Source organism: Rutidosis leptorrhynchoides, chromosome 11 (assembly GCF_046630445.1).
Source record: "Rutidosis leptorrhynchoides isolate AG116_Rl617_1_P2 chromosome 11, CSIRO_AGI_Rlap_v1, whole genome shotgun sequence".
NCBI classification, from domain to species: Eukaryota; Viridiplantae; Streptophyta; class Magnoliopsida; order Asterales; family Asteraceae; genus Rutidosis; species Rutidosis leptorrhynchoides.
The window spans coordinates 81,397,078-81,469,166 of record NC_092343.1 but is presented as its reverse complement, the minus strand read 5'-3'; the positions used below and the strand labels follow the sequence as shown (position 1 = coordinate 81,469,166).

Sequence of the window (72,089 nt, the reverse complement as noted above, 5' to 3'; positions counted from 1 at the left end):
GCTTTTCATAGTTTCAGAATGGAAGATTATAATTCTAAGAGATAAAGGTTATATGTATACATATAACTGTTAATGTAGTAATGCTGCGAGATTTCAAAATACTGATTGCTAGTTCTCGGTAATTGGTATGGCAATTCTCGTTATAAGATGCGGATAGGGTTTCGATAAATATAATGATTTTTCGGAAAGTAAAAGACCAATAAAGTTGTTGGTAAGTTTACTGCTAATGTGGTGGAATATAAACGGTTCTCCGGTAACGATGACAAAGGACAAACTTATATATCAAAGTTATAATAGAGTTTATTTGAATGAAAAGTCGAAATTGATTTGCTGAAGCTGTGACAAAATTGGCTACTTTGGAAAGGGATTACAAAGTTATTTTCGGTAATAACAATGCCAAAGGAGCTAGCACAGATACGTGTTAAACGTTTACTCAGTTTCCGAGAGTTTTTCAGGTTCATAACTATATGCATCAACCTTTTCTTCCGTAGATGAAGTGTGGTTGGTTCATCCTCTCGGTTGAGGTGTTTTCAAGAGTTATGAAAGGTTTGAACGCAGATTGTAATCGTCAAGATACAAATGAGGTTTAAGATGAAATCAAGTGGCAAACTTGAAGAAATGTTTAGTTTCATATGTTATAATCAATATTTTAATTCTTTTTTATTGTCCAATATCAGTAGTCCACAGTTAGCAGTCCACAGTTGCTAATTCAATAATTCATATATAGTTTATAATATTCGAATTAATTAATACGTATCGTGACCCGTATACATGTCTCAGACTCGACCACAACTCAAATTATATATATTATTTGAGAATCAACCTCAACCCTGTATAGCTAACTCTATCATTACTGCATATAGAGTGTCTATGGTTATTCCAAATAATATATATAGATGCGTCGATATGATATGTTAAAACCTTGTATACGTGTCCCAATATTTAAAATGCGTAAATAACAGTATTTAAATGACGATAAATAAAGTGCGTAAAATAAATAGCAAAAATTAAATGAAAATAAATAAAATTGCGAGAATTAAATTGCGATAAATAAAATGTAATCAGTTAGCTAGGAACTGTTAGCTGGAAACAGTTAGCGTGGATTCTTAACAGAATTTCTCATAGTTAATTTGTTTGTTTCTAACAAGTTTTATTTTTGTCCAATGTTTTCTTCATTATGCCACTTGTTGAATTCTGATAAGTCAAAATCTAAATATGAAGTTGAATGAAAATGGTTATTCTGCGATGAACAGATACGTATATTTGTGGATGTAAGTAGGATAGTAAATGACTGTTGATTCAGGTTCGAAGAATGTACAGTGTAACTTATTAATGTGAAATCTAAATATTCCTCTGGTATTACCTACCCGTTAAAATATTTTCACCATTAACGGTTTATACAAAAGAATTTTAATTACAATCTTTATGAAAACATATATACATACATATTTTCTTCAGACGTAATCATGGATTTAATGAGTCAATGTGATATTAAACTCATCAGATTTACGGCTAGAACTAGAGTACATAATCTCTAAAACATTAGAGATTACATAATCGCCATGAAGGATGAAGATAGTTTATGTAGAACGATTCGTAGAACAATGATTATGCTTGAGGTATAGATTGCGAGGTTGAGACGTGTGATGATGTCGTTATTGTTGGTACTGGTTATGCTGCTGGTGCTGCTGATGGTGGTACTGTTGTTGTCGGTGCTACAAGTGTTGTTGGTGCTGAGGTTGGTGATGATGTTGGTGTAGTAAGTATAACTTGTAAATCACGCACCATTCTTGTCAGGGTTTCTATCTTACCCTCTATCATTTCTATCCATCCACTCATCTGATTCGATAGATCTTGATTATCAATTTGAAGTTCCCTAACTTCTTCTAATATTCCCCTTCGATTGGTGTTCAGAAGTAGAGGTTGAATATTTTCTGAGATTGCAGTAATGCGACCTTCGAGGTGGAAAACTTTAGCAATAAGGGTGAATACAGTGTTGCGCATAGGTTCACCGGTGAGTACATCATTTTCTTCGATGTTAGGAGGTAAGTTTAGTTCGCAGTAGGGCTAGCCTTCTTCATTTCTCCATCGAGTGAGTAAGTCTCAGACCCACCCCCATCTCCTCCAGAAAGGAAAATAGCTAAACCGTGGAGACACTTCGGGTTCATTGACTTCGGAGTCTACTTCAATGCGCATCTCGTAATTGCTTCCGGAACTAATGGAATCCAAGCTAGGTGTAGGATCCATCTCTTATGATCAGTTAGAGGATTTTCGATATGAAATAATTTTCGGTTATCGGATAATATTCTAATTATATAGAATATCTAATATAGTACAGAAGATCCCGTAAATTACTGAGAGAATTAAGGAAACGTGTCAGATAAAGTCTACAGTAACAGATACGCTAAGATATAGATTAGTAGATACGCTAAGATATGAATTTTGTCTATACACTATTCATGCAATCAATGCAGTAAAACGTGTCTAAACTAAGAATGATAAGCAGGTAATTTTCGACAAGAAATTATAAGCAGAACTTTTGACATGCAGACACGGTCGAAGTCCAGACTCACTAATGCATCTAAACAACTATCAGTTAGACACACCAATGCAAGACCTGGTTTGCTAAGACCACCGATCTGATACCAACTTTCATGACTCGTCCTAATCCATTTGGACGAATACATTACATTTGGTTACATCGCAAGGTACTTGACCTCTATATGATACATTTTACAAACATTGCATTCGTTTTTAAAAAGATAAACTTTCATTACATCGAAAGTTGACAGGCATGTACACCCTTTCATAATATATCCAAACTATAAATGACTAAAAACTAATCTTGTTGAACTCAACGACTCGAATGCAACGTCTTTTGAAATATGTCATGAATGACTCCAAGTAATATCTTTAAAATGAGCAAATGCACAGCGAAAGATTTCTTTCATACCTGAGAATAAACATGCTTTAAAGTGTCAACCAAAAGGTTGGTGAGTTCATTAGTTTATCAATATCAATCATTTCCATCATTTTAATAGACCACAAGATTTCATTTTCATAAATAACATTACACTCGCAAGTGTATAAAATCCATTCGTATGATGAACACCTGGTAACCGACATTAACATAATGCATATAGAATATCCCCCGCATACTCGCAAGTATGCCATAAATAATGGCAATCGCAATCACCATTTAAATCGAAGTACTAAAGCATTCCAAATTCCAGAATGGGGTTTGTTAGGCCCATAGATCTATCTTTAGGATTCGCGTCAATTAGGGGCCATTTCCCTAATTCTTAGGTTACCAGACTTGAAGGGGCAATATTCGGTATAGTAATCCAACCATAGAATGTAGTTTCAATTACTTGTGTCTATTTCGTAAAACAATTATAAAAGCGCATGTATTCTCAGTTCCAAAAATATATATCGTAAAAGCATTTAAAAAGGGAGTAATGAAACTCACCATACTTCATTTTGTAGTAAAAATACATATGAAGACATTGAACAACTGAACAATGCAGGGTTGGTCTCGAATTCATGAACCTATATCATTTGTGTATTCATTAATATATATATATATATATATATATATATATATATATATATATATATAATCGTAATCGAATAAATATACATATTATTATTAGTGATATAATTTTTATATTAATAACTTTTATATTTCATTATTTAATTAAATGTATTCATTTTGTATATAAAAATATTAGTATAGTTAAGTTATGTATATTAAATATACTTTTATGTAATTACTCTTTTGTTTACAAAATACTAGTTATAATAATACTAGAATAATTATACTGACAATAATAATAATTTTCATAGTACTAATAATATTAATGATAGTATTAATAATAGTTTTTAGAAAAATATAGATTTAAAGTAACGATACTTTTAGTAATAATTATATAAATTTTCAATAATAATAGTACTTGTTAATGATATTCATATTACGAAAAATACTAATATTAATAATAATACTTACGTCAATATTAATAATACTAAAATTTTTAGAATGATACTAATACTAATATTAACGAAAATACTAATAAGTTTTATTATTTTCATAATAGTAATAATAATAATATTCATAATCATAATAATAAATAATAGTAATATTTAAAGGGTACAGTTTATAATAATCTTAATAATAATTACAAAATACTAATGTTAATGACATTTCTAATACTTGTAATATAAATATGATATTATTATTAATAATAATTATAATACTAGCAATAACAACAATCTTTATAATCATATTAATAACGATACTTTAAATGATAAAATTAATAATAATTATAATTATAAAAATATAAATAATACTTATACTAAATACTAATACTAATATTAATGATAGTAATAATTATAATGCTTATAATTATGGTAATAATAATAATAATTGTAAGTGTGTTACTAATAACAATAATAATCATAATAATAACAATAATATCTTATCATAATAATAATAACATTAATAATAATCATAATAATAATAATAGAAATAAAAATAAAAGCTTTATACCCTTTTTAAAACTTCTGTAAAAAGAATTGCCCCATACCGGGCTCGAACCCGTGACCTTTCGCTTAATACACAATACACCTATCCACTCCTCTATTTGTTTCGTTTCTGTTTTATATTGTATCATTAAGCCTATTAACTATAACAAATCTGTTTCTTCTCCTTCTTAATCTAATCATCATCGTATTACATTCGCAGCCTATCATCATCGTTCATCGGGAATCATTATAAATATTCACCATCAACATCACGATCACGTCCATAACCCCAACTATTCATCATCTTCATCTTTCATATCATAATCGTCATACCCTCTTCATCGATCTAGCATAAAATCACGTTCATGATTTCATGTATATCACCAAAATCATCATCTTTACATCGTGTATCACTCTATCACAATTTTGTCATAACAGTGATGTATAGCAATAGCAGGAGCTGCTAGTTGATGGGTTCTTATTGGGTTTCGGTTTAGAAAAAAAAATGCATCTCAACAACATAATCTACAAGCCCACTTCCTATAGTCCAACTACAACTTCATATAGCCCAATATAGCAAATTAGAAGCCCACAAAACTTAGTCCATTAAAACGTTTTAAATTGGTTGGTTTGTGAATTTAGGTTGATAAAAAAATAACGAAAGAAAAGAAGTGGCTCCTTCTAAATATTCAAGTGGTGTAATCAAGGGGTGCTTGTCGGCCACCAGAAAAAGTAGTGGCTTTTTATAATGGCAAGTCTAATTATTTAAATAAGTAGTGGTATAAACAAACCAATTGACCACATGTCTGGTTCTTTATTCACAGAACGGCAGCAAGAAAAAAATGGTTATTGGGTGGTGATTGAAGGGTGGTAACGATGGTGGTAATATCCGGTTCTTAACAGAAATTCGAAATAAAAAGATCAACAAAAGAAAGCTCAACTGTTATGAAGGTTCTCGGATTAGAATAGTAGAGAGAGAGAGAGAGTAAGGTTGTTCTTGGTGATCTTATGGTTGTGTTTTACGGTTGCTACAACAGCTACTTCCGATGATGGTGACGGGTTTCCATAGTGACTGTGGCTTGGGTTAAACAGAAAATAGTTGTAGAAGCAAGAAGCTTTTATGGTGATTCATGGTGGTCGTGGAAGAAACAGGTGATGGAGAAGAAGGAGTAAAAAGATGGTGTTTAAATGGCGATAAGGGTGTTTTTTGGTATTCGATGGTGTGGTGGTAGGGTGTTTGATAATTCGATGGTTATTGATGGTTACTTTGTTCTTCGGTTTTTGCAATAGAAAAAGGATCGCAAGTTTAGTAGTTTCGAGCAGTGACAAGGTTTCAATTAGTGGCCATTTGGGGTTTGTTTCCCACTGTAATTAGTAGCAGACAAATGGGTTCGATGGTACATGGTTTGTGGTTTCAACGAAGAGAGAGAGAGAGAGAGAGAGAGAGAAAAAAAAGAGAGAAAGAGAGATGAGGGATGGAGCTTGGTGGGAAATTGAATGATTCGCCAATAATATGAAGTAATCGTTGTTTTATGGACAGATTCTAGTCGACAGCGTATATTAATTATGAAGAAATTAATAACAGTAGACAACGATGTACAACAGTCTTTGTAACTTGAATCCAATAATCAGATACAGGAAATTACAATTTACTCACAGTTGAAAATGATTTGGAACAGATTCAAATTCTAAACTCGTTGTTTGATAGTAAAGACATAAACAAAATCAGAAGGAGAAAATAGAAAAAGTAGATAGTGAAATGAAACAGAATTTGTAATTTCCTATATTTGTAATTTTAATACATATTAATATTTAGTAACTATATTAATAATACTAATTAATAATAATTACAATAATAATACTGATTAATAATAATAATAAGAGTAATAATAATAATATGATGATATTAATAATAACAATAATAATGATCTTAATAAGTTTAATACTAATTAATAATGATAATAATAATAATAATATTATTAGTGATACTAATAATATTAGTTATAATGTTATTAATATTTATTAATGATAATTATAATATTAGCAATAATAATATAACAACTTCTATTTATATTTATATGTATACACATTTATTTACAATTAATGGTTCGTGAATCATCGGTGATGGTCGAAGTTAAATGAATGCAAGAAAACAGTTCAAAAATTTTGAGACTCAACATTACAGACTTTGCTTATTGTGTCGAATTCATTTAAAGATTTAAATTTAAATTTGGTCGGAATTTCTCGGGTCGTCACAGTTGTTTTGAAATTTTGACTAAATAATATGCAGGAAAAGATTTTTTAAATTTAGAAACAAAATAATTATTTAAGTTATATATCTTTTGCATTTTTTTCATTATTATCATTTTTCCTTTAATTGTTATTAATTAAGTGTATATAATTAAGATTAATTGTTATTTATGACATCATCATGGAGTTCTAAGAATTTTTTTTATTTCTTCTTGAATTTTTTTAAAGCTTAAAAAATGTGTATTTATGACATCATCATTTTAGAATTTTAATAGAAATTATAGATTATAGATTATTATTTTAAAGTGTCGAAGAATACATGTTTAGCAATAGAATGGTCAACATCAATAATCTAACATTTATTTTCAGCCTATTTATAGAAGAAAAAAAATCATAAGTTTGGAATTTGATGAATGAAGAAAAGTAAAATCGACTCTCTGGATAGCCTAGTAATTTGGTTTGTCATAACATCTATAGTTTCTATTAAAATCCTATAATGATGATGTTATTATTAAGTTAATTCTTTTGTTAAAAAAAATTAAAAAATAAAAGAAAAAAATCTAGACATGGTGGGTGATGTCATTAATCTAAATAATTTTAAATTAAATTAAATCTTATTAATTAATTATTATTATTAAATCTTATTAATAATTATTTTAATTATTAAAATTAAATAATTTTAAATTATTTTAATTAATTATTTTGAATTGAGTACGAGAAGCTATAGAAGCTAGGCAGAAGGAAACTAAATCTAAATTTATATTTTAATTTACACTTTTAAAATAAAATGATAACCAATATTATCTCTTATGATTGGATGTTGATTGTTTAATATGCATTTTAGGTGTTTGATGAAATGTTCAGCTGACGAGTTTATTAGTCAGACTCTGTAATTTCACGGGTCATTAAACTAAATGAGTTTAACATTTACGTTCACTTAATACCTATAACATATCATTAAACTGTTTCATTTAAACAAACCCGTGATTCCACGGGTCATTTCACTAGTATCATTACTATAATACAGTAAGATATATTAGATGAAACATATAACATGAGTTTTAGACAATTGAGACAAGCTTGATGTAAAACCATCATATCATCGCTTGATAAATATCTAAACTTGATTGATTATTATTGATAATTTTAGTTTTTATGAATATAGTGAATTTTCAGGTGTTCTTTGTTTGTTGATCAAAGTATTGCTGAACAAATATCCCATGTAGCTGTCCTGATCTTCCCGGAACGAACAAGACAAGAGTTGATCCGAAACTCACTCTGGAGTGAGCTGGAAGTGAACCCGAACTAACTATAGGTTTAAATAAGGGAAGTATGGGTCAAGTTGGGTCACTTGACCCCATGGTTCATCCATTTTAGTGTTAAAATTTTTAGTATTTTGGTTTGCCTCATGCTAAACAAACACAATCTGATAATCCCCTTTAGATCTTGAGCCTTAAAGATATAATAATTTTTTTCTCCTCTCCTTCGATTGTTTCTTTATATACCGATTTATCATAAAATATCACGTAATAATCAAATAGTTTAGAGTTATGCAAAATCTATGTTAATTAATTCAATGATGATACATATATCAGTTTTAATATTTTGTGCTAATCACTTTATTAGCTTATGTGTTATGTTAATCCACTAATTTTTTTACATGATAGTTGTTATAAAACTAGTAAGTCACTTGGTCAGTATATACAGTAGATTTGTTTGTCATGTGTTATTATTGATAAGCAGTTGGATACTAGAATAATTGAATTAATTAGTCAATTCAAAAATTAGTTCATAAAAGGAACCTTTTTACATGGTATGCTTTTTAATATTAATTGTTAATAAATGTTGTTAATAAAGTACTCCGTATATGATTGGAGGAAGTTGTGACGTGGTCCAGCGGTTGGTGGCCTACCTCCTTTAGGGGAGGTCAGGAGTTCGACCCCCGTTGGCTACATATTAACCCACAATTTCATCTCTGCCACGAAGTCCACCCATGACACATTTCCCACATCACGTTGGGGGTAAAAGGGAGAGGGTATTACCGTCCATGCCCCGTATGGGATTGGTGTGGTTTCCTCCTTGGCACGCAGTTGGGGGGGCAGGTATAACTGTGTAGGAGATGAACGCGTGGGTGGTTAAGTCCCCCTGGGTGATCCTAACAGCTGTCCAAAAAAAGTATATGATTGGAGAACCATGCTGTTAGTTTGTACTCCATATTTAGTGGTAATTGAATAATTATGGTTCAATGCAGTCACCAACTATGATAGTGAAAGTTAGGTTAGGACTTAAGATGTCGACAAAATTAGATTACATACGTTAAAAAAAAACAAACGTAATCATTTTAGTAAAAACGACAGTATCTACAACCTTAACTGACCACAAAAGTCTCTTCCTTTAGTATATATGAACAATTGATAGATATGATAAACTGATATTGCTCAAAATATACATATTTATCTTCGCAACATCTCCCTACTTTCGTGGCATTTCGATACGGGTTGTGATGATTAGTGAGCAGTTTGTGGTATTTAGTTGTTTCGAGACAAAAGTGGTCTAAAAGTTCATATCTATGCTAAGGAATCAACCCTTGGGTCAAACGAATGAACCAAGTGAAGTTTTGGAGTGAAAATGAAGTTCCAGGGTCAAAAGCAGCGCTCCTAAGGTCAAAAGCGGCGCTCCTATGTGCTAAAACGTGTGTTAAAAAGATCAGTGGCCAAAAGCGCCGCTTCAGCGTAAAAGCGCTGCTCCTATGTGCCAAAAGCGTCACTCCTACACAAAAGCGCCGCTCCTGTTCCAAAAGCGCCGCTCTTGGCGCTGATTCAGTCAAAAAATTCAGCCGACTTATAAAAGAAAATTTGAGGTTTTTGAGTTAGAGAGCTGCGATTGGGGTCCGAATTGGAACCCTAAAAGGGTCCATTTCATCATTCTATCAAGATCAAAGCTCAATTGATGACCCAAGTCAAATATTAGTGAAGCTAGATGCTATATCTACATCATCCATTCTCCATTTTGTAATTTCTTTTCCATTTTAGCACTTGTTCTTATTTTCTCTACTTGTAATGATGAATGCTTTAGTTTTAATTGATTTTGTTCTTGTTTATCTTATGATTATAGCTTAGATCTTCTTCTCTTTGTCATTTTGGGTTGTAATCTCCACTTCACTCTACTCATTTTGCACTAATTAGTTGTAATCTTTGTTTTTCTTCATCTAGCTATGAACTAATTACTTGTAATCACTCAAGATGATGTTTATTGATGTTTTTATGCTTATTGCTAGTGTAATCTTTGCCATGCTTGGCTAAATCATTTGTGTTTGTTTATCTATGAATCTCTAATGCATAAGATTAGCCCTTAATCTATTGAATGATGTTGTTTGAATGAATTACATGATCATGTGTTATTGTGTTAGCTAAAGATCCATTGTTATGAGTTTGTTTTAGGCTTTACTTTGACTACATATGTTGAGTAGCTCTCTTGGTGATTTGAGAAGTGAATCAATGTGTGCTTCAACACCTTGGGTGATCTAGACAACTAGTTTAGGAATTACAAGTGATTGTGTTCTTGAGCTAGGTTGGTTTTCAATTGGTCTTTAGTCAACATAGTAGTGCCGATTATCTTAAGTGATTTCAATAGTTGGGGGTTTTAAGTGATTTCAACCCAAGCTCAATATCAATGACCAAATCATGCTTAACTCGATCTTAGGATACAATGCTTATGTGAATTCGCGGAGTGTTATTTGATTTGAGGTTTAGTAGTAATGCTAAACATTTAATAATTCAACAACTAGTGTGATAGCAATTTGGGCAAAACGGGTCAATCCAAGCATAGAGAGGTGATGTTAAAGCAGAGGGGTACGAAATAGTTATATTTTTATTACAAAATACTAGTTGTTGAACCTGCTCCCTACACACCATCAGTGGACCCCCTTGTTCCCTATCTACGCCTAAATACTCTCCAATGAGAGTAACAAAAATACCTCTTCCTATTATTCCCCCGTCCTGTATTCCTTCCACCATTTTGGACAGATAAAAACCAACACAGTAGGGGATATTAACAAAGTTTCTAGTGTTTCGAATACACTTAAGGTAAAATAAATCGTGTAAAGTCATTTTCTCCTTATTTTTACCTCTTTGTGTAATCTAATTAGCTAAAAATCTATGTATAATATAAAGCTCTGCTTTGTTAATATCAAAATAAGAGTGTCTACCTCCCCGCGTAAAAACATTATAATTTGACATACGCCTCCAGACGGCGTCCGCATCAAAATTCCTATCTACCCTTTCACCATGATAAATCAAATTTGTACAATCAGGTAGTAGTAATTTAGAAGGAGTGTAAATCTGTAAAGCCCTGGCCATGTCCAGCATGGACATTCTGTACATCCTACGACCAAGTAAAAATCTAAGAAAATTCCTATCGTCTAACCTAACTACATCTGTATCAAGTGATATAGTACTCATAAGCTCAACACACCATTCCTTATATACATGCCTATGAATGGTGAATAAACGTTCCCAATCAGGAAAAGAAGAGTTCCCATACCTTTGGATCAGATGCTGCCTAACTGAGTTAGCTAGTTGGACCCTTTCCAAAGGCTCCCAATCGATTACCCTTGGTACTTCTACATTTTTCGGTACCAGTTTAAATTTGTTACTTTGGTACGTCGGGTAATCTCTCCAACTTCGATCAAATCTCAAATTGGGATGCAAAAGCTCTTCATCAATCGTTGGGTGTTCTATTATTAGATGAATCGAAAATTGTACGTAGGCATTAACATATTCTTGTTGCGGATCATAATATGGTATGTGTTGATCATTATGATATTGTTGTTCTTGTTGTTGTTCCTGTTCAGGTTCTGGTTCATACTGTGGTTCATATTGCATTTCTGGCTGTGGTTCGTTTTCAGGTTGTCTGGATGATGATGTACCGCCAGATTCGGTATATTTCTGCAAAACACATTAAACACAAAATTTGTGCATCCAAATATACATTAGTGTTAGCAAAATAACAAATTAAAACAATTACAATAACATGTTTAATCTATATTAAACTTATACTCATTTTCATATTTTTATCAATTCTACACTTTTTCAAATAAGCATATATGAAAATGTTTACAAAGTTTATAAGTATTCAACTCAACTAACATGTTAAAATAACCATTACTAGCAATTGAACAAGTTTCAAATGACATTTATATCAAATTAATCAAGTTCATGAATTTTAGACTTAAAAAGTCCACTTTAATTCTCAAAAATCATGTTTAGGATCAAAGTTTGGATCATTTAGCTACCTAAATATGTTACACTACTTAATTTAGCAATAATTCATGACAAAAATTGGCCATAACCTGTTTATATCAAAAAGCCCCAAATTGCTCAAGAACACAAACCCTAGATTTCTAAAAAATTTTAAGTTTTTGGCTTCAAATCATGTTAAATAGCATCAATATAGGTTATACATGCATAATATACTAACAATTTAACTCTAATTACACTAAAAATTATCAAACTAGTATTATTGCAAATAATTGAAATTATCACAAAAATTAGGAAATTTATGAGTTTAGGGGTGAAATCTTTACCTTTCTGCTTCCCCATCTGAGAAAAGACATGATTGTAGCGGATTATTGCAAGTAATTTCGTTGATTTTGATGAAAAATTGGTGATTTTAGGGGTGTTTTTGTAGGTATGTTCGTGTTTGTGTGTGTGAGTGAGGAGCAGCAGCAGCTAGCTGCTCTTTTTGTATCTGACCAGATTTTCAGTGCAAACCCCATGTGATCGCATGGGGTTATTCTTTTTTTTTTATTATTTATAAAAACCTTTAACTAATAAAACATAAATTAATAAATTTTAAAAATTTGTTTCTTTTAAGAATGAGGGCGTTTCAGATCGTTGTCCTAGTCCGTCTCTCGATAAAATTATAAAATTTGTTACTTTTTAAGCGTTGTTTTAAAAGCAAAGATTTTTTAGTTTTTTAATGTTTTTGGCATACTTCAATTCAATAAGATTAAAAATAATGATAACAAAATTTCTCGTCCCGCTCTCGGGTAAAGCAATTTCGGTTCAACGACCTAGTCTTCAACTCATGACAAATTTTTAGAAATCAATTTTTAATTTAGTGAAATAAAGTACATTTTTGTTTTTAAATTCACACCAAACTCAAATTTAAAATGCATAATATTAAAAATTTATATTAATATTACTAATATTTTTATACATTAATTTTACAAACTTATATTAAAAATATTAATTTTTAAAATATTTAAAAACTTAAATATATTGATTTTAAAAATTTACAATAATAATTTAATATTAATTTAAAAACTAGGTAAAAAAAAATTAAAAATCTTTTTGGTCTTTTATCCCACTTTAATCAATCAAATATTATCAAAAATATACGCCCCTCTTTTGGGTAAAGTAATTTCGGCTATTTTACCTAGTTTTACTCCTGACGAATTTCTGAAATATTTTGGATTGATTGATTAAAGATATTTATACCTTAAGAATAAACGGTAAATTTCGCAGTGATGTAATAAATTTTTGTATGATATCAATAATTTCGATTTCGCATACCTAATTTTATTGAATACCGATTTAATACTTTATAGCGAACGATTCAGCGTTTATTATCAAAAGGTTAAAAGCAATAAATAAAAGCAAATAAAAACTGTACATGCTTACCTGTGAGAAAGAATTCTCAGAGACATGCTTTAGCCGACTCATAGGAGAGTCGTGTGATTTGATTTTTCATAGCTACATAAGCGTAACCTCGATTCTTCAATAACTTTTCTTCTAAACATATGAACGGTCCTTCTCTGCATAGAGTAACAAATTCGGTATTTGAATATGTTTGATTGTTCGAACATTTACCTTCGTGGGACCATTTTCCGCATTTATGACATCTTTCAAGGTGTTGTGCTCTTTTTGTTGTTGCGGATTTTGATTTTTCTTTACCAAAATGTGTCTTATGATGATCTTTCCTGAGTTCTTTCCTCACTTCGTCCATTTTGCCTCTTATGAATGATACCAGTTCACTCGGAAAGATGTTATTATTACGTTTAGTAATCATAGTGTGTAGTAGTAGACCATGGTTCAGATCAAAGGAATTCTTCATCTCGTAAAACCTAAAAGAAATAAAAATTCAGAATGGAGGGAGAAGACTAGTTCTTTAGGGTCTGCTAGAGAAAGACCATTCGGAGTCCATTCTCGAAAACTACACGAAAACAGAATATCTAACTCTAACAGAAATACATATTACCCTAAAAAGATTCGAATCTTCCCACACTTAGTTAGCTGTGGTATTGAAATTGTGATTAACTTCATCTTCAACTTCCATTGGATTATCTGTGTAATGTTTAACTCTGTGACCATTAACTTTAAATTCAACCCTATTTGAATTTATTAATTCTACTGTTCTGTACGGGAAAACTATTTTGACTATGAATGGTCCAGACCATCTTGATTTTAATTTACCAGGAAATAGCTTGAATCTTGAATTGAAAAGAAGAACTCTGTCTCCTTCTTTAAATTCTTTTGAACTTCTGATTCTTTTATCATGCCATTTCTTCTTTCTTTCTTTATAGATTAACGAATTTTCGTATGCTTCATGCCTTAATTCTTCTAATTCATTTAGTTGACTTAATCGTAAACGTCCGGCTTCATGTAAATCAAGATTACATGTCTTCAAATCCCAAAATGCTTTGTGCTCAATTTCTACTGGAAGGTGACATGCTTTTCCGTAAACGAGTCTAAAAGGTGTGGTTCCAATTGGAGTTTTGTAGGCTGTTCTAAAAGCCCAGAGTGCATCCTCCAATTTCATGGACCATTCCTTCGAATTTGATCCTACGGTTTTCTCTAGAATACATTTTAATGCTCGGTTGGTATTTTCAACTTGTCCACTTGTTTGTGGATGATAAGCGGTTGAAATTTTATGAGTTACTCCATATTTTTTGAGAACTTTCTCAAGTTGATTATTACAAAAATGAGTACCCCGATCACTTATTAAAGCTTTCGGTGTTCCGAACCTAGCAAAAAGGCGTTTTAAGAAGTTGACTACAACTCGTGCATCGTTAGTTGGGAGAGCTTGTGCTTCCGCCCATTTAGATACATAATCAATGGCAACGAGAATGTAGAGATTATTATGAGATATTGGAAACGGACCCATAAAGTCAATACCCCAAACGTCAAATATTTCACATACTTGAATGACATTTTGTGGCATTTCATCACGTTGACTTATTTTTTCGGCCCTTTGACAAGCATCATAGGATTTACAAAGAAGGTGTGCGTCTTTGAAAATTGTAGGCCAGTAGAATCCAGCGTCGTAGACTTTTCTTGCTGTGAGTTGAGGCCCATAATGCCCTCCTGTTGGTCCTATGTGACAATGGTTTAAGATTTGACTAGTTTCATTCCTGAATACACATCGGCGTATTATTCCATCGGGACAACTTTTAAATAAATGTGGATCCTCCCAAAAATAGTGTTTTATATCACTAAATAATTTCTTTCGTTTTTGGTATGACAACCCTTTTTCAAGGAATTCACATACTAAGTAGTTTGCATAGTTTGCAAACCATGAAATTTTATTATAATATATCTTCAATAGATATTCATCAGGAAAGTTATCTTGTATGGCTGATTCATTTAGAACTTCTAATTCGGGATTTTCAAGATGAGAAAGATGATCAGCGACGAGATTTTTTGCTCCCTTTTTGTCTCGAATTTCAATATCGAACTCTTGTAAGAGTAAGATCCAACGGATTAATCGTGGTTTGGCATCTTGTTTCGAAAATAGGTATCTAAGAGCAGAATGGTCGGTATAGACCACCGTTTTAGCTAGAACGAGATATGAACGAAATTTGTCAAAAGCAAAGACAATAGCAAGGAGTTCTTTTTCAATAGTTGTGTAATTCGTTTGTGCTCCTTGTAACGTCTTACTAGCGTAATAAATAGGTTGAAATCGTTTTTCAATCTTTTGTCCTAAAACGGCTCCCATTGAAAAATCACTTGCATCGCACATGAGTTCAAATGGTAGATTCCAATTTGGAGTTATCATGATCGGCGCATTAGTGAGTTTTTCTTTAAGAATATTAAAAGATTTGATGCATTCATCTGAAAAGATGAATGGAGCATCCTTTTCTAGGAGTTTATTCATAGGAGTGGCAATTTTAGAAAAATCTTTTAAGAAACGTCGGTAAAAACCGGCATGCCCTAGAAAACTCCTAACTCCTCTAACATTTGTGGGATGTGAAAGTTTAGTAATTACATCTACTTTAGCTCTATCCACTTCAATTCCTTCCTTTGAAATTTTATGACCAAGAACGATGTCTTCTCTAACCATAAAATGGCATTTCTCCCAACTAAGAACTAGATTTGATTCTTCGCATCTAATAAGCATTCGTTCAAGATTAACTAGACATGTTTCAAAAGTATCACCGAAGACTGAAAAGTCATCAATGAATACTTCCATGCATTCTTCTATCATGTCGTGAAAAATTGACATCATGCACCTTTGAAAGGTTGCAGGGGCGTTGCAAAGTCCAAATGGCATGCGTTTATAAGCAAAAGTACCATAAGGGCACGCGAACGTGGTTTTCTCTTGGTCCTCGGGTGCTATTGGAATTTGAAAGTATCAGAAAAAACCGTCAAGAAAACAATAGTAACTATTCCCAGCTAATATTTCCAACATTTGATCAATGAAAGGTAAGGGAAAGTGATCTTTTCTGGTGGCGTCATTTAATTTTCTATAATCAATACAAACACACCATCCTGTTACAGTCCTAGTAGGAATAAGCTCATTTTTTCATTTATAATGACAGTCATGCCACCCTTCTTAGGTACGCATTGAACTGGGCTTACCCATGGACTATCAGAGATTGGATAAATTAAACCTGCATCGAGCAGTTTAATAATTTCTTTCTTAACAACATCTTGCATATTAGGATTTAGTCTTCGTTGGCGTTGCACATACGTTTTATGACCTTCTTCCATAAGGATTTTATGTGTGCAATACGAAGGACTTATGCCTTTAATGTCATGAATTTTTCCATGCAATAGCTGGTTTATGAGCTTTTAGCACATAAACGAGTTGAGATTTTTCATTTTCTATAAGAGAAGAAGATATTATTACAGGTAATTCAGATTCACCATGTAAATAAGCATATTCCAAATGGTTTGAAAGTGGCTTTAACTCTAATGTCGGTGGTTCTTCTATCGATGATTTGTATCGATATCTGTCTTTCTCTTTTAGCATTTGAAGTTCTTCTGTTGTTGGTTCGTGTTCATTAGCCATGAGTGCGGCTAACATTTCAACTTCATCAATTGATTCAGTTCCTTCTCCTAAAGAACATTCTCCTGTTCCTTGTAATTCTGGAAATTCTTCTAACAATTCTGCATGTGAATCTATAGTTTGAATATAATAACATGTATCATCTGCAGATTGCGGTTGTTGCATGGCTCTATCAACAGAAAAGGTAACGCTCTCATCCTTTATACTTAGGGTTAGTTTCTTACCGAACACGTCTATTATTGCTTTAGCCGTGTTTAAGAATGGTCTTCCTAATATGAGAGGAACTCGAGAATCTTCTTCTATGTCCAGAATAATAAAATCTACTGGAAATACTAAAGTACCAACTTTAACTAGCATGTTCTCCATTATCCCTCTAGGATATTTTACTGATCGATCTGCTAGTTGTATGCTTATCCGTGTTGGTTTCAATTCTCCAAGGTCTAGTTTAGTGTATAATGAATACGGCATTAAATTTATACTAGCACCTAAGTCTGCCAATGCTTCTATTGAACTAAGACTACCCAGAAAACATGGAATTGTGAAACTTCCTGGATCTGATAATTTCTCTGATATCTTATTCAACAGCACTGCAGAACAATTAGCATTCATAGTTACAGCCGATAGTTCTTCCATTTTCTTTCTATTTGTGATTAGATCTTTCAAGAATTTAGCATATCTAGGCATTCCTGAAATCACATCAATGAAAGGAAGATTTACATTTATTTGCTTAAACATATCCAAGAATTTGGATTGCTCGGCTTCAAGTCTTTCTTTTCTCATTTTACTCGGGTAATAAAGTGGTGGTTGGTATGGTTTAACATAAGGTTTAGCCTTAACTGTGTTATCTTCATTAACCTTTTCAACTACCGGTTCTTTTTCCTTATCTTGCTCAGATTGTGGTTCTTGTGGAGTAGGAATAGAGTCATCAGAAATTACAGGTATTTCAGGTGGTTTAAGTGTAATACCACTTCTTGTGGTAATGGCTTTAGCTGTTTCATTCCGGGGGTTAGCATTTGTATCGCTAGGTAGACTCCCCGGTTTTCTTTCACTATTAACCTTGCTAGGTTGCTTACTTCTTGTTCTAGATTTTGGATTGAAGCTTGTTGATTTCTAAATGCTTGAGCATTTTGTTCATAGGTTTGTTTCTGAGATGTGAAAAACTGCGTTTGAGATTCAACTAGCTTCGACATCATGTCTTCTAAATTTGGCTTTTTATCATTGGTTTGTGGTGGTTTATTTGGAAAAATAGGTCTTTGCTGATTGTAAGTATTATTAGATACTTGTTGATTGCTAGGACCTTGTTGATTGTTGTATGGAACACTTCGGTTATAATTCTGATTTTGATTGTAGTTTAGTCTTGGCGGTTGATAATTATTCTGATAATTATTTCCAGGCCTTTGGTTCATGTATGAAACATTCTCTCTTTGTTCCATTGTTTGTTCAATACCGAGACAATCTTTTGTCAAATATGGTCCTCCACACTGCTCACAACTAATTCGTATTGAGTGAATATCTTTAGTCATCTTTTCCATTCGTCTTTCGACAGCATCTATCTTTGCGGAAATGGAATCAATGTCATGGCTAGAATCGGCTCTAGCCGCTTTAGATGATCTAACGATATCTTTTTCTTGATGCCACTCATGTGAGTGGGAAGCAGTGTTATCAATAATTTTGTAAGCTTCAGTTGCGGTTTTCTTCATAATGGAACCACCAGCTGCTATGTCGATGTCTTTTCGTGTAGTGATGTCGCATTCTTGGTAGAATATTTGTACTATTTGATAAGTGTCTAAACCATGTTGCGGAAATCCTCTCAATAACTTTCCAAATCTTGTTCATGCCTCATATAGAGTTTCATTTGGCTTTTGTGTGAACGTAACAATTTCTCCTTGAAGTCTCACGGCTTTAGATGCCGAAAAGAATTGTTTAAGAAAATTTTCAACTAAAACATCCAATGTATCAATCGCCCCTTCAGGTAATGATTCTAACCAATCTTTGGCTTCTCCCTTTAAAGTCCAGGGAAATAACATGAGATAGATCTGTTCATCCTCCACTTCTCTGATCTTAAATAAAGTACAGATCCTATTAAAGGTACGAAGATGTTCGTTTAGGTCTTCCTTCGGCGCACCACAAAATTGGCATTGATTAGTTACCATGTGTAGGATTTGTCCTTTGATTTCATAATCTGGTGCATTAATGTCTGGTTGAGTAATTGCGTAACCTTGGCCAGTGCGTTTAGCTCTCATTCGGTCTTCCATACTTAGAGGTTCCAGATTTTCCATGATTGAAATTGTTGAATCTGAATCACTAGAGGATTCTGACTTAATGGTTTCTTCCTCGACAATCTCTGGATGAGTGATTTGTGGTTCAGGAGGAATGATTAGTGGTTCAGGATCTCTGAATTGTCCCTGAATATCCTCCGGGTTCACAATTGTGAGGTCGGGTTCAAAAAATGGATTATCGGAAATTTGAATTGGAGTACTTGGTCGACTAGATGACGATTCTAAAGAAAAATTAACGGCGACAATATTGGCTAAATGTCTTGATCGAGTTACAGGTGGTGAACGTATGAAAGGTGGTGAACGTTTTGCTCGGTGCATTCACTGAATGTCCTATTAGTTATAAAAGATAAAAATTATATAAGTTATTAAATTAATAGACTTTTCTGATTTTGCCCACGTTTCGAATAGCCAATAGATGCAGCAGGTAGCCAGGACCCTTTAAATCGGAAGCCCACAACTCGCCACTAACAAATCCAACTATTACTACGAACCAGAAAATTTTGGATGTCTATCAATTTAACCGCTTAAAATAATTTTTTCGTTTTGAAATTTTAGAGAAGAAATAGAAAATTCTATGTCCTAAAAACTAGAGCGTCGAGAAATAAGAAAGAAAAAGAGTGCGTCGAAAAATGTCAAAAAATAAGCGTCGAAAAACAAAGAGTCGAAAAATAAAAAATAAAAAAGAAAAGCGTCGAAACTTAAAATTCTAAAAACTAAAAATTAAAACTTACGTCTAAAGGTATTAAGACTTAAAAGGAATTCTATATCCAAAACGGCAATAACTTAAAAAGTACTAAAATCTTAAAACGGCGTCGCAAAATTCTAAAACACCTAAATCTTAATCTAAAGAAAAAGCACTTAAGGGATTTTACGGCAAAGCCTAAAAATCTAGAAATATAAAATAACTACGGCAAAATACTAAGTTACGAACTAATTACGAACGATAAATTACAAATTACGAATTAAACTATAAAAATATATGATTTATAAAGAGAAACTAAAACTGATAAAATTACTAATTTTTATAAAAAATATTATTTTTATATTATTATCTTATAAAAGTATTAAGTTTAAAACTAATTAAAACTTAAAATACAAATTAATTAATAAAACTAAAACTAATTAATAAAAACTAATTAATTAATTAAACCCTAATTAGGGTTAAATAATAATTAATAATACTCCGTAATTAATGCTGTGTAGTACCAGGTTCAGACGTTTCAGAAGCCCTCATACGGTCGCATGAGTTTTATGCTCCTGGGCCATGCGATCGCATGGGGTGTGGATCCAGGCCAGCTGATGGCCTGCTACAGTATTCGGCCCGAATACTTTTTATAATTTTTTTTTCTGTTTTATATTTTTGTAAAATATTTATATAAAACTTATAAATAAGAAAAATTTACTTATTAGTTTTTATAACTTTTCACAATAAATAGAAATATAAACTTTTAAATTTAACTAAACTTAAAAATATAGATATATATTTTTCTTTTTTCTTTTATATTTTTGATTGTATTATATAAAACGTATTTTTATAAAAATGAATTAAAGCTTAATAAAATCTTTTTTTTAATAGCGTTTCGCTTCGGCGTTCCCCGGCAGCGGCGTCAAAAATTTTACGTCAAAAATGAATTAAAGTAGTATTATTATTATAAAAGGGGGTTTTTTCCGTTTAATGACCGGTTTGTCGATTTTATGTCTTAAGTCGCAGTTAAAACCTAATGTAAAATATTAAAAATAAATATAACTTAATTTAAAGCGTAAAGTAAATGACGATAATTAAAGTGCGATAAATTAAAGTGCGATAAATAAAATGACGGTAAATAAAATTGCGATAATTAAAAGTACGATAAATAAAATGACAGTAAATAAAAGTGCGATGAAATATGAAATAAAAGAATTATGCTTATTTAAACTTCCGTAATCATGATGTTTGACGTGTTGATTTTAATTTATTACCATGGGTTAATTGTCCTTTGTCCTGGATTATTCGATATGTCCATCTGGTTTTTGTCCATAACAGTCCATCAGTCATAAATATAAAGTGCGAGTGTCCTCGTCAAATTATCCTTATATCCGAAGTCAAATATTCCAACTAATTGGGGACTTAAACTGTAATAAGGTTTTAATACTTTATTATCAATTACACCAAGTGTCCTTGCATGTAATCCACTTCTGTTTTAATAAGTCCATTGACTATTAATCCATTCCCGTGTCCAGTTAAATGAACGATTATTAATATTTATAAATATCCCGCCCATCGTGTCCGATCGAGTGTATATGGTTATTTATAGATACGTCAAATTGTAAATCTCTATATTAAATTAATGAACTATCATTCAGTTAAACAAATATAATGCCCATTAATAGTCCATAGTCCAATTTCTACAAGTGTCGTTCTTTTGTCCAAACCCCAATTATGGTTCAAAGCCCAATTATCTCGTCTTTAATATTTAGCCCAACATCACGATTACTTCAATTTAAATAAGCATAATAATAACTTAGCTACGAGACATTAATTTAAAAAGGTTGAACATAACTTACAATGATTAATAATAGTGTAGCGTTACACGGACAGAATTTCGACTTACACACTTACAACATTCGCTAACATAACCTTATTATTATTAATCTTAAATTAAAATTAAAATTATAATATATTATATATATATATATATATATATATATATATATATATATATATATATATATATATATATATATATATATATATATATATATATATATATATATATATATATATATATATCGTGAGAGAGAGATTGAAAAAGGAGTATATAAATCGGCAAAAACATTGTAATTTATAGAATGTGGCCTGCTACAGGGCACCATGCGATCGCATGGTTTTAAAGCTTCCAGGCCATGCGATCGCATGGCCAGCTGGATCCAGCCCAAATGCTTTTGTTTGCTAGTTTGCCGACGATTTTAATAAATATATATAACTAGGTGTTTACCCTCGCTTCGCGCCGGGGGTTCGGTTTTCAATATATTTTATTGCGTTTAGTTTAACGATGATGCCGTTGAAGCGCAACTCGAGTCGAACTAAAAGGTATAACCCGTCAAAGATTTAAATGTTATTTTAAATTAATAATATAGGTTCATCTCTGCGGGTGGAGAAAAATATAAAGAAAACCAAAAAGGAAAAAATAAAAAAAATTTGTTACAACATGTAGAGAAAAATATAAAGGAAACAATCGGTACTATTCATATTTTTTGCCTAGTAGATATTTGCTGCTGCTAATTATAAAGAAACCATCGGTACTATTCATATTTTTTGTCTAGTAGATATTTGCTGCGGGTGAAGAAAAATATAAAGGAAACCAAAAAAGGAAAAAAAGGGAAAAAAAACTGTTACAAAAAAAAAAAAATGCTACAGTACCGTGAATAGTACTGTTCACGTGGGTATTACTGTTCACGTGAATAGTGACCAGTGTACAACCATTGTTGCGCGATGTACAAGTGATTAAAGCGTGTGAATAGTACTATTCATAACTTTTGTCTATTAGTATATATGGTATAGTGCTGTTTACGTGATAGTGACCGGTGTACAACCATTGTTGCGCGATGTACAAGTGATTAAAGCGCGTGAATAGTACTATTTATAACTTTGGTCTATTAGTATATATATGGTATAGTACTGTTCACGTGAATAGTGACCAGTGTACAACCATTGGTGCGCGATGTACAAGTGGGTAAAGCGTGGGAATAGTGTTGTTCATAACTTTTGTCTATTAGTATATATGGTAATAATATATATATATATATATATATATATATATATATATATATATATATATATAATTTTAAGAATTATTTATATATTATATTATATTTATGTGCATAGTTGACTTGTAATTTTAGCTCCGTTGCGTTGCGCGTTGAGAGTTGACTCTGGTACTTTTGCGATCATTTTATACTTATAAGATTAATATTTACATAAATTAAACCTTGCCAACATGATAAGCAATCCAAATTGTCAAGACTTATATTTCCGAAAAGAGTTTTACACAACGTTTGACCGTCTAGTTTGACCGATGATATCACGAACTATACAATATATGATAATTATACGTTTGTGTATGTATATGTATATATACATATTTAACATGATTAATAAATGTTTTAATATCTCATTTTGTATTAATAACAATAAGTTACAAGTATATTTTGAAACTACTAACTTAAGTTTTCAAAACGATAACAATACGTAACGTTATTTGACATATATACTTAAGACTTATAATGTTATACATATATTGTATAAGTAATGTATTTAATTACTTTTAAAGAACTTAAATACATAAAACCATATAAGTGTATTCACAAAAGATAGCTATATTTGAATCCTCATTTCATTTTTCACAAAATTTCTATACGTATACCTAGAGTATTTGTACTCGTATCATACCTAGCTCCTATACGTATTTACTAATAGTAAATACACATCAAAATCACAACCTAACCAGCCATTATTCATGCCCTTAGAGCTAGGTAATTACTTTTGGATGATTACTTGACTAATTAACAAGATTACAAACTAAAATTTGTCCATGTATGCCCATGAAACACGTTTTTTATGGTGTATATATGTATCATCATTTTAGTTCATTTCTACTTCCATTCTCTAGCTAAAAACACACACACATTCAAGAGTCTTAAACTCCATAAACATTCAGCAACTTACCTTGAAGATCTAGCTTCAAAAACCATACTAAAACACCATAAGAAAACCATACAACAACACTTCAAGAAAACCTCCCAAGAACACCAACTTACTTCCAATCTTTCATCCACTTCTATCACCCTTGTGATTCTAGCTTCTTACTTCTCTCTTACAGCAACTTCATCCAAGGAACTTGAGGTAGAATCTATGTTCATAACCTTATTCGATTCATATATATAGCTATCTTATTTTATGGTACAAAAGTTTAACAACAAGAACATAGTTTGAATGTTTTCAAACTTGTTTGCAAACTAAATAGATCCTTCTAACTTAACTTTTAAAATACTTCAAGACATGTAACATAACTTATTTATATGTTAATTTAACAAGGTAAAACTTGGTTTTTCAAAGTATAAGTATTTTTGGAAAAATGGTCATTAAATGATTTTGTTGTAACAAAAATGTTTAACTTCATATGTTTCACTAAACTTTCACCTATGCCGTATGATTTTGAATACAAACCAAGGTATTTACAGTTCATAGTCTTAAAGAAGAACTCGATCCAAGAAGATGGCAATTTGAATCAACGAAAACGGATTTGTAACGAAGAAACTATGACCGAAACAAAATTGGTTATCCTAGATCATTTCAACTACGGGATCAATTGGAAAAAAATGATATAAATCACATATTTCTAAGATAACATGATATTTTATATATATGTACTTATAATTCAATTTTATATGGTTCAGGATCACCCGTAAACAATACGAGAAGATTAATCATAAGATCCCATGATTGTACGCAACACGTCATTTGACAACACCGGTACCATGGGTCAAGATTAATCTCGACCAATACATATATGATGGGGTTTTATTGATTTCGTTGGGGGTTTTATTTATTTCATTGCGGGTATATTAAACATCTAAAAATGAACCATTAAAATTGAATTACTAACATCGGACTGCTAACTACGGACTAAGGAATTATTCAAAGTATTAAAAGTATAACAAGTATATATTTATAACGTTTGTTTAAAAATGAAAACATATTGATATATTATATATGGATAGGTTCGTGATATCAACCGGGAGACCAAGTCAATTATCTATATCTTCAAAGACAACCGTGAGTATATAGTCCCACTTTTAAACTCTAAATATTTCGGGATGAGAATACATGTATTTTATGTTTTACGATATGGACACAAGTAACTGAAAAATATGTTCTACGTTGAGTTGTACCACTGGCATACTTCCCTGTAGCTTGGTAACTAATATTTACAGCGGTATTGTAAACGCGAATCCTGTTGATAGATCTATCGGGCCTGACAACCCCAACCTGACTGGACGACCAGTATTCAACGGTTGCACAGTACTTCGTTTTGTGACTACACTTGGTACGGTGTAGTAAGATTTCATATTAAAGGGAATATGCGACGTGAAAATGTTAAGTATGGTTACCGAGTGCTCAACCACTTAGAATACTTTTATTAAACTGTTTATATACGAAATCTTGTGGTCTATATATATATTGCTGCCGGCACTAAACCTATATCTCACCAACTTTATGTTGACCTTTTTAAAACATGTCTATTCTCAGGTGATTTCTAAAGCTTCCGCTGCATCATGTTGGATCTAACCAGGATCTTGCGTACGCATGTTTGTGTCAAAAATAAAACTGCATATCCGAGATGTTGTATTGTAAAATATGCTAGAAACCGTGTTGTTGTCATCATTTGTAAAGTTTGTAAGTCGAAGATTATCGCTAAACGTTAATCTTCTTTTTATTGTCTTAAGCTTGTAACAAAAATAATGGTTGTGGTTTGTAATGTATAATATATGCAGTTTTTCTTTTAAAAATGTCTCATATAGAGGTCAATACCTCGCAATGAAATCATACGTTATCTAACGCGTTCTTATGGTTAAGGACGGGTTATGACATGTGGTATCAGAGCGTTGGTCTTAGCGAACCAGGTTTGCATTAGTGTGTCTAACCGAGAAGTCGTTAGGATACATTAGTAAAGTCTGGACTTTGACCGGGTCTGATTTTAAAAACCATTGCTTATCACTGTTGGTTAAAATTTATGTGTAAATATTATGTAAGTACTAATGGGTTAGTGGTTGTGTGATAGATGTCGGGCTCGAAACTTATTATCACATTCAGCGACTCCGAACCAGAATCTTCAGATTGTGTTTCAGTCATTAACATATCCGATGACGAAAGTGGTATTTTTGGGGAAGACTCACAATTTCCGGATGAACCAACTATAGAAATATCGGAAAGTGAACCCGAGGAGGAAAGTGAACCCGAAGAGGAAAGTGAACCCGAAGAAGAAAGTGAACCCGAGGAAGAAATACTAGAAATTACGAAAGAAAAATTCGATCAAGGAAAGAAACGAAAAGCGAATGAATTAGAAAATTCAAATCCCGAACTTAGTGAGAATGACGTAGCACCAATTCCACTCAACACTACCACCCCTATTCCCGCTATTCCTATTAGTGCTATCCCCGCATCTAGTTCTTCGGCTCCTCAGCCAAAACGTAGGCAGACAGCTAGGATAAGCGTTAGGCCATTCATTGGAACTAAACGCCCTAGAAAATAGACCGAACGATGCACTGCCGTATTAAGCCATGGAATCATATAATGTTTTGTATAATATTATTAGTGTGGTTTGCTTAAAGTTTGATGTAAGATAAGCATATGTAAAATAGCGAAGTATGAAATGCAATAATTTTCCATGGTTAAGTATTATTTAGATTGTAGTAATTGATTCTGTACTAAGCTATTAAGTATGAACATTAACGGGTAGGTACTACCCAAGATATAATTATAAAACGCTAATAAGAAGAAAAGGCTTTTATAATAATACCTGGTTCATATTATTAACAAGCTATAAATGTACTATAAATACACACTACATCTATAATATTCCATGTGAATAATTATTTTCTTTCATTAGGAAATGGCGCGATTGAATCGAATGACGGAACAAGAACTCGAGGAACTCATCAACCAGCGAGTGAACGATAGAATGCTATGGGTCGAAGCTGCAAGAGCTGCTGCAGTTAACCCAAATCCTCTTGTAGGATGCTCCTACAAGACGTTTCAAGCTTGCAAGCCATCATCATTCAGTGGAACGGAAGGACCGATCGGTTTAACCCGATGGATAGAAAAGATGGAGACGGTGTTTAAAATCAGTGGTTGTGATGAAAAAGACATGACCAAGTTTGCATCATGCACTTTACAAGATAGTGCACTCACATGGTGGAAGAATTATGTGAAGGCGGTAGGAGGAGATGTAGCTTATGATACTCCATGGGAAGAATTCAAAGCAATGATAATCACCGAGTATTGTCCAAGGAATGAGGTTATTAAGTTAGAAGATGAGTTACGAAGTTTGAAGGTGGTTGGTACTGAAATCACCAACTACAATCAGCGATTCATGGAATTGGTTTTACTATGTCCTGAATTGGTTCCAACCGAAGCACGGAAGATTGAAATGTACAAAGGTGGTTTGCCCAAAAAGGTCAAGGCAAACGTTACGGCGTCGAAACCTAAGACAATTCATGAAGCTATAACCATGGCGAACGAGTTAATGGATCAGGTCATTCTGGATAAGAAAGCATTCACTACTGAGGTGAAGGTATCGAGTAACAAAAGGAAGTGGAACGGAAATTATGATCGAGGTTACCAACAGCAATCTTTTAAGAAACCAGAAACCCCGAAAGGTGCGGGTAGCGGTTCAGGCTTTGGTTACAAAGGACAAAGTCCTTTATGCAACCGTTGTCACAAACATCATTTTGGTTACTGTAGTGTGTTATGCACTAAATGCAATAGACAGGGACATCTTGCTGAAGATTGTAAGGCTCTCGTTACAAATGGTAACAAGACTCCTGCCACCAACGCAAATAGAACTGCTTTGGCTAACATTACTTGTTTTGGGTGTGGAAAACAAGGTCACTATAAGAGTCAGTGCCCGAATCAAGAGAAGAATGGCGGACCTGCACGTGGAAGAGCGTTTGTTATTAATGCTAGAGAGGCACGTGAAGACCCGGAGCTTGTTACGGGTACGTTTACCATTAATAACTTATCAGCATCTATTTTATTTGATACTGGCGCCGATAGAAGTTACGTGTGTAGAAATTTTTACACTAAATTGAATTGTTCATCATTACCTCTGGATGCTAAGTACTTGATTGAGTTAGCTAATGGTAAACTAATTAAAGCCGATAAAATTTGTCGTGATTGTGAAATAAATCTAGCCGGAGAAACGTTTAAAATCGACTTAATACCCGTAGAATTAGGAGGTTTTGATGTAATAGTCGGCATGGACTGGATGTCCAAAATAGGAGCGGAAGTTGTTTGTGCCAAGAAGGCAATTCGTATTCCTGGTAAGGATAAAATACCGGTGATGATTTATGGAGAGAAGGGTAATTCAAAGCTAAAACTCATTAGCTGTTTGAAAGCCAAGAAGTGTTTAGAAAAGGGATGTTACGCTATTTTAGCACATGTTAATAAAGTCGAAAAGAAAGAAAAGTGCATCAACGACGTGCCTGTGGCAAGAGATTTTCCTGAAGTTTTTCCGGAAGAATTGCCGGGATTACCTCCATTTAGATCGGTAGAATTTCAAATAGATTTGGTACCAGGAGCTGCACCAGTGGCTCGTGCTCCATATAGACTTGCACCATCCGAACTAAAAGAACTTCAAAGTCAGTTAAAAGAATTACTGGACCGTGGATTTATACGACCAAGTACTTCACCGTGGGGAGCTCCAATTTTGTTTGTTAAGAAGAAAGATGGATCTTTCAGGATGTGTATAGATTATCGTGAATTAAATAAGTTAACTATCAAGAATCGGTATCCACTACCGAGAATTGACGACTTATTTGATCAACTCCAGGGATCATGTGTTTATTCGAAAATCGACCTAAGATCGGGCTATCATCAACTACGTGTCAAAGAAGAGGACATTCCGAAAACTGCTTTTCGAACACGTTATGGTCATTACGAATTTTTGGTCATGCCGTTTGGGTTGACAAATGCGCCAGCTGTATTCATGGACCTCATGAATCGAGTTTGTAGTCCGTATTTGGATAAGTTTGTTATCGTTTTCATTGATGATATTCTTATCTATTCCAAAAGTGAGCAAGAGCATGAAGAGCATTTAAGGTTGATACTGGAGTTGTTGAGAAAAGAACAACTTTATGCTAAATTTTCTAAGTGTGCTTTCTGGTTGAAAGAAGTGCAATTTCTTGGTCACGTTGTTAATAGCAAAGGAATTCAGGTTGATCCAGCAAAAACTGAAGCTATTGAAAAATGGGAGACTCCTAAGACACCAACACAGATACGCCAATTTTTGGGTTTAGCTGGTTATTATAGAAGGTTTATTCAAGATTTTTCCCGAATAGCTAAGCCGTTGACAGCATTAACGCAAAAAGGGAAGAAATACGAATGGACCTCGGAGCAGGAGAACGCATTTCAAATACTGAAGAAGAAGTTAACTACGGCGCCTATTTTATCGTTACCAGAAGGGAACGATGATTTTGAAATATATTGTGACGCTTCGCGACAAGGTTTTGGTTGTGTTCTTATGCAACGAAAGAAAGTTATTGCATTTGCATCCCGACAATTGAAGATTCACGAGCGAAATTATACGACGCATGATCTAGAATTGGGAGCAGTCGTGTTTGCATTGAAGATGTGGAGACACTACTTGTATGGGGTTAAATTCACTGTGTTTACTGATCATAAAAGCCTTCAACATATTTTTGATCAGAAACAATTGAACATGAGGCAACGTAGGTGGGTCGAGTTAATAAACGACTATGATTGTGAAATTCGTTATCATCCCGGAAAGGCGAACGTGGTGGCCGATGCTTTAAGCAGAAAGGAACGAGAACCAATTCGAGTTCGAGCAATGAATATAAAAATTCGCCTAAATCTCAACTCACAAATCAAAGAAGTTCAACGAGAAGCACTTACTAAAGAAAATAAAGGAAATGAAATAATGAAGAAGTATGAGAAGCAACTCGTTATGCGGGAAGATGGAATTCGATATTTTGCAAATCGTATTTGGGTACCGAAGTTGGGTGGATTAAGGAAGTTGATATTGAACGAGGCACATAAGACAAGATATTCGATACATCCTGGAGTTGGAAAGATGTACCAAGATCTTAAGACGCATTATTGGTGGCCTAATTTAAAAACAGACGTTGCAACATATGTTGGGGAGTGTTTAACTTGTTCCAAGGTTAAAGCAGAACACCAAAAGCCGTCAGGGTTACTTCAACAACCAGAAATCCCAGAATGGAAATGGGATGGTATTACCATGGATTTCATCACGAAGTTACCAAAGACTGCCTGGGGATACGACACCATTTGGGTGATTGTTGATCGTCTCACCAAGTCTGCACATTTCTTGCCTATAAAGGAAACGGATAGAATGGAGAAACTATTACGATTGTATATAAAGGAAATTGTTTCAAGGCATGGAATACCTATTTCCATTATATCTGATCGTGATAGTAGATTTACCTCAAAGTTTTGGCAATCACTACAGGAGGCATTAGGAACTCGTTTGGATATGAGTACCGCATATCATCCACAAACCGATGGACAGAGTGAGAGAACGATTCAGACTCTTGAAGACATGCTCAGGGCATGTGTGATCGATTTTGGAAACGGATGGGATAAATATCTACCATTAGCAGAATTCTCGTATAATAATAGTTATCATGCGAGCATTGGAGCTGCGCCATTCGAAGCATTGTACGGAAGGAAGTGTAGATCTCCTATCTGTTGGAATGAAGTAGGAGATCGACAATTAACTGGTCCCGAGATCATACATGAAACGACTGAGAAGATAGTGCAAATCAAGGAGAGATTAAAAACAGCCCGCAGTCGCCAAAAGAGCTACGCCGATGTCCGAAGGAAACCATTAGAATTTCAGGTTGGGGACATGGTTATGCTAAAGGTGTCACCTTGGAAAGGTGTAATACGTTTCGGCAAAAGGGGTAAACTGAACCCAAGGTACGTAGGCCCGTTCAAGATCATCGAACGCATTGGACCGGTAGCTTATCGACTCGAGTTACCGCAACAACTCGCTGGAGTACATAATACCTTTCACGTCTCAAACCTTAAGAAGTGTCTTGCAAAGGAAGACCTCACCATTCCTCTTGAAGAAATCCATGTCGACGAGAAACTACAATTCGTCGAAGAACCAATCGAAATCATGGACCGTGAAGTTAAACAGCTCAAACAGAGCAATATACCGATTGTTAAGGTTCGTTGGAATGCTAGAAGAGGTCCCGAGTTTACTTGGGAACGAGAGGATCAGATGAAACGAAAGTATCCGCACTTGTTTCTCGATGACGCAAAATAGGTACAATTTTAAAATTTCGGGACGAAATTTATTTAACGGGGAGGTAATGTAACGACCCGTACTTTTGCGATCATTTTATACTTATAAGATTAATATTTACATAAATTAAACCTTGCCAACATGATAAGCAATCCAAATTGTCAAGACTTATATTTCCGAAAAGAGTTTTACACAACGTTTGACCGTCTAGTTTGACCGATGATATCACGAACTATACAATATATGATAATTATACGTTTGTGTATGTATATGTATATATACATATTTAACATGATTAATAAATGTTTTAATATCTCATTTTGTATTAATAACAATAAGTTACAAGTATATTTTGAAACTACTAACTTAAGTTTTCAAAACGATAACAATACGTAACGTTATTTGACATATATACTTAAGACTTATAATGTTATACATATATTGTATAAGTAATGTATTTAATTACTTTTAAAGAACTTAAATACATAAAACCATATAAGTGTATTCACAAAAGATAGCTATATTTGAATCCTCATTTCATTTTTCACAAAATTTCTATACGTATACCTAGAGTATTTGTACTCGTATCATACCTAGCTCCTATACGTATTTACTAATAGTAAATACACATCAAAATCACCACCTAACCAGCCATTATTCATGCCCTTAGAGCTAGGTAATTACTTTTGGATGATTACTTGACTAATTAACAAGATTACAAACTAAAATTTGTCCATGTATGCCCATGAAACACGTTTTTTATGGTGTATATATGTATCATCATTTTAGTTCATTTCTACTTCCATTCTCTAGCTAAAAACACACACACATTCAAGAGTCTTAAACTCCATAAACATTCAGCAACTTACCTTGAAGATCTAGCTTCAAAAACCATACTAAAACACCATAAGAAAACCATACAACAACACTTCAAGAAAACCTCCCAAGAACACCAACTTACTTCCAATCTTTCATCCACTTCTATCACCCTTGTGATTCTAGCTTCTTACTTCTCTCTTACAGCAACTTCATCCAAGGAACTTGAGGTAGAATCTATGTTCATAACCTTATTCGATTCATATATATATAGCTATCTTATTTTATGGTACAAAAGTTTAACAACAAGAACATAGTTTGAATGTTTTCAAACTTGTTTGCAAACTAAATAGATCCTTCTAACTTAACTTTTAAAATACTTCAAGACATGTAACATAACTTATTTATATGTTAATTTAACAAGGTAAAACTTGGTTTTTCAAAGTATAAGTATTTTTGGAAAAATGGTCATTAAATGATTTTGTTGTAACAAAAATGTTTAACTTCATATGTTTCACTAAACTTTCACCTATGCCGTATGATTTTGAATACAAACCAAGGTATTTACAGTTCATAGTCTTAAAGAAGAACTCGATCCAAGAAGATGGCAATTTGAATCAACGAAAACGGATTTGTAACGAAGAAACTATGACCAAAACAAAATTGGTTATCCTAGATCATTTCAACTACGGGATCAATTGGAAAAAAATGATATAAATCACATATTTCTAAGATAACATGATATTTTATATATATGTACTTATAATTCAATTTTATATGGTTCAGGATCACCCGTAAACAATACGAGAAGATTAATCATAAGATCCCATGATTGTACGCAACACGTCATTTGACAACACCGGTACCATGGGTCAAGATTAATCTCGACCAATACATATATGATGGGGTTTTATTGATTTCGTTGGGGGTTTTATTTATTTCATTGCGGGTATATTAAACATCTAAAAATGAACCATTAAAATTGAATTACTAACATCGGACTGCTAACTACGGACTAAGGAATTATTCAAAGTATTAAAAGTATAACAAGTATATATTTATAACGTTTGTTTAAAAATGAAAACATATTGATATATTATATATGGATAGGTTCGTGATATCAACCGGGAGACCAAGTCAATTATCTATATCTTCAAAGACAACCGTGAGTATATAGTCCCACTTTTAAACTCTAAATATTTCGGGATGAGAATACATGTATTTTATGTTTTACGATATGGACACAAGTAACTGAAAAATATGTTCTACGTTGAGTTGTACCACTGGCATACTTCCCTGTAGCTTGGTAACTAATATTTACAGCGGTATTGTAAACGCGAATCCTGTTGATAGATCTATCGGGCCTGACAACCCCAACCGGACTGGACGACCAGTATTCAACGGTTGCACAGTACTTCGTTTTGTGACTACACTTGGTACGGTGTAGTAAGATTTCATATTAAAGGGAATATGCGACGTGAAAATGTTAAGTATGGTTACCGAGTGCTCAACCACTTAGAATACTTTTATTAAACTGTTTATATACGAAATCTTGTGGTCTATATATATATTGCTGCCGGCACTAAACCTATATCTCACCAACTTTATGTTGACCTTTTTAAAACATGTCTATTCTCAGGTGATTTCTAAAGCTTCCGCTGCATCATGTTGGATCTAACCAGGATCTTGCGTACGCATGTTTGTGTCAAAAATAAAACTGCATATCCGAGATGTTGTATTGTAAAATATGCTAGAAACCGTGTTGTTGTCATCATTTGTAAAGTTTGTAAGTCGAAGATTATCGCTAAACGTTAATCTTCTTTTTATTGTCTTAAGCTTGTAACAAAAATAATGGTTGTGGTTTGTAATGTATAATATATGCAGTTTTTCTTTTAAAAATGTCTCATATAGAGGTCAATACCTCGCAATGAAATCATACGTTATCTAACGCGTTCTTATGGTTAAGGACGGGTTATGACAGAGCTTTTCAACCACGTGGTCATGATTTTTCAATACGAAATAGTAGGCGTTTTGTAAAAGCTTGGTTCGATAAATATAGTAATTGAATTATTTATAGTGTTAAGGCGGATAGAGTATTTTGCTTCTGTTACTACTTGTTTAGAGGTCATATTGGGCTTCAAGGTGGTAATGAGGCATTTGTGAAAGAAGGATTTAATGCTTGATCACAGCCGTTTTGATACTGTTTTGTAGTCGTTTTGACGTTGTCTTGCTGTTATTTTGTTGTTTTTAGCACGTTTTGTGCAGCTTGGTTGTTGTATTATGACAGTGTTTTGTGCGAATTTTAGTAGTGGATCCGTTTGCTTTAAAATATAGTTATTGTTACAACTTTTTTTTACCCCCATCAATGTAAGATCTTGGAACCATCACTGTGTAGAAGTTATAAGCCTCCAACTGTTTTTTCAATATGTCGATGTGGAACTTTCTCATTACAATACCCTAACCTTAAAGAGCCAACGTCCTCTGTCACGACTATATTAGTTACGGTTGAAACCTTTTCTTCGGATCCAAGTCACCACTTCATAAGCCGCCACTTCGAGATGTTGGACTCGAAAGATGGGTTGCTTTGAACCATTTCTTATGATCTTCCTGGGACGAACCTGAGAAGATTTGAAACTCATCTTGGGACGAACCAGAACTAAACACGAACTTTTCATAAGTTTAAGGGTATAACTCACTCTCAAAAGCTAGTATGAAAGAGTAGGGGACACCTAAACCTAAAAGAAATAACTATTTCTTCTATGGGTTGATGTAGGACCTTTATACTCATTACAGTAGGGACAAATCATATTATCTATTATTAAACATGTTTATAATTCAAACAAATGAATACACATGATAATTGTATTATGCAGAATACAAATACAATATTGGTAATATATATTATTTAATATTTATAAATTACTATCTCCGTTTCAATTTAATAGTATACAGACTAAATAAACAGTTTAACGAATATCATTATCACACTGTACTTTTTGTTTACTTTATAGTTTTAACTATTACATTTTATTTAATTTTTATTTATATACATAAAATAAGAATATAAAAGAATCAGGTTATCATTTTCATTTATTATATTATATTATATTATATTATATTTTATACTCTATGCACTAAAAGAGGTGGGACTTTGTGTCGTCCCCTCAAAAAAAATGTCGTTCAAACTCATGTGTTCGCACTTCAAATTTTCACTCACCACCCCTTCACTATGTTCAATTGTAAAATTCTGCAGAGGTTAAAACCGTAAACTCTAGGGGAATAAAGTGTAACTTTAATATTAAAATCATGAATACCCCACAAAATTCACCATGATTTTTAACCGGCAATATCTTTCCGTTCGCCGAGCGTTATTGTTCATCGACACCACCATTAAACTCAAAATAATTTTACGAACAAAATGAAACTAGCTGCGTTGAAAACGGACACCTTTTAAAAAAATCTAACCACAACGACATACAAAACGGAGCTTACAACGTGACCCGTTTTCCCGTCTATAAACACATAACACTACGTTAAATATGAATACTCAAGCTGAAAAATTCCGCAACGCTCGGCCCGGTCCGGTACTAGTTTAACACAAAATAAAAGCTTAAGATTATTAAATTGGGACGAAAAACCTAAAATTTTTTTTTTTGAGAAATACGATTACAATACGCTCAGATGTGTGAGATGTAAAGACAAAATTACATAGTGAGCTCAAATTATTAGTTTTATGTCAACGGTCCTTCTACTTTTTACTTTTTTATACAGATGATCCCGATGCTAACGATCGTTAGAAACTTTCATCATAGTCAGTGGATCATATCTCACAAAACTTTCTATTTGTTGATCCAGTTACGAATACAACCAACAGCAAAAGTGAATATTAAAAAATACTGACCACGTATGAATCTCAGATATCAACACATGAATGATATACAGTGACCCCTCGCTTTTTTCTTGTTTCTCTAAATGGGGCTCCTTATGCTTTGAATAAATGTATCGATTTTTTATATTAATTTCTTGTGTAATGTATTTATACTTCACTTACAGTTCATCTTTTACATGCTTGTTCTGAAAATTTATCGGTTTACATCATGCATATTAGGTGTTTGATGAAATGCTTGAATGAAACTTTCACATTGCTGTTAAAAAAAAAAAAAAAAAAAAAAAAAAACACTTTTTGAAGGCCATTTGTTCCAAATATTTATGTATGCAAGCTTGCTTTCAGAAACATCTTAACAATGACCTGAGACAGATTACTTTCAGAAACATCTTTTTTCTGTTACTCAGTATTATGTTTTTTTTTTTGATTAGCGAAGAAACTCCCTATGAACGAGCACATTGGCTCCCCATAGAATAGAGGGTAAACCTCAGCTAATCAAGCCCCTGAACGCTAGACTGGTACTGGGTGAATTGCGCATTATGCGCACCCTCTGGTCACACTCCCTTTCTGAACAATTTGGCATAGCCAGGAATTGAACCCTGGTGGTGTGCTTCATTGGGCAACTCGGTGGCCACTCAGGCAAGCCTGCGTGGTTTACTCAGTATTATGTTGAAATTGATAACTGGGTGCCTTATATTTACAAACCTCAAATCTTATGGCTGCAGGTACGCGCAGAGTTATACTCCGTATTCGTCAAGATGTGGTTTTCATGCTGCTGTTTTGGAATCCAAACTTTTCACACAAGATGGTAATGTTATTTTCGACTGTAAACTATGCCTCGTATATTTACATTGCCTTAGGATGTTAAAAACGTGTTTTTAGCGGTTGTTTATGCTAATATGCGTGTTTAGAATGAGTGATAACATAATAATTTAGTTATGCAAATTGACAAATAGATATACTACATCATATATATTCATCGATTAAATAATTCCATAGAACAAGAATATCGATTATGTCATCTCAAAATTATCTAAGCTAGGGACATATCAGAAAATGGGAGGTGGTTTCATTTCAGCTCAAATCTTCATAAACCTGTAGACCGATTCGCATACTCTTGAACCAATGCTCCAAATAGTGAAGGTCTTTCAATCAACCGTGAAGGTTTGTCGAATTCTTTCGCATAACCTGTTTTCAACAAATTACATTCACAACTCAATGACTCTAAATTCAAAACGAAAAACTCATTCCAAGTGTTATTCAAAGAAGAATGAGAAAGTTACCAGCGTCGATGACTAGAACGCGATCACAGTCCATGACAGTTGGTATTCTATGAGCAATGCTTATGATTGTACAGTCAGCAAAATCCTCTCGTATGATTTTCTGAATTACGGCATCCGTTTGTGAATCAACCGAAGCCGTTGCTTCGTCCATGAATAACAGTTTGCTGTGTTTCAGCATCACTCGTCCCAAACAAAGAAGTTGTCTTTGTCCCACACTCCAATTATCACCATTATCAACAACTAGGAACAAAATAAAAAACAAAATGTTTAAACTCAAAAACATGACATACTATGTTCATTAAGAAAGTGTAATTTGGATCAGTTTCTAGTACCTGCTGAATCTAGTTTACCAGGTTTTGCAGCTACAACATCGCTGAGTTGGCATCGTTCAAGACTCTGCAAAACAAGCTCTTACATCAGATAAGTAAATGGTTTTAAAGAGATGCTGACAGATTAGAGCCAAGGTTGCAAAAATCGCTACTCGGGGAGTACTCGGTTGTTGACCAAGTTTGACTTTGACCGATTTTGACAGAGTTTTGGACCAATTTTGACTGATTTTGCGAGTAAACCCGAGTTTTTGGCCGAGTTTTGACTGATTTTTTGAGTAATCCCGAGCATTGGCCGAGTTTGACTGATTTTTGACCAAGTTTGACCTTGTACTCGCCGAGTTGCAAAAACCGAGTGCTCGTCGAGTAATTCTGAGTTCTCGGATGTTGACCAAGTTTGAATTTGACTGATTTTGACTGAGTTTTCGATTAATTTTTACTGACATTTTAAGAAAACCCGAGTTTTTAGCCGAGTTTTGACCAATTTTCCGAGTAATCCCGAGTTTTGGCCCAGTTTGACCGAGTTTTGACCAAGTTTGACCGAGTACTCGCCGAGTTACAATAATCGAGTACTCCCCGAATAATTCCGAGTTCTGTAACATTGTATTTAGAGCTCGTGATTATGGAAAAATAACACAAATGATTACCCTCCAAATCTCTTCATCAGAATGTTGACCAATTGGGTCGATATTGCTTCTCACAGTGCCTTCAAAGAGTATCGGTTCTTGAGGAATGATCCCGAACCTAGACCTAAGATCGTGGAGTCCAAGGGTCGATATATCGATGTCATCAATGATTATACTTCCACTCGACGGCTCCACTAACCTAAACAGAACCTGAATCAGAGTCGATTTGCCACCTCCGGTTCGACCCACCACACCGATCTTTTCACCTCCTTTAATGTTCAGGGTAATCCCTTTGATTACCAACGGTGTGTTTGGGCGATATTTAACCTGCACAATCAAACAATCCAACAATCCAACAAGAACAACTGAGTTTACTCTACAAAAATGGATACAAGTTCAAATTTAGGATAACAGATTTTTTATAGTTGCTTACCTGTATATCTTTGAGCTCTACATTACCATGTGAAGGCCAACTTGAAGGTGGGGAGGTGTCTTTTTTAACCCATTCAGATTCTGATGGTATGTTGGTGAACTGTTTAATTCTTTCAACTGAAACCATTCGGTTTTCGACAAAGCAGCTTATATAAATAGCCCAAAACAGAGCTCCATTCAGTGACAACCCGTACGAGAGTGATAATCCAACGTTCTCTGATCGAGATTTCAAGTTTCAAGATTAGTTCTTTAACGAAACTAGAAAAGGCTAAGGGAGTTAAACTGCAAATGTACCTGGTTTAATGATGCTGCTGGGCAATAGGATCATGAACATAGTAGATACACATAGAAATAAGCTTCCGATGAACTCCAATCGAAAACCCAACCACTCGTTGGCTCCGTTATTGTGGAAATCCATTCGCAGATTGCCGTTCACGCGATCGACGTTTTCTTGTATGAATGTGTCCTGTTTCCCGAAACATCGTATTGTCATAACGCCAGATATACTCTCGGAGAAATGGTGGATAACGGGTGCTTTTGTAATCGAATCAAGTCGTGTCATTTCACGAGATGTTGCAAGAAAGTATCTCTGAAACAATCATACCGAAAAATGAAATCAGTTTAAAATGATACCTTATTTATAGGCAACTCATATATCCACCATCATTTTTTATAAATTCACCATAACTGTGCATTAACAGTTTTACAATACAACATGTTAATGCATTTTCTATGGTGGTCAAAAATGATGGTGGATATATCACCGCCCTTATTTGTCACGTTTACACAGAAGAAACCTACCCGATACCAAATATTGAGCCAACCTAGTGGAACCAGAAGAAACACGGTTGGCCAAGCGTACTGACACGTGATGAAGATAATGCCGATCAATGTTATGTACATTGTAAGAGTCAGGCTTATAGTAAAAGGGAGGATGATATCGATGTTTGTTTGATCACTCGATGCCTGAAAAGATTGAACAATTTATCACAGGCTCATTCGATAAGTATAAACAGTTACTCAAAAAGGGAGTTTCGATAATATTTACCCTACTGAGAATTCTTCCTGAAGGCGTAGTGTCGAAAAATGACATTGGAGCATGAAGGATGCTGTGAAGAATTCGTTTAAAGAAAATCTGGCACGTTTGAAGCCCGAGAATCGTTGAAGATATGACTCTACCAAATATTAACAGGAACGAGATGCCAGCAATCGCAGTATAAACTTCTATAAACAACCAAGGGTTGAAAGAAGCCGCGCGTTCATCAGAAGTCTCGTATGCCAACCAATAATCGCTTGACATTTGTGCACCTTGACACATCAATGAGAACACGACAACAATAATCACACCCCACCATCCGAAAGCTTCTGTCACGTAAACTTTATATATATCGAAATTGATTCTTCCTGTTTCCCTCTCCTCTTCCTTGATTAGCTTCGATGTTCCTATGATCGAACTAGACTTGGATCGTTCTAATTCCTTATCGTTTTTTCCGTTTTCTTCTCTCATGTTACCGCTAGGAGATTGTTGTAGAGGTCTAGGGGAGGTGCTTTCGGAAGTTTCGGGTTTCATTTCGACTTGTTGCATTGAGGTTTCATGAGCAGACACTAAAGCTTTAAAATCTAGTCCAGATTCTAGTAGCTCGTCGTACTTTCCTGATTGAACAATCGTTCCTTCTCGCATTACCTAATACCGTTCATATCAAATTAGGATGAAAGATCAAAACACTAATCGTTGAAACGAAATCGGGTATATGTTACTTACTAAGATTAAATCAACATTATGGAGGAAATCAACTTGGTGGGTGACTAGTAAGATTGTCTTGTTCCTAAGAGCTCCTCTTACACACTCCTGCAACCAAAATAAAAATTTGAGAGTTTGTACATCAAAATAATTTCATAAACTTAGATCCTAACCAATGTTGCAGAACTCGAAATTACTCGAAACCCGGTCAAAATTCGGTGAGTACTTGGAAAGTACTCAGTCAAAATCGGTCAAAGTCAAACTTGTCAACATCTGAGTACTCCCTGAGTTCCCGAGTACTCCTTAAAAAGTCCCGGCCGAGTACTCCCTGAGTAGCGATTTTTGCAACCTTGATCCTAGGTACAAGGATTACCTTGAATATTTCTGAACCGGTGTGAGCATCAACCGCGCTAAAAACATCATCAAGAAGATAGATGTCACAATCTTGATAAACTGCTCGTGCGAGTTGAATCCTCTGCTTCTGGCCACCACTCAGGTTTATCCCACGCTCACCGATTTCTGTTTGATCTCCAAAATCCATCATTTCCAAGTCTTTTTCCAAACAACAGTTCTTAACTACTTCCCTGTACTTGTTTCTATCCATTGGCAACCCAAAAAGAATGTTATCTTGGATCGACCCGTTTTGAATCCATGCTGTTTGTGCAACATATCCTGTGCTCCCACATACTCTCACCTGATATAACATCAAGATTAAACATCACAGACACGTTTTATCGAAATTATATCAATGGGTTTTTATAAAGTTTCTACCTTTCCGGATATTTTGTGCATTTCGCCTATAACAGATGATAGAAGAGACGATTTCCCCGAACCAACTGTCCCAACAATTGCTGCAAGTTCACCTTTCTTGATCTCAAAGGTCAAATTCTTGACAACCGCACCTTCAGCAGCTGCATCATCCCAGCTGAACGACCCGTTTTCGACCTCGACTGCCGTGTTGCTGTCGCAATCCTCGTACCTTTCGACTGCTTCTTCATTCAAATCTTTACTCAACATAAACGCATCCAATCGTCCTAACGAAATCATCGCCTGCGAAAGCGAAATCATCGATTGTGGAAATGTACGAATCGGCTCTTGCAAGTTCTTGAAAAGCGACGTGGCAGTGAAAACCGTCCCCGCATCAAGTGGCACCCCAAACAAAATCGCACTCCCGAAGGCGAGGGACGAGATAAACAACGGGGTACTCCATAAAACAATCATGTTTCCACCAATCGAAATCATAAACTTATAAAGCCACCCGTATTCAGAATCACGAAACGTTTGAATCCTCTTGTTGAAATGTTCTTCCCAAGCTTGAAACTTTATCACCCTCATGTAATTAAGCATCTCGTTCGTCGCTTTCATCCTCAAATCACGGTTTTGCATTATACTAAATTGAAACCTGTTGTTCCTTTTAGTACCCAAAATGACATAAACCATAACTACCAAAAGCCCGATCAAAGCTACGAAAGTTGCCAAGCCAAGATAAAAGTAAAGAATAGCTAAGGCCACTGTAACTTGGACCGGCATAAGCCAAATCGCGTGCAACTGCAGCATCATATCAGACAACTGTTGTGCATCAACAGCCATGTAGTTCACAATTTGTCCTACACCATGTGATTGTCGAGCCGAACAAGATAACCGTAACCCCTTTTTGTATAATGCGGTTATAAGCGTTGATCGAATCAACATTCCAAGTTTTTGGGAGTTGAAATTGAACTGATGGGACGATAAAACTTCGATAAATTTTGCAACAAGAAGGATTAGTATCAAGTAATACCCTTCGTACGGAGAGGAACTTTTCCCCGAAGTGAAATCAACGAAACGTTGGATCAAAAGAGGGCCGACGTACATAACACAAAGGCGTACGATTGCAAGGGAAGCAGTGAATACAACATGTTTCCAAAAACATCGGAGAAGTGTTGTTCGAACGGGATGTTTTGAGTTTTCGTGAGATTTAGGCCACTTTTCTTGAAAAAGTTTGGACATTTTTTCTGCTCGATGTTCGGGTGAAAGCGTTGGTATGTCCTCAAGTTTTAATGGAGATATGTAACCTTTACTCAACAACGGATTCATCCATAGCCAAAAAAGCTTCGATGGGATCGAAGCCGATGCCCATCCACTCACGTTCGATGTCTTGAAATCATCAGCTTCTGACACATTACCATTACCCTTACCATTACTGTGCTCGTTTTGTGATTCTGATTCTGTAGTCAATATGATCCCATTTGATCCGGTTACGGATACAATCAAGAGGAATACTGAAAATGGTAACGATGTCAACGAAATTATGTCGTCGGATTTCAAGAATATCTTGTTTCCTATGTCGGATACTAGTCGAACGATACTAGAATAAGCGAATAAAGCAACGACAATGAAATTTACTACCCCGAAAACACGAAGAGATAACGGATGAGTTACGGCTTTAAATCTCTTCTCATGGATGATCAAAACGATGATCACAACGAACGATAAAGCTTGAATCAACCAACAGATTCCATCTATTAGCTTCCATGGCATCTGAGTATTTTGTGTGAATGCCAAAATCGATGAAACGATTGACAAAATCGCTAAAACGGATGTCGAAAGCAGAGACAATTTAAACCAAAGATTTGTTTTAACAATGATTCTACTTTTAACTATAAGAGGTTCATTAACAGCAGAGGAACTGTTATTAAGACTAAATCTTGAGTAGATTTTTCGAATAGCGAAAACGAATAGTATGAACAAAAAGATTACATCAATGGAGGATAAAAGTAGTCTTTGAGGACATGGAGATAGGAAGATGAATCTTAGCCATTGAAGTATGAATGAAAAACCTGTGGCATCTTCTGCAATAACAGAAGTTGAAGAACAAGAAATTGATGTGATCCAAGATGAAGCAGAATTCATCTTAGAGTTAAGTTAAAAAATAACTTCTGCAAAAGATTTGGGTTTAATTTGTTTAAAACTTTAGAACTCTGTTTCACATTGTTTGAGTTATATAAGTACATGCAAATAATGAAGAATTTGTTTGAGAAAATGACACTGGGAAAATAATTTAACAGAAAACAAAATGCAATTTGGCTTGCTATAAGGACTGCAATGACAGGGGTGTAAAAGGAAGTTTACTTTAAACAAGTAGTATTAATATAATATAATAGTTTAAGTTTTCTTGTATCGTTTAAATATAATATAATATATAATATAATATAATGGTTTAATAGTTTAATAATAATACAAGGAAAACTTGTGTCAGTTGATTGTTATTTCATCGGTCCATGAAATTTCATGGTTATATAGCTTAAGTTTCTCTCTGAAAATAAAAATAAAATAATAATAATAAAATAATGAAATTATATAATAATAATAGGGATATGGAGGTGATTCTCATACACCACTTTTTGATTCATGTACATTTTTTTGTCATAAAATCACAGTTATGCTTCTAGGAAGTTGGACTTATATTATTAAATAAGTATAATTAAAAGTAAAATAGGTAATTAGGTGTACATAGATCAAAAAGTGGTGTGTGAAAATCATCTTCCATAATAATAGTATAATAATAATAAATAATAAATAAATGAAAGTTGCTAGTAATGACCCTATGTTAGCTACGTTAATAAAAAAATGCTGGATGATTTGCATGGAATTAAATTAGTATTCATATGCTATTTACTTTCTTGAAATATCCTCTTTTTAATAATATCAATATAATTTATTTATTAATTTTAATTTTAAAATAAAAGATTTGTTATAATTCAGTAGGCTTTATAACTACCTTTAGTGATTTGGTTCGTGTTATAATTCAGTAGGCTTATAACTACCTTTAGTGGTTTGGTTCGTGTTATAATTCAGTAGGCTTATAACTACCTTTAGTGGGTTTGTTCTTAACTATAGGCTACTAATAAACTTAAAATAAGAGAGAGTAAAAGAATGGTGATATATGAAATATATTCTATGTGTGTTACATGATTACATTTGATGGGGTATTTATAATACATGATTTACTGTACATGATTGCAATTAGGAGTAGGTGGCACAGTATTATAGAAAAGTTTGTCATCCATCTTTATCACAACACTCCCCCTTGGATGACAATTTTATTAGCTCGGATATTGACTATAAATTACTGCCTCGTTAAAAACCTTGCTAAAGAAAAACCTAGTGGGAAAAAACATTAGCTAAGGGAAAAAGAGTGCAGCATAGAGTTGGCTCCCCCTCAAGTAGACATTGCTGAGCTGTTACATCTTTTGAACATGTCTCATGCTAATGTTATGAACGTGTGTTCTAAAAATAGCAGTTGGAAGTGCTTTGGTGAAAAGATCAGCAGAATTTTTGCTGGATTGAACATATTTCATTTCAATCAGGTTGTCCTTAATGAGATTTTGAGTATATGAGAAGAATCTAGAAGGTATGTGTTTTGTTCGGTCACTTTTGATATACCCTTCTTTCATCTATGCTATGCAAGCTGCATTATCTTCATAGATAGTTGTTGGACTTTTATCGCGTTCTAGTCCACAAGAATCAGTAATGAGTTGTGTCATTGATCTCAACCAAAAACATTCTCGAGTAGCTTCATGTAATGCAATCACTTCGGCATGATTTGATGATGTTGCAACAAGTGTTTGTTTTTGAGAACGCCATGATATTGCAGTACCTCCATTTAGGAATACATATCCATTTTGAGATTTAGCTTTATGTGGATCAGATAAATAACATGCATCTGCATAACCAATCAAATCTTGTTTTGATTTGTTAGAATAAAATAATCCTAAATCAATAGTTCCTCGAAGGTATCGAAATATGTGTTTGATCCCATTCCAGTGTCTTTTGGTAGGAGCTGAGCTGAACCTTGCCAACAAATTAACTGCAAAAGAAATGTCAGGTCTTGTACAATTTGTAAGATACATAAGAGCTCCAATTGCACTAAGATATGGTACTTCTGGTCCCAGGATATCTTCATGATCTTCACAGGGTCGAAATAGATCAGTGTCAACATTAAGTGATCTAACAACCATAGGAGTACTTAATGGTTTTGCCTTGTCCATATTGAAACGTTTTAAAATCTTTTCCGTATAAGTTGTTTGATGTACAAGTAAACCATTAGGCATATGCTCAATCTGCAAACCAAGGCAATACTTGGTTTTTTCGAGATCTTTCATTTCAAATTCTTTCTTTAGAAGTTGAATGGCTTCATGGTTCTCTTTATTTGTACCTATGATGTTAAGATCATCAACATAAACGGCTACGATCACATATCCGGATGTTGTTTTCTTAATGAATACACATGGGCAAATAAGATTATTGGTATACCCTTTGCTTATCAAGTAATCACTTAATCGTTTATACCACATGCGACCCGATTGTTTCAACCCATATAAAGACCTTTGTAACTTGATTGAGTACATTTCTTTGGGTTTTGCATTGGTTGCTTCTGATACCTTAAATCCTTCAGGTATCTTCATATATATATCACTATCAAGTGATCCATATAGATAAGCAGTCACAACATCCATGAGATGCATTTCTAAATTTTTAGAAACTGCCAGGCTGATTAAGTATCTAAAAGTAATTGCATCCATAACAGGAGAATAAGTTTCCTCATAATCAATTCCTGGTCTTTGAGAAAAACCTTGAGCTACAAGTCTTGATTTATACCTTGTAACTTCATTTTTCTCATTTCTTTTTCGCACAAAAACCCATCTATATCCAACAAGTTTCACATCTTTAGGTGTAAGAATGATATATCCGAAAACTTTTCTTTTATTGAGCGATTCAAATTCAGCTCGTATTGCTCCTTTCCAATGATCCCAATTATGTCTATTTTGACATTCCATGACAGATTTTGGTTCTGGATCATCATCATCATTCATGATGTCATATGCAACATTATATGAAAATATCTCATCAAGATTTTTCATTTCATTTCGGTTCCATAATATTTTTGAATGTGCATAATTTATTGAAAATTCTGTATTGACATCATCAATCTCCTCTGCAGAAGGAGTATTGTTTTGTGGTTCTTCTTGAACACTTTCTTTTACCTCATTATCAGCTGATTTTCTTTTTCGAGGATTTTTATCTTTGAAACCAATTGGTCTCCCACGTTTCTGGCGTGGCAAAGACTCAAGAGTGACATTATTGCCAGCTTTTGAAATTTCAATTCGAGCTGTGTGATGACCCGAAATTTTTTGACTTATTTAAACCAATTCTCTATACGATTTATTATTTTAACACGCTAAACAAAGTCTGTTAGATTGAGTCTCAAAATTTTAGAACTGTTTCATATATACAATTACCTTTGATTACTCTCGACGATTCATGAACAATTATATGTATGTATATATATATATGTACAAGTAAAAACGACTTTCCTACAGTAAAACCCTATTTGCTACAGTAAAAATTACTTTGCTACAGTAAAACACAATTTGCTACAGTAAAACACTATTTACTACAGTGAAACCGTATTTTGCTACAGTGCTACAGTGAAAACGAGTTTGCTACAGTGATTTGCTACAGTAAAACACTATTTGCTACGGTAAACACTATTTGCTACAGTAAACACTATTTGATGTCGACGAACTAGCAAACAAAAACAGAAAAGGCGGCCATGCGATCGCATGACAAAAACACTGAAAACTCATGCGATCGCATGAGCTACAGTAAATCGAAAAGTACTATAAAAGGTCAGTTTTGCTCGACGAAATTTTTCATAATTATTTCTGTAACTTAAATTTTAATTTATAATTATAATTATAATTTAAGTTTAATAATAATAAAGTATATTCGAGGGTGTTTTAATTCGGGTTTCAAACCGCTTTAAGCTAAGGAAATATTGGGTATTGTTCGGGGTATTGTTCTTGAATCCAAGGCCAACCATACAGTCGTCTACCATCATTACGTCTACGCAATTTGCCAACAATATTGAGTCTCAATATTGAACTGTGAGTTATAGATCCCTTTTTAAATACTTTAAATATTTTTGGGCTGAGAATACATGCAATTTATTTTAAACGCGATAAGACACAAGTACATACTAAATTCTACACTGAGTTAAACCGGAAATCCCTTAGCTTTGGTAACTAGTAGCTGCCAGTACATAGGATATGGACTGGTGGGCGCGAATAATTGTATATGGATCCATAGGGCTTGACATCCCCGTCCGAGCTAGAGCGCTAGCCTTTTAACGGACGTATGTTATTTGAGTTTAAGACACGTTGGTTTGCGTGTATTAAAACGAATGGGGTAATTATCACTATAGCGTTAAGTTTAGTTACCAGGGTGCTCTGTTACGTAGAATCTATTGATAAACTTTTGATGAAATCTTGTGGTCTATCTTTATACATGTTTATGACTCGAGCAATTAAACCTATAACTCACCAACATTCGTGTTGCCATTTTAGCATGTTTTATTCTCAGGTCCTTAGAATGCTTCCGCTGTGATGTGCTTGTTGTCTGCATGGAGTCTCTCATGCTTTGTACAAAGTTTATTGCATTCAAAATAAAACTGCGTTGTGTAATAAATAATTGGACTGTGATGTCAACCTGTAAATTAAAGACTTATGTATTTCGGGGTTTTGCTTATACCTAAGCACTCGCCCACATGTTTATAACTTTCTATGTTTAGAAAGTCACTTATTTTAATGAATGCAATATTTTATCAAAACGTATCATATAGAGGTCAAAACCTCACTGTGAAATCAATGATTAACGTGCCGCGTCAATAGCGATTTTGACGGGTCGTTACAAGCTGTAACATTTGCTGCTGGTATATATGATTTAGTCACTCTTTTTGTATCTGTAAATGCATCAGACAATTTATTCGCAAGTTCTTGCATATGCATTATTTTTTGAACTTCGATCTCGCATTCTTTTGTACGAGGATCAAGATACATTAATTGAGGTTCACACCATGAAACATCATTTTCTTTATTTTTTATTTCTCCCCCTAATCTAGGGAACAATGTTTCATTAAAGTGACAATCAGCAAAACGTGCTGTAAAAACATCACCCGTCATGTGTTCAATATATCTTATGATTGAAGATGTTTCATATCCAACATATATTCCCATCCTTCTTTGAGGACCCATTTTAGTGCGTTGTGGTGGTGCGATAGGAACATAAACTGCACAACCAAATGTTCTAAGGTGGAAAATATTTGGCTGATGGCCAAAAGCAAGTTGCAAGGTAGAATATGTATGACTTGCACTTGGTCTAATGCGAATTAATGATGCAGCATGTAAAATTGCATGACCCCATACAGATATTGGGAGTTTTGTTCTCATTATCAATGGTCTAGCTATTAACTGCAATCGTGTGATTAGTGATTCGGCTAAACCATTTTGTGTATGCACATGGACAACAGGATGTTCAACAATAATTCCAATAGACATGCAAAAATCATTAAATGCTTGAGATGTAAACTCACCAGCATTATCCAATCTCACCCTTTTAATAGTATAATCAGGGAAATGTGCTCTCAATTTAATAATTTGAGCAAGAAATTTTGCAAATGCAACATTTCGACTTGATAATAGACAAACATGAGACCATCTACTAGATGCGTCTATTAGGACCATGAAATATCTAAATGGTCCACATGGTGGATGAATTGGTTCACATATATCACCTTGAATTCTTTTAAGAAACATTGGTGATTCTTTTTCAACCTTAAGAGGTGATGGTCTTATTATCAATTTTCCAAGTGAGTATGATGTACATGGAATAAGTGCATCATGAGGGATCTTTTGATCCGTCAATGGATGTCCATGTGTATTTTGAATTATTCTTTTCATCATTGTTGATCCTGGGTGGCCTAATCTTTCATGCCACAAATTGATCATTATAGGATCACATGCCTTTTCATTAACTACCATGTGTGCTTCTGGTACATTTATATATGTATAATGTAAACCAGAACTAAGTCTTGGTAGTTTTTTAATCATATGCTTCTTGTCAGTGATACTTAAATATTTATCATTTTCTGTAGTCACTGACTGATAATCATATCCATTTTGGTATATTTCAGATAAGCTTAACAAATTTCTCTTTGACATGGGAGAAAAATAAGGCATTTTTTATTAGAAAATTTGTACCATTTGGTAACATGAATTTTGCCTTTCCCATTCCTTTTATTAAATCCGCAGGACCCGATATAGTATGTACCGTTTCTTCTGTTGCTTTAAAATCAGTGAAATATTTTTTAGATTTGAGTATAGTGTGTGTGGTACCACTGTCTGCAATACAAAGATCCCCACCATTTGACTGATTTTGCACTCCAGTAGTGTACATTATGAACTTCAAAATATGAGAAACAAATAATGAGTACATAATTCATCAATATATTACATTCAAAATATGTTATAAATGAAAGTACATAATAAGGAAACATATAGTAAAGTAGATATGGTATAGATCGTAAATCTACATCCATTTATTAGATATGGATATATAATAGGAAATTTATTCATTAAAGTAGTCACTTGTTGGCTTAGTGATTTTTGTATCAAGGTCATCCACAAGGTTTGCCTCTTTTTCTTTTCCCTTTACGGATTCTTGATATTGATTAACAGAATATTGATTTGTTCGACAGTTTTTAGACCAATGTCCAATTTTACCACATCGATAACAAGAATCTTCAATATTCTTTGAAGAGATTCCTTCAACATTATGATTTGTGGGATTGTATGGTGGTTGAAATTTATAATTTTGTGGATTATTATTTCTTTGTCCACGACCACGACCACCGTAACCATTACGACCACGACCACCACCACGACCATTACCATAAGGGTGATTTCGAACATAGTTATGATTTTTATTATTGTTATGGTAATTTTCATGATGATGGTTTTAGCCAATATGACCACGATCTCGCCCACGTCCTCGTCCAGGTGCATTTCTTTTTTTATTATTATTATTGTTAATAGCATTAGCTTCAGGACCCGTAGGACGAGATTCTTGATTCTTCATCAGTAATTCTTTATTCACTTCTGCAACTAAGAGATAAGTTTGAAGTTTTGAAAAAGTTTTGTAATTCTGCAATCTCAAATTTTCTTGTATAGTTATGTTTGCAGAATGCATTGTGGAGAAAGTTTTCTCCATCATATCAGTATCACTTATTTCTTAACCACAGAATTGAAGCTTTGAACGAATCTTGAACATGGCCGAGCTGTATTCACTTACCTTTTTAAAGTCTTGGAACCTTAGATTTCTCCATTCTTCCCTGGTAGCTGGGAGTAATATTTCCTTTTGATTATCGAATCTACTCTTGATACTTTCCCATAAAAGATGTGGATCTTTGATAGTGAGATACATATGTTTTAAGGTGATATCAATATGTTTGCGAATAAAAGCAATTAATTTTAATTTATCTTGATCAGAACAAGTATTGTTTTCTTTTAAAGTTTCTAGAATACCCAATGATCCAAGATTTATTTCTACGTCCATGACCCATGATGTGTAGTTTGTCCCCGATACGTCTAGGGCATCAAACTTAAGCTCTGATAAGTTTGTCATTTTCTATTTTCAGAAAGATGAACAACACAGATCATAATCAATTTCTAACAACATGAAATTAGAATCATTTTAAATTCATAAGTAGCAAACAACAAAATAATGGTATGATTACAAATAATAAAACCACAAGGGCATGATAGAATATAGGTTCACCCGGTGGTATATTAGCAACAATGATGATAGTTAATATGACCAATACAATAGGAAAAATCATCCTTGTGTGAATTATCTTTACAAAAACTTTTTGAGAGTGGTAATCTGAGAAAATGAAGATTGATTTGTGAAAATGTGAAAAATGGAGATGTTTATTTTATATTTGAAAAATATAGTCGTTGTAACGTCGTCAGTTGAAGTTAACAACCGTTATGTATACATGACCGTTGTAATGTCGTTAGTTGACGTTAACGACTGTTATGTACTCGTTATATTAATAATAATTTTAATAAAAGAATTTTATTAGTATAAATATGATTACTATAAAATACATTTTGTATAAATACGTTTAGTATAAATACGAAGATTAAGAGAATAAACATATTATGCATAAATAATAAAATTAAGAATAAACATTAGTATGCATGAAATAAATAATGATTAATTGTATATAAATGTTAGATAACATAAATATAAATGTTAGTGAAGTTAATAAGAGTTAGATTACAGAAATATAATTTAGGCGGTATAACCGACCATATATAACTTAAATAACATAAATATAAATGTTAGTGAAGTTAATAAAAGTTAGATTACAGAAATATAATTCAGGCGGTATAACCGACCATATATAACTTAAATAATATAAATATAAATGTTAGTGAAGTTAATAAAAGTTAGATTACAGAAATATAATTTAGGCGGTATAACCGACCATATATAACTTAAATAGCATAAATTTAAATGTTAGTTATGATGATAATAATATTTACCTTACTAATAAATAATAGAAGATATTGTTAAAGAATTTTTTATTTTTTTTACCTTGATTATACGGAGCACTTCGTGCTGATAACGTGTTATAATTCAGTAGGCTTATAACTACCTTTAGTGGTTTGGTTCGTGTTATAATTCAGTAGGCTTATAACTACCTTTAGTGGGTTTGTTCTTAACTATAGGCTACTAATAAACTTAAAATAAGAGAGAGTAAAAGAATGGTGATATATGAAATATATTCTATGTGTATTACATGATTACATTTGATGGGGTATTTATAATACATGATTTACTGTACATGATTGCAATTAGGAGTAGGTGGCACAGTATTATAGAAAAGTTTGTCATCCATCTTTATCACAACAAGATTCAATTTTAATACTCCGTAACTCAAGTAATGATCAAAAATTCAAAATAACTACTATCGCTTCTCTTTATTTAATGAAAAGCCATGCCACTTAAAAGTCTATAACTCCAATTGATAACTCGTAGACGGACAAAAAGAGGGAAGAAAAAAAACAAATATTCTTTTCGTCCCAAAATAAAATGTCTATCTTATTATTTATATTTGTTTCAAAATAATTATTCACTTCTAAAAATAATCAATAAATATCATTAAACTTTTCAAATTTTTATTTTTTAACGGCCAAAGAATAACAATTTTATAGATAAACGAACCCTAGCAAGACGCTAAGGGTAATTACAAAGAAATAGATAACCAAGTATTCCAATTAGAAATAACATGACCTCTATTTTTAATCCAACGAAAAGTAATCAAACGAATAAAATCAAATAAACTACTTTTGCTAGAAAACGAATCATGAAAAACAATGCCGTTCCGGAAGCGCCATAACGTCCATAGAGTAGTAACAAAAACCGCAACGATCCGACACTTGGAATTATGTTGTAATCGTACACCTTCTAACCAAGTTATAAACGTGTCCCAAGATGAAAAAATAGGCAATCCACAATCGAACCACACTCGAACTTTCTGCCACAAATCTTTAGCAACTAAACAATAAAAAAATATGTGGTCTCTCGTCTCCACCACATTATTGCAAGACGTGCAAACAATGGAACTAACATCTAACCCGTTCGTGGATAGGCTCCAACGAACAGGAATAATGTCTAAAAGAAAACGCTAAAGAAAAATATTAACTTTACGAGGAATAAATTTGTACCAAATTGTTCCAACTTGTGATGAAGGAAGTCGAATCCGATCAATGTGTTCTCTAGCACGCTTAACAGTATAATTGTCGTCACTTTCAAATTTACCCTTATTTGTTACTTTCAATCACTCATATTTTAAATTAATTCAATCAAACTTACCTTAACTATATGGACAAAATTGACATTTATCATCAATATCTTAAATCCAACAAAAGTAACTCCATACACTCTTTTTGGGAGGGGGGGGGGGGGGGGGGGGTATAATCTGAGTAAATAGACGAGGTTTAATCTGGTAAGTTATTTTGAAAGGGTGAGTATTTATATTCAGAGATATAAGATGTATGTGATTTAAAAAATAGGGTGACAGCAACCCTAAAACTGCACTATATGTCAGTCGGCGATTAGAAACAGTTTTAAACCGACGATCACCTGAAGGTTCGAGAAGAAATCGGCTGTGAAGAGGTGGAAGGTGCAAGGCGGTGAACAAATGAGGAGAGCGGAGGAAGGTGGGGATTAAATATCTTATAGAGTGAAGAGATAAACATACCCCTTAGTGCTGATGTAAAATGACAAAAATACTCTCATTCTGATAAGCATGTATTGTAATGATATATAGAAATAGAATACCAAAGGGCTTCTGATCTGGTAGTATTAAGAGAACTCGTTAATTTTGAGGTTGTAAGTTTGAGTCTTGTGGTTGACTAAAAGGGTGTGTGTGTCTGCTATTAAAAAAGATGATATATATAATTGAATAATTAAACATCCATTGAATCATTCGTCCAAGACAATTTTTGATATTTTCTTTAGTCAGACTTTATTTTATTCTCAACTAAATCACATGCATGCTTTATATTTTATAATAATAATAATGATTCCAGCCGGCATTTTGGAACTCTTGATCATTGTCTATAATTTTCAATGTCATTGAATATAAAATTAAGTATTTGTGTTGAAACAATTAGGGTTTTAGCTTTGGATTCATCACAAAGACAAAACATAGTGGGATGATGACTTATGGTACTTTATGGGCGTACTCATTTTCAACAATTATAATCTTGTTTGTATATTGTGTCATTTTTAATATTTAATACGTATACGTATATATTATAGTAACATTTTGTAAGTTATATTTGCTTAATAAAGATGACGACTCAAGTTTATACCTACCACTGGAATTATAGGAGAAAACATACAATTAGAGCCTATTCTTCTTTTCCACCTATCTCATGCAAATAGAAAATTTACAGATATAATTTTACAAAATGATGATATGGATGAACATTCGGACCAATCAAATTCAAGTATTAGTTATTCCTCATTCTTCTCTTCTCGTATGATTGTATTGTTTTTGCTTAAATCTTCCGTTTGTTTTCATGGATATGGTCTAAGTGGGGAAGATACGTATGCTTTGTCGCTGATTTCTCAGCACTGCATTTCGCTATCTTACCCAGCTCGTCTTTGTACAAGTTGCACCTCCCATGATAGCAATAGGTAGACAAAAGCTTTTCATATTTATATGGACTGCTCTTTTAGTCAGGGGCGGAGGTATGGTATGTTTACTCGGGGCCCGTGACCCCACTCAACATTTCAGAATCCCACTAGTCAAATAGTCTATATACTTGTTTGTTATTTGAACTTTAATAAGTGACCCCATTAAATACAAAGTCAGCCCAACAGTTTGTATCGTTTAAGCTCGTTTCAATTAGTTACAACCCATAATATGAGTATAGCAAATAGTTGAAATCAAATGTTTCACGTGCTATTTAAGATGCTCATTTACTGTATTTTATTTTATACCATGTTACTCCGTAATATATAGCACAAAATCGTACATTTACATTTACAACGTTATAATTTAAGTTCTTAGTTGCAGTTATTTTTTAAGAGTCAATTAATATACATTAAATAATTCATCAAACTTTAATTTTGAAGTTAACTAAAAAGTGTTTATGTATAAAAATTATTTTATCATATTGCGTTATTCAGTATCTCAAGTATCTAAGAGTTTATTAATTTTATGTTTTAAGTTTTTTAGTTTATATCATGTTTATTTTATTTTATGTATTTAGATGAAAGATTTGCTAACTTAAAGGGATTGACGACCTTGCTAGATTAAAGGTTGAAACTGAAAAACGTTTTTCATATCGTTTTGTCTATTGGATATATATATATATATATATATATATATATATATATATATATATATATATATATATATATATATATATATATATATATATATATATATATATATATATATATATATTGTTATTCCTATTACAACTACAATGGTTGATAGATGTTTTCGAGAAGCTTGTAAAATGATAGTTTGTCAATTAAAATTTTGTTACTCGGAGTATTCTTTTGTGACCCCAATGATAGAAAATCCTGGATCCGCCCCTGCTTTTAGTCATCGAGCCGTACTCTTCTCTTCGAGCCTAGCGTTTTTGTTTTAATTTTTATACTTGTACACTGTTCTTTTTACATAGCATAGTCTCTCGTGTTCTAGTGTAGCTTCATCTCGAGTCTGTAATTGGGCTGTTATTTCCCCGAGTCTGTAATTGGGCTGATATTGCCCCCCTCCTTGTTTCTTTTGTTTTTAATTATATTGGCCTTTCAAAAAAAAAAAAAAAAAAATGATTGATACATTTTCCTACATGGCGTTTTTCTTTACATATTATGTAAACAATATTGTTTATATAATATGTGAAGAAGAACAATATCGCTCTAAGGCTTTTCAATGGATTCATGGCATATTGTTAAGTCATGAGCCATTTAGACTATTTTTATCCCAACGTCAAATTGAAGGCGTGAGATGAGTTGGACACGCTTGACGGCATGTGACGCCATTATCACAGCGACAAAAAGTTATGGATGGTTCCGTTAGTCAAAAAGGTGACAGAGGGTCAAATGATTTTAGCAACCAATGAATGATTTTAAAAATTTAATATTAATATATTTTATAATTATATTTTTTTTTCATTTTACCATATCACTCTTTTTCAATTGGCTTGAGTATGAAGAAGTTTGCGGATTGGAAGCCGATTGTAGAAAAGTTCAACAATAGACTTTCGGACTGGAAAACTAGAGCGATATCATTTGGTGGAAGGTTGACCCTTGTGAAGTCGGTTCTAAATAGCATTCCATTGTATTTTTTCTCAATCTTTCGTGTTTCGTCGTGTGTTGTCAAAGAACTAGAGCGTGTGAGAAAAAATTTCTTTTGGGGCGGGGTTCTTCCGATAAAAAAATTGCATGGGTAAAGTGGGCTTGTGTGTCTTCCTTTTGAAGAGGGAGGTCTAAGTATTGGATCTCTCTTTAACGCCCCGTCCTAATCCATCCGGACGAAGTCCATATCGATTATAAACGATTCACAACAGTTGATTACATCGCGAGGTACTTGACCTCTATATGATACATTTTACAAACATTGCATTCGTTTTTGAAAAGACAAACTTTCATTTCATCGAAAGCTGGCATGCTTGCATACCATTTCATAATATATCCAACTATAATTGACTTGATAATAATCTTGATGAACTCGACGACTCGAATGCAACATCTTTTGAAATATGCCATGAATGACTCCAAGTAATATCTATAAAATAAGCAAATACACAGCGGAAGATTTCTTTCGTACCTGAGAATAAACATGCTTTAAAGTGTCAACCAAAAGGTTGGTGAGTTCATTAGTTTAACATAAATAATCATTTCATAATTTTAATAGACCACAAGATTTCATATTTCCATTTCTCGTAAACATACGTCCCATGCATAGAGACAAAAATATCATTCATATGGATTGAACACCTGGTAACCGACATTCACAATATACATATTAGAATATCCCCATCATTCCGGGATCCTCCTTCGGACATGATATAAATTTCGAAGTACTAAAGCATCCGGTACTTTGGATGGGGCTTGTTGGGCCCGATAGATCTATCTTTAGAGTTCGCGTCAATTAGGGTGTCTGTTCCCTAATTCTTAGATTACCAGACTTAATAAAAAGGGACATATTCAGTTTCGATCATTCAACCATAGAACGTAATTTCGATTACTTGTGTCTATTTCGTAAAACAGTTATAAAAGTTGCGCATGTATTCTCAGCCCAAAAATATAAAGGGTAAAAAGGTAAATGAAACTCACAATACTGTATTTTGTAGTAAAAATACATATGACGACATTGAACAATGCATGGTTGGCCTCGGATTCACGAACCTATATCAAGTATTAACACATTATAGTATAAATCAATTAAGTTTATATATTTGTTATGTATTAATTATTCTTATAATATATTATGATACTTATTTGATATTTAATTAATGTTATATCAATAATATTAGTTGAAACATAATTTTATATAATATTAGTATATTTTATGTAATAATATATTTACATATATATCTTTTGTTTTGCAAAATTAATAATTGTAGAAATATCTGACTAAGGATAATAATAATAATATTAATAATAATAATAATTTTTAAAAGTATAAAACTACCTTAGGAGTCAGTTTTAAAAAGATTGCACCAAGCCGGGTTCGAACCCGAGACCTATCGCTCACTCATCAACACCCTTAATCATTCCTCCATTTCAGTTTTTCTGATTTATAATACAAACCCAAATACTTATCTATTACATGTTTTAACCCACTTCATCTTCTTCACCAAAATCTAAACAATCAAACAACTTCATTCTTAATAGTCAATCATTAAAATGGTTTTAGGACTTCTAAACAAACTTGAAACAAAAAATAAAAATGTGTTCATGATATAAAAAAAAATGAGAAAAAAACAAAAAAAAATCCTACTGCTTGCTTGTAGCTAGAAAAAAAAAATTTTTGTTTTCAATTTTGAGTTCGTTTTGGACAATCTTTACAACATGAAACATGTTTCAAATCATTCCTAAAAACTATTGAAATCGTCAATTGAACTTAAAACATCAAAACAAGCTCTAATTTCTCCAAGAACAAAACAGTTGACTTTTGACAATTTAACTTTGACTCGTAAATTCGAATTCGTTATTAAGAATTGGAACTTGAGATTTTGCAGGAAGTTTAAGTAAATGATTCCTAACAACTCTGCATTTTTAGTTTTTGAAATTTGTTTCGAATTTACGTTAGTGTATATTACTGTGAAGAACTCAAGAACTCAAAAATTGATTTTTAGATTAAGAGTGTTATAGGTTATGATTACAACATGAATTGTGTTGCAAATCATTCCTATAAACTTTATGGATCATCAAATTAACTGGAGATATCAAAACAAACTCGAATTTGATTCAAGAACACTTAGTTGACTTTGAAAACCAAAACTTTGACTCTCAAATTAGAAATTGATAGAAAGAATTGAAGATTGAAAACTTACAGATAGTTTAGATAGACGATTCCTAACAAGACTGCATTATTACATTTTGGAAATTAATTCGAAATCAAAATATGGTGAAAAAGATGAATGTACAGAGTGTCGAGCTTATTTTGTGATTTTTTATGTTTTACTTAATGAATTGCAGAATAATTCTTTTATAGAGTGATTGCATTGATCCTAATTGAGTTGTGAAATGGATATCTAACAGATTACATACAGAAAATAAAATTTGAAAAAGTTGGATTGAAATGGGTAACGGAATGGTACTAATTCTTGACCTTTTTTTTTTTTTAGATTAATATTAATAATTAATAAATATATTAATAATAATAATAATAATAATAATAATAATAATAATAATAATAATAATAATAATAATAATAATAATAATAATAATAATAATAATAATAATAATAATAATAATCATCATCATTATATCCATAATAATAATAAGTAATAATGATACAAAAATCATAAAAAATGATAATAATATTATTAATGATAAAAAAAATAATGGTTTCTTTAATAATAATATCTAATTCACGGAGTATTATATTGTGTCCATTGCTAAACAGTTAACATATAAAAGTGTTCCTAAAAATCCCAATTTTTTTGATTAAACATATTTAATTATTTCACTCATTACCTGTTTGAAACCTGATCAAAAAGGTTCGAAAAATATTTATTTTCTGTTCCAATTTATATGTACGGAGTACAAAAACTTAGATTGAAATGGTAAAAAAAATATTTATCAAAACTATTGTCTTTTTAATCAAATTTTGAAACAACATTTATTTTAGAACTTCTTATATATATATATATATATATATATATTAGATCTATTTTAAAATAATTAAACGTCAACCGAAAGTTACAGACATTTACCATTTAAGCTCAAAATTAAATATATTTAATATACACTATGTATATATATAAACAGTTTTAAATAACAAAATTTACTATTCACATAAATATATATTAAATGATTAAAATATATATACATATAAAATAATAGTTTTTATTACAATGTATTTTATTGTACATATTTATTTATAACAATAAATGTATATAATAGTTTATTAATGTTCATGTTATTATATATATTATACATATATTTATATATACACATATTTATATATATCCACATATTTACAAGCAATGGTTCGTGAATCATCGGAAACAGTCGAAAGTCAATTGAATATATGAACATTGTTTCAAAATTTTCTAGACTCAACATTACATACTTTGCTTATCGTATCGAAATCATATCAAGATTAAGTTTAAATTTAGTCGGAAATTCCCGGGTCGTCACAGTACCTACCCGTTAAAGAAATTTCGTCCCGAAATTTGAGTGAGGTCGTCATGGCTAACGGTAAATATGTTTTCCTGACGAATATGAGCTGATAAATAGAGTTTTATCATTATTGCATAATACAGATAAAATAATTCGATTATTCGAAGAGCACGAATGAAGCTATCACCAAAGAGTGAAATAGGAAAGTAAAGATTCATCTTAACTTTTGACAGAGTCAGGGTTGAATTTAGAAAATAAAGTTTGTCTTAACTTTTGACGTCGTCTTGATTAAATTCCGGAATTCAAGGGATATAAAGAAAATCTTCGAAATCTAAAAGATTTGATTATTTGACGAATAAGGAAATTAAGATCTCTATAATTAAATGCGACGATTTGTCGCGATTACTACATCTGATATTTCCATTATAAATTTACCTTTTCCGTTCCATTAGTTTTCACCACTTCTATACTCAATTCCCAAATCCAGAAGATTGTGAAAATGCTTAATCCAATTCTAATCCTTGTCCTTATCCTGACTGTCGTAACAATCATTCTCCTTTTCCAACTTCCACAGAATGAATCTGTTTATTTCTACTATGCTCTAGGGATTATTGTATTTATAATCCTCCCGTGTCTTTATATTGCTATACGCACTGATATCCACAGTTTGTAATTTCGGTGTTGTTGTTGGGCTTTATATTCTTCCTTATATTTCAATGTCCCTATTCCTGTCTCCTATAATCATTGTCATCCACAGTTAATACTTCCCCCCTTATTTGCTGCGATTTATACTCCAATTTATATTTCGGAGCTTTGTCCCTTCGTTTCTTCTTCTTGCGATTGTGCATCTCTGGTAATGGTCCAGAATTCGCAGATATAAGTTTCAGAATGAACATTGTTAGTGTCCTAAGAAAGAAACGGTAATAGCACAATTTGATTTGTTAAATTACCAGAATTCAAGGAAAGATAGGACTATCAAGAAAAATATGTTCTTAATATGTTTATAGATTAGACAGAACGTAAGAGTCGTGTAACATGGCACATGATGACATTATGATCTGTGAATCATCATGTTCCATTTAGAAACTCAGCATGACTTATTGTAATATAATCACGTTGATCAAGTGTCATTATATTATACTAACTCATGCTTCAGTTCCGAACATTACTTTAATAACATTCATATTTTAAGCTCAAAAGTTTACAGAATATAGAAACTAACAGTTTCTATATGATGTAACACTGATAGCACGAAGAGATTAATGATTTCAGATTAGAATAGTTATGAAAATATCTTCAGAAATATAGAGGATATTTATAATGAAAGATACGATGATATCTTGGAATTTCTAATATCGAAGGGTGGTGAAGAAAATTTATCCGCAAGAGTTTGGAGTCAGAAGCAAGGTATTCGCTAAAGATTTCATCAGAAATAGAATCATCAGGATTCTTAATGTACAAGCTTAGTTCTTGTGATTTGTTCAAAGACTCCTTCGTAGTTTGCTCAATCAGTTTTCCAGTTCTAACTTTTCTGAGCTTTTCCAACATACTATTCTTTATCATCAAACTTCCGATGATTAAGGGCGTTTATGGTTCTCTATGGTTTCTGCTGCTTCATTCAGCTTTTTTTCAACATTCAGAGTATTGATTTGTGACTGAGTGCTTTTCAGAATTTCAGAATGAGAGATCATAATTCTAAGAGATAAATGTCATACATATAACTGTTGATGTAGATATGCTGTGAGTTTTCAAAGTACTGATTGCTGATTCCCGGTAATTGGTATGGCAGTTCTCGTTACAAGATGCGGATGAGTATATGATAGGGTTTCAATGAATAAATATAATAATTTGTCAGAGAGATTTAAGCCAAGAAGCAACAAGGTTGCTGGTACGTGAAATGTCCCGTTCTTATTGATTAAAAACGTTCCATATTAATTGATTTCGTTGCGAGGTTTTGACCTCTATATGAGACGTTTTTCAAAGACTGCATTCATTTTTAAAACAAACCATAACCTTTATTTCATCAATAAAGGTTTAAAAAGCTTTACGTAGATTATCAAATAATGATAATCTAAAATATCCTGTTTACACACGACCATTACATAATGGTTTACAATACAAATATGTTACAACAAAATAAGTTTCTTGAATGCAGTTTTTACACAATATCATACAAGCATGGACTCCAAATCTCGTCCTTATTTAAGTATGCGACAGCGGAAGCTCTTAATAATCACCTGAGAATAAACATGCTTAAAACGTCAACAAAAATGTTGGTGAGTTATAGGTTTAACCTATATATATCAAATCATAATAATAGACCACAAGATTTCATATTTCAATACACATCCCATACATAGAGATAAAAATCATTCATATGGTGAACACCTGGTAACCGACATTAACAAGATGCATATATAAGAATATCCCCATCATTCCGGGACACCCTTCGGATATGATATAAATTTCGAAGTACTAAAGCATCCGGTACTTTGGATGGGGTTTGTTAGGCCCAATAGATCTATCTTTAGGATTTGCGTCAATTAGGGTGTCTGTTCCCTAATTCTTAGATTACCAGACTTAATAAAAAGGGGCATATTCGATTTCGATAATTCAACCATAGAATGCAGTCTCACGTACTTGTGTCTATTTTATAAATCATTTATAAAACCTGCATGTATTCTCATCCCAAAAATATTAGATTTTAAAATTGGGACTATAACTCACTTTCACAGATTTTTACTTCGTCGGGAAGTAAGACTTGGCCACTGGTTGATTCACGAACCTATAACAATATATACATATATATCAAAGTATGTTCAAAATATATTTACAACACTTTTAATATATTTTGATGTTTTAAGTTTATTAAGTCAGCTGTCCTCGTTAGTAACCTACAACTAGTTGTCCACAGTTAGATGTACAGAAATAAATCGATAAATATTATCTTGAATCAATCCACGACCTAGTGTATACGTATCTCAGTATTGATCACAACTCAAACTATATATATTTTGGAATCAACCTCAACCCTGTATAGCTAACTCCAACATTCACATATAGAGTGTCTATGGTTGTTCCGAAATATATATAGATGTGTCGACATGATAGGTCGAAACATTGTATACGTGTCTATGGTATCTCAAGATTACATAATATACAATACAAGTTGATTAAGTTATGGTTGGAATAGATTTGTTACCAATTTTCACGTAGCTAAAATGAGAAAAATTATCCAATCTTGTTTTACCCATAACTTCTTCATTTTAAATCCGTTTTGAGTGAATCAAATTGCTATGATTTCATATTAAACTCTATTTTATGAATATAAACAGAAAAAGTATAGGTTTATAATCAGAAAAATAAGTTACAAGTCGTTTTTGTAAAGGTAGTCATTTCAGTCGAAAGAACGACGTCTAGATGACCATTTTAGAAAACATACTTTCACTTTGAGTTTAACCATAATTTTTGGATATAGTTTCATGTTCATAATAAAAATCATTTTCTCATAATAACAACTTTTAAATCAAAGTTTATCATAGTTTTTAATTAACTAACCCAAAACAGCCCGCGGTGTTACTACGACGGCATAAATCCGGTTTTACGGTGTTTTTCGTGTTTCCAGGTTTTAAATCATTAAGTTAGCATATCATATAGATATAGAACATGTGTTTAGTTGATTTTAAAAGTCAAGTTAGAAGGATTAACTTTTGTTTGCGAACAAGTTTAGAATTAACTAAACTATGTTCTAGTGATTACAAGTTTAAACCTTCGAATAAGATAGCTTTATATGTATGAATCAAATGATGTTATGAACATCATTACTACCTTAAGTTCCTTGGATAAACCTACTGGAAAAGAGAAAAATGGATCTAGCTTCAACGGATCCTTAGATGGCTCGAAGTTCTTGAAGCATAATCATGACACGAAAACAAGTTCAAGTAAGATCATCACTTGAAATAAGATTGTTATAGTTATAGAAATTGAACCAAAGTTTAAATATGATTATTACCTTGTATTAGAATGATAACCTACTGTAAGAAACAAAGATTTCTTGAGGTTGGATGATCACCTTACAAGATTGGAAGTGAGCTAGCAAACTTGAAAGTATTCTTGATTTTATGTAACTAGAACTTGTAGAATTTATGAAGAACACTTAGAACTTGAAGATAGAACTTGAGAGAGATTAATTAGATGAAGAAAATTGAAGAATGAAAGTGTTTGTAGGTGTTTTTGGTCGTTGGTGTATGGATTAGATATAAAGGATATGTAATTTTGTTTTCATGTAAATAAGTCATGAATGATTACTCATATTTTTGTAATTTTATGAGATATTTCATGCTAGTTGCCAAATGATGGTTCCCACATGTGTTAGGTGACTCACATGGGCTACTAAGAGCTGATCATTGGAGTGTATATACCAATAGTACATACATCTAAAAGCTGTGTATTGTACGAGTACGAATACGGGTGCATACGAGTAGAATTGTTGATGAAACTGAACGAGGATGTAATTGTAAGCATTTTTGTTAAGTAGAAGTATTTTGATAAGTGTATTGAAGTCTTTAAACATGTATATACATTTTAACTGAGTCGTTAAGTCATCGTTAGTCGTTACATGTAAGTGTTGTTTTGAAACCTTTAGGTTAACGATCTTGTTAAATGTTGTTAACCCAATGTTTATAATATCAAATGAGATTTTAAATTATTATATTATCATGATATTATCATGTATGGATATCTCTTAATATGATATATATACATTAAATGTCTTTACAACGATAATCGTTACATATATGTCTCGTTTAAAAATCATTAAGTTAGTAGTCTTGTTTTTACATATGTAGTTCATTGTTAATATACTTAATGATATGTTTACTTATCATAGTATCATGTTAACTATATATATATATATATATATATATATATATATATATATATATATATATATATATATATATATATATATATATATATATCCATATATATGTCATCATATAGTTTTTACAAGTTTTAACGTTCGTGAATCACCGGTCAACTTGGGTGGTCAATTGTCTATATGAAACATATTTCAATTAATCAAGTCTTAACAAGTTTGATTGCTTAACATGTTGGAAACATTTAATCATGGAAAAGTTCGGGTCACTACAGTACCTACCAGTTAAATAAATTTCGTCCCGAAATTTTAAGCTGTTGAAGGTGTTGACGAATCTTCTGGAAATAGATGCGGGTATTTCTTCTTCATCTGATCTTCACGCTCCCAGGTGAACTCGGGTCCTCTACGAGCATTCCATCGAACCTTAACAATTGGTATCTTGTTTTACTTAAGTCTTTTAACCTCACGATCCATTATTTCGACGGGTTCTTCGATGAATTGAAGTTTTTCGTTGATTTGGATTTCATCTAACGGAATAGTGAGATCTTCTTTAGCAAAACATTTCTTCAAATTCGAGACGTGGAAAGTGTTATGTACAGCTGCGAGTTGTTGAGGTAACTCAAGTCGGTAAGCTACTGGTCCGACACGATCAATAATCTTGAATGGTCCAATATACCTTGGATTTAATTTCCCTCGTTTACCAAATCGAACAACGCCTTTCCAAGGTGCAACTTTAAGCATGACCATCTCTCCAATTTCAAATTCTATATCTTTTCTTTTAATGTCAGCGTAGCTCTTTTGTCGACTTTGGGCGGTTTTCAACCGTTGTTGAATTTGGATGATCTTCTCGGTAGTTTCTTGTATAATCTCCGGACCCGTAATCTGTCTATCCCCCATTTCACTCCAACAAATCGGAGACCTGCACTTTCTACCATAAAGTGCTTCAAACGGTGCCATCTCAATGCTTAAATGGTAGCTGTTGTTGTAGGAAAATTCTGCTAACGGTAGATGTCGATCCCAACTGTTTCCGAAATCAATAACACATGCTCGTAGTATGTCTTCAAGCGTTTGTATCGTCCTTTCGCTCTGCCCATCAGTTTGTGGATGATAGGCAGTACTCATTTCTAGACGAGTTCCTAACGCTTGCTGTAATGTCTGCCAGAATCTTGAAATAAATCTGCCATCCCTATCAGAGATAATAGAGATTGGTATTCCATGTCTGGAGACGACTTCCTTCAAATACAGTCATGCTAACTTCTCCATCTTGTCATCTTCTCTTATTGGTAGGAAGTGTGCTGATTTGGTGAGACGATCAACTATTACCCAAATAGTATCAAAACCACTTGCAGTCCTTGGCAATTTAGTGATGAAATCCATGGTAATGTTTTCCCATTTCCATTCCGGGATTTCGGGTTGTTGAAGTAGACCTGATGGTTTCGGATGCTCAGCTTTGACCTTAGAACACGTCAAACATTCTCCTACGTATTTAGCAACATCGGCTTTCATACCCGGCCACCAAAAATGTTTCTTGAGATCCTTGTACATCTTCCCCGTTCCAGGATGTATTGAGTATCTGGTTTTATGAGCTTCTCTAAGTACCATTTCTCTCATATCTCCAAATTTTGGTACCCAAATCCTTTCAGTCCTATACCGGGTTCCGTCTTTCCGAATATTAAGATGCTTCTCCGATCCTTTGGGTATTTCATCCTTTAAATTTCCCTCTTTTAAAACTCCTTGTTGCGCCTCCTTTATTTGAGTAGTAAGGTTATTATGAATCATTATATTCATAGATTTTACTCGAATGGGTTCTCTGTCCTTCCTGCTCAAGGCATCGGCTACCACATTTGCCTTCCCCGGGTGGTAACGAATCTCAAAGTCGTAATCATTCAATAATTCAATCCACCTACGCTGCCTCATATTCAGTTGTTTCTGATTAAATATGTGTTGAAGACTTTTGTGGTCGGTATATATAATACTTTTGACCCCATATAAGTAGTGCCTCCAAGTCTTTAATGCAAAAACAACCGCGCCTAATTCCAAATTAATTTTGTTCGTGAATCTTCAATTGTCTAGACGCATAAGCAATCATCTTCGTTCGTTGCATTAATACACAACCGAGACCTTGCTTTGATGCGTCACAATAAATCACAAAATCATCATTCCCTTCAGGCAATGACAATATAGGTGCCGTAGTTAGCTTTTTCTTCAATAACTGAAACGCTTTCTCTTGTTCATCATTCCATTCAAATTTCTTCCCTTTATGCGTTAATGCAGTTAAGGGTTTTGCTATTCTGGAAAAGTCTTGGATGAACCTTCTGTAGTAACCAGCTAGTCCTAAAAACTGGCGTATGTGTTTTAGAGTTTTTGGGGTTTCCCACTTTTCAACAGTTTCTATCTTTACCGGATCCACCTTAATACCTTCTTTGTTCACTATGTGATCGAGGAATTGAACTTCTTCCAACCAAAATGCACACTTTGAAAACTTAGCGTACAATTCTTCCTTCCTCAATACTTCTAACACCTTTCTCAAATGTTCACCGTATTCTTGGTCATTCTTTGAGTAAATAAGTATGTCATCAATGAAAACAATGACAAACTTGTCAAGGTATGGTCCACACACTCGGTTCATAAGGTCCATGAACACAGCTGGTGCATTAGTTAAACCAAACGGCATGACCATAAACTCGTAATGACCGTAACGTGTTCTGAAAGCAGTCTTTGGAATATCATCTTCTTTCACCCGCATTTGATGATACCCGGAACGTAAGTAAATCTTTGAATAAACAGACGAGCCTTGTAGTTGATCAAATAAGTCGTCAATTCTCGGTAGTGGGTAGCGGTTCTTGATGGTAAGTTTGTTCAACTCTCGGTAGTCGATACACAACCTGAATGTACCATCTTTCTTCTTGACAAACAAAACAGGAGCTCCCCACGGTGATGTGCTTGGTCGAATGAAACCACGCTCTAAAAGTTCTTGTAATTGGCTTTGCAGTTCTTTCATCTCGCTGGGTGCGAGTCTGTATGGAGCACGAGCTATTGGTGCAGCTCCTGGTACAAGATCTATTTGAAATTCAACGGATCGATGTGGGGGTAATCCCGGTAATTCTTTCGAAAATACATCGAGAAATTCTTTTGCAATTGGAACATCATTGATGCTCTTTTCTTCAGTTTGTACTTTCTCGACGTGTGCTAGAACAGCATAGCAACCTTTTCTTATTAGTTTTTGTGCCTTCAAATTACTAATAAGATGTAGCTTCGTGTTGCCCTTTTCTTCGTACACCATTAAGGGTTTTCCTTTTTCTCGTATAATGCGAATTGCATTTTTGTAACAAACGATCTCTGCTTTCACTTCTTTCAACCAGTCCATACCGATTATCACATCAAAACTCCCTAACTCTACTGGTATCAAATCAATCTTAAATGTTTCGCTAACCAGTTTAATTTCTCGATTCCGACATATATTATCTGCTGAAATTAATTCACCATTTGCTAATTCGAGTAAAAATTTACTATCCAAAGGTGTCAATGGACAACTTAATTTAGCACAAAAATCTCTACTCATATAGCTTCTATCCGCACCCGAATCAAATAAAACGTAAGCAGATTTATTGTCAATAAGAAACGTACCCGTAACAAGCTCTGGGTCTTCCTGTGCCTCTGTCGCATTAATATTGAAAACTCTTCCGCGGCCTTGTCCATTCGTGTTCTCCTGGTTCGGGAAATTTCTAATAATGTGGCCCGGTTTTCCACATTTATAACAAACTACATTGGCATAACTTGCTCCGACACTACTTGCTCCGCCATTACTCGTTCTGACACTATTTGTTCCTTTTGTTCTATTAACCCCTGGTCCGTAGACCTCACACTTCGCCGCGCTATGACCATTTCTTTTACACTTGTTGCAAAATTTGGTGCAGAACCTCGAGTGATACTTTTCACACCTTTGGCATAGCTGCTTCTGATTGTTGTTGTTGTTGCGGTTATTATTGTTGTTGGGATGATTGTTATAGTTGCTGTTGTTGTTGTTGTTGTTGTTGTTGTTGGGCCGTTTGTTGTAGTTGCGATTGATGTTGCGATTGTTGGGATAATTGTTGCGATTATTGTTGTAATTGCTGCTGTTGTTGTATTGGTGATTCTTATCACCGTTTTCCTCCCACTTTCTTTTGACTTGCTTCACATTGGCCTCTTCAGCAGTCTGTTCTTTAGTTCTTTCTTCAATCTGGTTCACTAGTTTGTGAGCCATTCTACATGCTTGTTGTATGGAGGCGGGCTCGTGTGAACTTATTTGGATTCTTTCCGGTAATCCTTTCACAAACGCGTCGATCTTCTCTTCCTCATCTTGGAATGCTCCCGGACACAATAGGCACAATTCTGTGAATCATCTTTCGTACGTGGTAATATCAAATCCTTGGGTTCGTAACCCTCTAAGTTCTGTCTTGAGCTTATTGACCTCGGTTCTGGGACGGTACTTCTCGTTCATCAAGTGCTTGAATGCTGACCACGGTAGTGCGTACGCATCGTCTTGTCCCACTTGCTCTAGATAGGTATTCCACCATGTTAACGCAGAACCTGTGAAGGTGTGCGTAGCGTACTTCACTTTGTCCTCTTCAGTACACTTACTTATGGCAAACACCGATTCGACCTTCTCAGTCTACCGTTTCAATCCGATCGGTCCTTCGGTTCCATCAAATTCCAAAGGTTTGCAGGCAGTGAATTCTTTGTAGGTGCATCCTACACGATTTCCTGTACTGCTAGATCCAAGGTTATTGTTGGTATGTAGCGCAGCCTGTACTGCGGCTATGTTTGAAGCTAGAAAAGTACGGAATTCCTCTTCATTCATATTCACGGTGTGTCGAGTAGTCGGTGCCATTTCCTTCAAAATAGTCAAATGGAACAAGTTAATCATATAGAATAATAAGAGTAGTTAATAGTATTTCGTAGCATAATATGAACTCATTTATAAAAGCTTTTTCTTCATATTAGCGTTTTATAAGTTTAAATTCGGGTAGTACCTACCCGTTAAGTTCATACTTAGTAGCTAATATACAATTCAACTACTACAATTCTATATGAAAAACTGATTATAATAATATTTCGCGTTCAAACTTTTACACAATATTTTACAAACTTACAATACCGCTTATTTTACATATAGCATGAAATATAGCACACAATAAATTTGATACAAGATGGTTGTGAAGATAATTCTAGCTAGTACACAAGTCATTCAGCAAAGGCAATAAAGACACGTAATTCATACGTCCATAAACAAGTCATGCATTCTGGTTTTACTAGGATTACTTCCCATCCTTGGTCTTGTGGAACATAACCGTTATGGCCGTTGATAAGACAACGTGTTGTAACGTCGTCAAAGGGACGAGGGTCACGTAATGTCCAACAGTCCCGTAACAATCTAAAAACCTCATTTCTTACCCCAATTACCGACTCCGTCACTTGTGGGAACGTTTTGTTTAATAGTTGTAGCCCGATGTTCTTGTTCTCACTTTGGTGAGAAGCGAACATTACTAATCCGTAAGCATAACATGCTTCTTTATGTTGCATGTTAGCCGCTTTTTCTAAATCACGAAGTCCAATATTCGGATATATTGAGTCAAAATAATTTCTTAACTCATTGCGTAAAATAGCATTTGGGTTCCCCGCAATATATGCGTCAAAGTAAACACATCGTAACTTATAGATTTCCCAATGTGATATCCCCCATCTTTCGAGCGAAAGTCTTTTATAAACCAAGGCATTCTTGGAACGTTCTTCGAATGTCTTACAAACTGATCTCGCCTTAAATAGTTGTGCCGAAGAATTCTGACCGACTCTAGACAAGATTTCATCAATCATGTCTCCGGGTAGGTCTCTTAAAATATTGGGTTGTCTATCCATTTTGTGTTTTTATACTGTAAAATAGACAAGAGTTAGATTCATAAAAAAAATACTTATTAATACAAGCAATTTTTACATATATCATAAAGCATAAGCACACTATATTACATATATTACACCACACGAATACAACTATCTTATTCCGACTCGCTTGTTTCTTCTTCTTCGGTTTTGGTTCGTTTTGCCAAGTTTCTAGGAATATATGATGTTCCCCTAATATGAGCCGTCGTTTTCCACATTGGTTTAGAAAAACCTGGTGGTTTAGAGGTTCCCGGGTCATTGTTACAACTTAAGGACTTCGGGGGTTGACGATACATATAAAGTTCATCGGGGTTGGAATTAGATTTCTCTATTTTTATGCCCTTTCCCTTATTATTTTCTTTTGCCTTTTTAAATTCAGTTGGGGTAATTTCTATAACATCATCGAAATTCTCGTCGGAATCCGATTCATCGGAGAATTGGTAATCCTCCCAATATTTTGCTTCCTTGACGGAAACACCATTGACCATAATTAACCTTGGTTGGTTGGTTGAGGATTTTCTTTTACTTAACCGTTTTATTATTTCCCCCCACCGGTTCTATTTCTTCATCCGGTTCCGATTCTTCTTGCGGTTCCGATTCTTCTTCTGGTTCCGACTCTTCTTCCGGTTCCTCTTCGGGAACTTGTGAATCAGTCCACGAATCATTCCAATTTACATTTGACTCTTCATTATTATTAGGTGAGTCAATGGGACTTGTTCTAGAGGTAGACATCTATCACATAATATCAAACGCGTTAAGAGATTAATATATCACATAATATTCACATGTTAAAAATATATAGTTTCCAACAAAATTTGTTAAGCAATCATTTTTCAAGTAAACACGGTCGAAGTCCAGACTCACTAATGCATCCTAACAAACTCGATAAGACACACTAATGCAAGATTCTGGTTCTCTAAGACCAACGCTCGGATACCAACTGAAATGTCCCGTTCTTATTGATTAAAAACGTTCCATATTAATTGATTTCGTTGCGAGGTTTTGACCTCTATATGAGACGTTTTTCAAAGACTGCATTCATTTTTAAAACAAACCATAACCTTTATTTCATAAATAAAGGTTTAAAAAGCTTTACGTAGATTATCAAATAATGATAATCTAAAATATCCTGTTTACACACGACCATTACATAATGATTTACAATACAAATATGTTACAACAAAATAAGTTTCTTGAATGCAGTTTTTACACAATATCATACAAGCATGGACTCCAAATCTCGTCCTTATTTAAGTATGCGACAGCGGAAGCTCTTAATAATCACCTGATAATAAACATGCTTAAAACGTCAACAAAAATGTTGGTGAGTTATAGGTTTAACCTATATATATCAAATCATAATAATAGACCACAAGATTTCATATTTCAATACACATCCCATACATAGAGATAAAAATCCTTCATATGGTGAACACCTGGTAACCGACATTAACAAGATGCATATATAAGAATATCCCCATCATTCCGGGACACCCTTCGGATATGATATAAATTTCGAAGTACTAAAGCA

At 33.4% G+C, this 72,089-nt stretch overlaps 1 protein-coding gene across 2 annotated transcripts; it reads right to left on the bottom strand.

Moving 5' to 3' along the window:
* Positions 1–37,114: 37,114 nt before the first annotated feature.
* On the bottom strand, positions 37,115–43,513 carry LOC139877362 (ABC transporter C family member 4-like). Of its 2 annotated transcripts, XM_071864784.1 has the most exons (11): positions 41,272–43,513; positions 40,874–41,194; positions 40,522–40,608; positions 39,808–40,443; positions 39,561–39,725; positions 39,054–39,348; positions 38,761–38,975; positions 38,349–38,654; positions 37,708–37,771; positions 37,376–37,615; positions 37,115–37,280 (listed from the first exon to the last, which is right to left on the bottom strand). In XM_071864784.1, the coding sequence occupies exons 1-11, from the start codon at positions 43,390–43,392 to the stop codon at positions 37,180–37,182; spliced, it is 4,551 nt and encodes a 1,516-aa protein (XP_071720885.1). In that variant the 5' UTR covers positions 43,393–43,513; the 3' UTR covers positions 37,115–37,179. The 2 variants fall into 2 exon arrangements, with proteins under 2 accessions (XP_071720885.1, XP_071720884.1); XM_071864783.1 differs by lacking the exon at positions 37,115–37,280 and having other exon boundaries at positions 37,348–37,615.
* Positions 43,514–72,089: the final 28,576 nt, after the last annotated feature.

Bases quoted from the DNA above. Each gene is read 5' to 3' on its own strand.
- LOC139877362 (XM_071864784.1), bottom strand. From the start codon at position 43,392: ATGAATTCTGCTTCATCTTGGATCACATCAATTTCTTGTTCTTCAACT. The intron at 39,349-39,560 runs GTAGGTTTCTTC...TGATTGTTTCAG, and splicing joins GGCTCAATATTTGGTATCGG to AGATACTTTCTTGCAACATC. The intron at 37,772-38,348 runs GTAATCATTTGT...CTTGTTTTGCAG, and splicing joins CTGATGAAGAGATTTGGAGG to AGTCTTGAACGATGCCAACT.